The sequence below is a fragment of the Gastrolobium bilobum genome, unplaced genomic scaffold (assembly GCF_033153095.1).
Source record: "Gastrolobium bilobum isolate Gb01-03AN ecotype WA unplaced genomic scaffold, APGP_CSIRO_Gbil_v1 utg14120, whole genome shotgun sequence".
NCBI classification, from domain to species: Eukaryota; Viridiplantae; Streptophyta; class Magnoliopsida; order Fabales; family Fabaceae; genus Gastrolobium; species Gastrolobium bilobum.
Window position 1 is genome coordinate 200,506 of NW_026897624.1, and position 72,089 is coordinate 272,594.

Genomic DNA, 72,089 nt, shown 5'->3' on the forward strand with positions numbered 1-72,089 from the left:
CTCAAAAAAGGCTCTTAAAATTGCGTCTAGGATTTTATATTTTATCTCAGAGATGAACTTTCATTTATTACAATTAGATTTATAAAATAATAATAAATAATTATTTTTTTTGCAAGAATTTATGTAGTTAGTATTTGGAATTTTATAAATTTGTATTTACAAAAATTAAAATCTGAATTAGGAATTTAATTATAAAAGAAGAATAGTGTAATTTTAATTTAATTATTAAGACGTGTTGGCAGGCAGGGCGTGCAGGCCCCCTGGGCCAAGCCCAGTTTGCAACCTTTAACTATTATCGTTTTATGTAAGTAATAATTTTTTTTGCAAGGATTTGTGTCATTAGTATTTTGAATTCTACAAATTTGTATTTACAAAAATTAAAGTCATATTTAGAAATTTAATTATAAAAGAAGAAGGGTAAAAATTTAATTTAATTATAAAAATATTGGTGGGCCGGCACTTCGGGCCGAGCCCAGTTTGCCACCTCTAACTATTAGCATCCAATAGATTTTTATATTTATCCACAAAAAAAGTTCTTATCGTCACATTTAGGTTTTTATATTTTATCTCAGAGATGGACTTTCATTTATTATTATCAGATTTAAAAATAATAATAAATAATTATTTTTTGCAAGGATTTGTGTCGTTTGTATTTGAAATTTTATAAATTTGTATTTACAAAAATCAAAATCAGATTTGGAAATTTAATTATAAAAGAAGAACGATGAAATTTTAATTTAATTAAAAAAATGTGTTGGTCGAGCCTAGTTTGCAACTTCTAACTATTAGCATGTAATAGGTTTTTATATTTATCCACAAAAAAGGGCTCTTATAGTTGCGTCTAGGTTTTTTATTTTTTATCTTAGAGATGAACTTTCATTTATTACAATTAGATTTACAAAATAATAATAAATAATTATTTTTTTTGCAAGGATTTGTATCGTTATTATTTGAAATTTTATAAATTTATATTTACAAAAATAGAAATATGAATTAGAAATTTAATTATAAAAAAGAATAATAGAATTTTAATTTAATTATAAAAATGTGTTGGAGGGCGGGGCGGGCAGGCCCTCTGGGCCAAGCCCAGTTACCAACCTTTAACTATCAGCATCCTTATATTTTTTGTTTAATCTATAATTTTATATTAAAATTAAAATTTATTATATATCTGTATATATATACATATATTATATATTTATATATCCTTTTCCCATTACAGAAACATTAAATGCTGAACTATTTTTTCACTTATCAAATTCAAAATTCAAATTTAAAAATACAGAAAAATATTTCTACAGAGATTGCAGATAAGTTATCTGAATTCACTCTCAAAACGACTTCGTTCTTGGTTGAAAGAATAAAAAATTACAATGGTAAAGACTATTATAACAATGAAATAAATTAAAATTACAAAAATACTTTAATTCTCGTCCCAAAATGACGTCGTTTCGGCTAAATGCAAATAAGTTATATGCAGTAGATGCAGAAAAAAAAGACCCTTAAAAATAATAAGTTATGTCTGATTTATATTTTAAAGTCGCATATAATTTAAAATAATTAAATATAATTATATGCGCAATTTTACTTTAGTTTTAAGTATATATATTCAATTCTTTGGTTATACTTATTTATAATTCTTATATTTTTTTAAATTGGTTATTCATATATACTTAGAACGTTTATGTTAAATATATTTTTAGAAGATACTTGTACGAAAAAATGATCTCTTTTTGTTTTAATTTTTAAATTAAAAATTTATTTTATTTTCTCTTAAAGTATAAATATGTCATTTCTTATTTTTTTGCATTTAAATTAATTTTTATCAACTATACATATATTTTTATAATTTTAAATATTTTTTGTTTAATCTATAATTTTATATTAATTTAAATTCTTTATATATATCTTTTTTCGCACCATTGAAACATTAAATGTTGAACCATTTTTCCAGCCTTAAACTTCAAAATTCAAATTTGAAAAGTTTAAATTTTAAATATTAAATACTTAAGGGACATGATATTGTGGCAACCAAATAAAGTTATAACCAATGTTACGACCAATCATCTCACCGTTAGATTGGTAGTAGCGATCCGACAATCCTCATTGGTCTCTTAAATAGCCCTTCTATATTCGTTTCTCTCACCCCCTTCTCTCTCTGTTCCCTTCTCTCTCTCACTATACACTCTGCCACCGCCGCCGCTGCTCATATTTGATTCGAGATTCATCAAAGGTATTATTAAAAATTTTTGGGCGAAGCAAATCAATCACCGTAATTTTTTTTAAGGAGATTCGTTTTTTTGATTCGAGATTCATCAAAGGTATTATTAAGATTTTATCTCTTCGTTGTTTTTATTCCCAGTGGTTGCCACCCACAGGATGCAAGTGAGTTGTTCAATCAACAGTATATTATGGGTTCACGGAAAAAACAGTACCTAAAAAAAATGAAAAATTATTACAAATCAAAATTTGAACAGACAAGGAAATCGAATCTTGAAAAATTGAACCCTAGCTCACTTGCAAAACGAATATAGGAAATCGTGAATAATGAGCAGATCAATTATTTCAATTTTTTGACCAGATCAAAATTATGGGTTCACCTGTGTCTGTAAAGGGTATGGAGGAGCAAACATCAATATAGGAAATCGTGCTTCAAAGCCTCAAAAGTTTGATCAGTGACATTATGCCTTTGATGAATCTCGAATCAAATATTAATTGGACTTACAAAACCGCGATAATTGATCTGCTCAAAAAATCGAATCTGGTAAAAATCGAACCCTAGCTCGTGTATTAGGCGAAGTTCTCCGCGGGATGCAGCGGCGGTGGTGCGACGGAGGCTGGCGTCGCCGACAAAGGATATGGGCAGCGGCGGCGGTGGCAGAGTGTATAATACTTAATAGCAAATATCTTTTTACGATGCATGAGTTAGATGGTCACTGCTTACTGAATGGTCATTCTTTTACGTCGGCATGGTTTGTTAGACAATAAATATAAGAAAAACGTGTTGCTAGGAGGAGTGGGCCGGCCCTACGGGCTAGCCCATTTTGCTATCTCTATTTGTTATCATGTAATATGTTTTTATATTTATCAACAAAAAATGTTCTTATAGTTGCATCTATATTATTATCTATCTATATTTTTTAAAGTTGTCTCTAAATCGACTTTCTAAAGTGTGTGCATTTGTGGCATATATATATTAGATGAAGAGTTGACAAATATTTGAGTTATTATGTTTAATATTCTAATAAACACTTAGTCACACAAAGACGAGTTTGTTAGACAGTAAATATGAGAAGAAGAAAAATAGGTTGGCGGACAGGATGGGTCGAGACCAATTTGCCATCTCTAACTATCAATATTTTATATCAGCATATGATAGGTTTTTATATTTAAAATTACAGAAACATATTTCTACTGTGATTGCAGATAGGTTATTTGCATTCACTTCCAAAATGACATCGTTCTCGATTGAAAGATTAAAAAACTATAATAATAAAGACTATTATAACCCTGAAATAAATTAAAATTACAAAAATACCTTTATTCCCGTCCCAAAACGACGTCATTTTGGGTTTAATGCAAATAAGTTATCTGCAGTTGTTGTAGAAAAAAGAACCCCTTAAAAATAATAAGTTGTGCCTGATTCATATTTTAAAGTCATATATAATTTAAAATAATTAAATTTAATTATAAGTGTAATTTTACTTTAGTTTTAAGTATATATATTCAATTCTGTGGTTATACTTATTTTAAATTGGTTATTCATATGTATTTAAAACTTTTATATTAAATATGTTTTTAAAAAAATACTTGTACGAAAAAATGTTCACTTTTTGTATTACTTTTTTAAATTAAAATTTTAATTTATTTTCTTTTAAAGTATAAATATGTCATTTATTATTTTTTTGCATTTAAATTGTTTTTTATCAATTATACATATTTTTTTATAATTTTGAATATTTATTAGTTTAATCTATAATTTTATATTAATTTAAATTTTTTATATATATCTTTTTTCCTACCGCTGAAATATTAGATGCTGAACTATTTTCCGAGTCTTAAAGTTTCAAAATTCAAATTTGAAAAGTTTAAATTTTAAATATTAAATACTTAATAAAAAATACCTTTTTATGATGCATAAGTTAGTTTGTCACTGACACTGCTCACTGAATGGTCATTCTTTTTTTAATGATTAAATTTATAATTTATTTTCTACAGAACGATAGATGTCATTTTTATTATCTAAGTTTAAAATTTAAAATTTAAATTCTTTTGTATTAAGGATACATATTTTTTGAAAAATTAATTATTTTTATCTTTTCTATAATTTTTATTTTTGTATATTGATTATACATATAAGTTTAAAACATTTATTTTTGTATATTAATTACCAAATGAAAAGACCCAGTAACACATATCCTATTTATGCACAAAATAATTTCGTCTTTTAATAATTAAGCCCAATAGTGAGATATTAATAGGGTTAACAATTAACTATTCATAAAGTAGTGGTATATTAATGATGACCTATTTTCCCACCTTTAAGTTTAAATTTTGATTTTGAATAATTTTTCACCTACCAATGCAAAAAGTAATGGGATATTAATACTTTTCCACCTACCCATGCAGAAAGTAGTGGATCATTAATACATGTGTCTCCCACTATATATTTTGAACTATTCTTCCCACGCACCAATTTGAAATTTTGAATTTTAAAAATTTCCAAAAGAAGAAACATTTCAAATTCTTCCAAGTGTGAGCACAAACCTAAGAATGAAGGAGAGAGTTACACGTCATCAAAGTTGCCAAAGTTTGGATGAAGATTTTATATATTATTGCATTCCTATATTTCTTTATTAAAAAAAATATTTCTACCAAATAATGTTTCATTTTAATTAGGTAATATTTTTAACTAAGTCATCTAAATACTTTTCCAATGCAGTATCTGGAAAGTTTGAGGGGATATTATGATAAAAACGAATGGATAGATTGCTTGAGTTTGCCTTTTCAAATACTGTTAGTTGTGAAACAAAACAAAGCAACTCTTGGTATTCCATAATCGTAATAATAATAATCAACCATGATACTCTTTATGAACCATTTTTTGATGACTATGATTATGCATGATTACTTTTTGTATATGAAACATTATTAAGATGACAATCCATTGGTGGCTTGTCCTTTTCCATTGTAGTAATTTAATTAACATGAATATCCATTTAACAATGTCTGTTCATTTCCATATAAATTTTTTAATGCATAATCTTATGAAAAAAAAATAAAGACACTCAAAAATTTTAATGACATGGTGACTCCATGTTTCCTAAAACATAATGATCAAGACATGGTGGCTCCTTGTTACATGTATTATATGAAACGTTTTTTTGCTTGTATGTGTTTTAATATAAATTTATTTTATTAAATTTTATTTATTTTTCGAAATTAAAACAAAGAAATTAATATTTGAATGACTCCTCATTTTTGTTGAGTTAAATTTGGAGGATTTCAATGATTAATAGACTAATACATGTAACAACTATAATAATTATTGGTTCAAGGAATATTAAAAGATATATAGCTTATTCAAGACAAACATGTGAGAACAAAATTCTAGCAACAAAAGTATAGAATTAGAGCAACATTCTATCTTATTCTATCTTGTCTTCTTCTAAATCACCATTTGAAACTATGTTGCTGGGTTGCATTGGTCTAGCATCGGGCACACTTCGAACATCCTTTGAAGAAATAGATGATGGTTTTATGATGTCGAAGTAGTATCATTCATATCAAACTCATCACTTCCACCATCACGGTAAACATATCTGTCAAGAACAAAAATAAATTAAAGAACAACAACAATAGTGAGAAACAAATTATGTATGGACAAAAAAATAGAAGGAAAAATTCATCTTGCTCTTGCAGGTATTAAAGATAGAAGACATAAGGACTTTAAGATAAAAGAGAAATTTTTACCGTGTTGAATTTTGAGATGGTGCCCAAGGCTAAACATCAAAATTTAATCATTTAAAACTAAGGACATTTTATTTTATCATCTCGTTCATGATATTGTGTTATGGAAAAAAATACTTGTAGAAGAAAAAAAATAGAGAAGAATGTCATACCTTCATCTGAGGAAGTAAATAAATACATATTCTAGTGATTCTAAATCATCCTGTCAGCTTTACTCTACAATACTGCTCCAAAAAAATGAAAAATATTACTTGTTCATATAATAGAAGAACAACTTGATAAGATGAAGAAGATAAAGAGACAGAGAAAAGAAGAAACATATGCACAAAAGCTAATTACCAAATGAAAAGTCCCAGTAACACATCCTATTTATACACAAAATAATTTTGTTTTTTAATAATTAAGCCCTATAGTGAGATATTAATAGGGTTAACAATTACCTATGTAGAAAGTAGTGCGATATTAATAATGAACTCTTTTCCCACCTTTAAGTTTAAATTTTGAATTTGAATACTTTTCCACGGCCTACCAATGCAAAAAGTAATGAGATATTAATACTTTTCCACCTACCCATGCAGAAAGTAGTGGATCATTAATACATGTGTCTTCCACTATATATTTTGAATTATTCTTCCCACCCACCAATTTGAAATTTTGAATTTTAAAAATTTCCAAAAGAAGAAATATTTAAAATTCTTTTAAGTGTGAACACAAAGCTGAGAATGAAGGACAGAGTGACACGTCAGCAAAGTTTCCAATGGTGGGTTTAAGATTCTATATATTAAGATATTATTTTATGCTTTGAGTGAATATAATTACATAGATGAAATCAATACAAATTATCCCTGAGTTTCTTTTAAAAGCTTGAATTGGTTTACTTAGAAATAAAACAAAATTTGCTACGTTTCTTCACTTTTGGTTCTTTATATTTTTTATTTATTTGTTGTAATAATATTATAATTATGTTTTTTTATTTTAATTATTTTTTAGAATTATTTACATCTTATAAAAGGTATTATAATTTTCATTTGTTGAATTTTGAACATTAAATACCACTTTTCAGAAGCAAGAATTCTTCTTATCAAATTCAATTCCTCGAATTTTTCTATTTTCTATGTATTTTTTAATTAAAAAAATGGGAAAAAGGTGTGTCATTTTAAATGACACATCTTACATTCTTTCACTCTCACAAAGAGGTGAGACCCACATCTTTAAAACTTTTTCCCCCTACTCTCTCTTCCATGACATATCTCTTTCTCTCACTTAAAATGACACAACTTTGTGTCCTTTAAAATGATACACATTTTTTCCGTAAAATATACTTATCAAACTATGATAAACAAAACTTTGGTGTTGTTTGTTTATTATTTTGAAAAATAATATATTTTCTCAAATTAAAAAGAAAAGAAAAACTTGATTAACAACGAGTGTTATGTAACCACGCCAACAATTTATCTGTTTTATTTCCCTTATATCCATCTCAACAACGAGAGTATTTTCAGTACTACGGGGTATTGATTACTAGATATGATGGGAGATTTTACACTATTTATTCTCGGGAGTACGTAGTGTAAAGTACTAAAGTTATTTTTTTCTCTCTCTTTGAAAAAATATCAACTGATGTGACACACTCCCATTGATCCGTTGTACCTACGACAAGAATACTAAATTTTTTTCCCTATGCAAAATAGGTCTTAAATGGTTTTGGGCTTACTGGGCTTGACAGAAATTTGTGACTTGAATACTGTTTGAATTTTTAATGTTTTTGGTTTTTTTATTACAATAAAGGGACATAGCCCAAGGAAACAAAAGAAAAAAAGAAAAAAAGGGTTATACAAGTATTATGTTATAGGAATAAACAATGACTTTACTGTAGAGATAAGAAAAAAAGAAATAGAAAGTGAAATGAGAAAAGAGAAAAAAAAAATCGTGGACCCCATGTCTTCATTGTTTGTGCAGGAAAATAACTTTTCTTCCTGTTGCATGATATTTATATAACCCAAAGTTAAATAGATGAAACTAATTCTAGAGGTTTTAATGTAACAAAGTTGTGAGGGAATCCAGAATAAGATACAAATGATTCACTATAAGTCCACATGGTTTGGATAACTTATATCTAACAGAATAAACTATAAGAAATCGTGTTATAAAAAAATAATTATGAGTGTTCTGTCTAAATTATAGAACTGTCTAGTCAAAAACTAGTGAATTGTTGGATCAGGTGCTCTCTCTAAGATATCTATGAAAGAGATATCCTTGAGGTTGCGGATCACTGTGCACGAATGTGAATAACGTTTGCCAATAAGGTGGTGTGTGTGCACATAGTGACAACATAATAGTAAGAGAGAAAGATTAGATTCATACCTATATGTTTTACCTCTTATTTATATAGTTTATCTGTGGGTAGGATAGTTTTGGACCTTTAGTGGCTTATCTAAGAGCCAAGTCCAATTGTCTTGCTGTCTCCATATGATTGTCACTAATAAGGGATTCTCTTCCTTATTTATATGCTTTTTTTATGTCGCCCTTTATTGGGCTTCTTATAATATGTGCCTTTCATAGACCTATAACAGTTGCCCCTCATCCCGGTAGCTTGGGTGTCCGAGCTATTGGGGTGCATGACATGTTTCGAGCTTCTTTATATCCGGGCTCACATAGTTGGGACACTATTTCAATCATTAGTCCTTTGACGAACTGGGTTTGAGTGGATCTTTGAATATTAACCTGATGATCTGAATCTCGGCACATAATCTTTGCATGTAATTTGGCCACCTATGCATGATGTTTGAGTATCCAAGATATCCCCACCTCCTAAGAGCGGTGACCGAATTCTCCAAGATCAAGATCCCCGGTTTACATATCTCGGTTACAAATTCGGGACTAATGCTTCACATCTTTATATTTTCCAGGTAATGGTTACACCTTTTGCAGGTGGCATTCTATTATTGGTTTGACATGATTTAGGAACCAGCTGCCGTCTCTGCATTCATGCACATTAAATGTTAGTTGTTAGAGCGTCCCTTCAACCGTCTTGTCTACAGTGGTTTGACAATTTTATCTTGCCTTTTTAATTTCACACGCGCTAGACTATTCAAGCACTTCTATTGATTCAACTTCCCCTTCTCATATCAATATCATTATTTACATATCAGAACTTACTTCATTGCTTCATTCATGTCCTCCATCTTCGTAGAGCTTCGAATCTCTTCACTTTCCAGGTACCTCTACAATCACCTGTCAATGTACCCCCCTTTGTCTGAGTTTATTTTTGAAATCTCATTAACTTGTTGTACACGTATATTTGCTGAACATGTTCGCATCTTTGGTAAATTCTTGTTTCTGAATTCATTATTTTCTTTCTGGGTTCTTCAAAATTGCTAAACAAGACTATCTTTATGCTTTTCTACCACTTGGGATTTGCTTTCTGAGTAGGATCTCCGGGGTAATTTTACCCTTCATGAGTATTTCTTTATATCCTATTTCCCCCCCAAAAATGACGTAAATGAGAGTTAGGAAGGATGAGTGGCCGAGGAAAACCAACATGTCCAAGAGGGTTTGGTCGAGGTGATGAAATGGAGGGGGGATGATAAAGAGTTTCTGGAAAGTTTGCCAGCCGGGCCAAAATTTTGACTTTGGGGTATTCCTCGAATCGAAGAAGAAAAGCAAGTATTAATGCTTCGAGATTACCGTAGTGGAGGTGGCAAGAAGAAAGCTAAATCACAACTTGCTTTAAGCCGATGCCATGGTCGATGTCATGCAAGACAAATAAATGAATATTTTAAGCCTTCAAGTTCTTCTGCCACTGTTCCAGCAACCGATGTCACTTCTCGGGCACGAGGATCCAAGATATTAATATCCTCTTTTGCACCTTTAAAAACATTAAGGATCAAGATGTTGAGCATCCAATCATTGATCGCTTGATCTGAGATCCTCCTTTTGTAGCTACTTTTTTTCCCCTAACGACACGGATTAAAGATCCTGATTCTGAAGTATAATAACCCTAACCTAATTAAATGCTAAAGTGATTTGGGGTAATTATTTAATCATATAGGTGATCAGATTAATTAAGTGAAAATCTTAATATAAAGGTTAGATTAAATATTAATTAAACACATTGTAGATAAAATAAGTGGGACACTTGGTTCAATCAATATGGGGTGTTACAGTACAATAAAATAATAGTGTAAGATATTATTAAGGGACATTTTGTACTGTGGAGATCACATTAGATCATTAAATGGTACCTTAGGAAATTAAAATGATTAAAGGGACATAGAGGGAATAAGGCTAGATGTTGTTTTATGCCTTAAGAATTTAAAACTCGATATTTCCTCTCTCATCCTTCATCTTTTTCGTTTTCTGCTTCAAGGAACTAAGAGAAGCCATTGATAACCTTGATTTTTCAACTTCTTCATCTCTTCATAGAATCACTAGGTTCTTGAAGCAAAAGTTCTTATTTTTCCACTCTCAACAAAACCCCTAATTTAGATTTTATAGAAAGCTTGTGGTTGGAGAGTTTTCTCCTCTTGAAAGTGGTGACCCACCCTTAGGAAAGGGGCAAAGAGTGTTGTATTTCTTCCATTGAAGGTTGGAGAACACTCTTTGCATGATTCTAGATGAGTTGGTGTTTAGAAATCCCACTTTCATTGAGTTTTATGAACATTTGCATTTCTAAGTTTTTCTATGAAATTGGGTCTTAAAATGAGCATGATTGAGGCTTAGGCCATGTTGGGGAAAGAGTTTACATGAGAATTTTAATGGTGAAAATGTATTTGAAAGATTATTTTACCCATCTTCATCAAATTTTGAAAATTAGGCGTAGATAGTATGAATTCTTACATTTCAAGTAATATGACTTGGATTGTTGATATTGATTGTGTTCAAGGTTCTTCTAGGTTGGAGGCAAGTGGACCAATCTTGATTGATCAAGAATTTGAGAAGCCAATGGAGCTTGATATTGGCACTTGAGTTATTTCAAGTGAAAGTGAGTTCATGACCATGAGTGGTGTATGGAATCCCTTATGTTAGTTGTGAATATATGTTGATATTCACATGGTTGCAATTGATGGTGTGTTGATGTTGATTGTAATTGTATCTTGTTAAGTAGGTGATTATTTAGCAAGTTATTGATTATTGCTTAAAGAGCAAGCTAGCGGTTGTGAAATTTTGGTGCTTGGATCAAGCAATGGGTAAGAGATTGCAAGGAAATTATCCAATGAACTCAACCCACACCTCCATTCCTCTTGAAATCCTCTAGATTTTGAGAAAAACCCTACCCATTCCCACGAAATTTTGAGGAGTTTGGTGTTCTTGAAGTTGTTTGCTTGAGCTATTGCTTGGGTATTACTTGGAGGAGTCTTAGGCTTGATTATTGGTAAATTTCACCACTTATTGCTGGATGAATTTTGAGATTGAATTTCATGACCTAAAGCTTGTGTTCTTGGATTGATGTACTTGGGAACCTCAAATTGAAATTGTGTATTAGATAAATATGTCTTAGAATGATGTTTTATGATGATTAAACTCAAAAGATTATTGGGGAAAATTGGTAACTTAGAGAAATTTTGGATGATGATCTTGAGACTTTGAAATTTGGATTGTTGTGTGATTGTGAAATTGAGTTTTGGATTTGATATAATGGTTAATTACATGGTGTGTGGTGCATTGGAGGTGTGAAAATCAATTGAAAATCCCTTGGTACCTTGAAGGTGAGATTTCGGCCTAGTAGGTGTAATTAGGGAAAGTTGGTTCAAAAATTATATAATTGAGTTTGTGATGATTTGAATCAAGTTTAAGTAGGTTGTGTGATTGTGTAATGTATATGAATTGGAAGCAAGATCATTGGATGTTCCATGGTGTTGTATTCGGCCATAAAGGGGAAATTGGGGAAAATGAGGTTGAGTTATGATTAAATGAAATTGAAGACTTGAATTGGTGTTGTGATAGGCTAAGGAAGCCTTAGGAATGTTCAAAAGAAATTAAAACCATGAAATGGGTAAAAAGGGCCTTATGGCCGAATTGGTGTATGTGTGGGGGGAAATGCATTATTTTGCATTTTGACTTGGTTTACAAGTGGATTGATCATCCTATGTGTGATTATTGTGGATTGCCTCCCATGGACGTGATTCTTGAGGGTTGAAGCTTGGTGGATTGCCTTTGGTCCTTGACCAAAAGAATTTTGGTAAGTATTGAGTCACTTTTGCTTCGTTGCTTGAATGACCAATTGAGTGGTCTTTATGGTACTTATGAACATGAGAATGACCTTTTGTGTAGGCATTTCTTAGTTGGAGCAAGTTACGAGGTAACTTGTATTTGAAGCTACCTAGCTTGGAAGCTTCAAGAAGGTAATCTCTTGGTATTGGGGTTAATTCTCATATGTGCTCCACCATGCCCATTGGGGTAGTGGTTGGAATTTGTTTGTGCAATAGTGTAAGGGGTTTGCATTTGTCATTTAACATGACACAACAAACTTTTCTACACACAACATTTTGTGGGGCCCACACTTTTTGAAGAAAAAAGAAAAAAAAAGAAATTATGACACGCAAAACGAATCTCTATAACATTACACAATCACTTTTCCTACAACATAACTCTTATAAAACCCATAGTGTAATTATAACATGTTCATGCATTTGTGAATGTTGGGTACACAGAGTTGTACCGTATCTCTGGACAGTAGATAGTTATCGTATGGCGTTGGGGACTTCCACTGGATAGGTCTCTGTAGGGAGTTCCAGTGGGCCTAGGGCCGCGAAGATGTTATCCGTTGAGGAGCACTCTAGGAATGTCTCGGGAGTTATGGTTGGGGGCGCCTTGGATGATGTTCCGGGAACACATTCTTGGATGAGAGCCCGTATGCTATATGCAAAGGCCGTTGGGCTGGATGAGTACATGGCTTTGGCTCAGACCATTCCTGCTCCATCATATGTCTTTCTCTTCTATCTCTCTAAATGCCTCTCTATATCCCCCCCTCTCTTGTTATCTTCCTATCTCTCTAAATCCCTCTCTATATCCCTATCTCTCTTTATCTCTATGTTGTTATAGTTCATTATTGCATTTTACATCTGAGTGAGCCATTTGGCGGAGTGGTCCTTCAGAACCTTTGGATTACTGAGATATATTCGTATATCCCATCCCGCGTTTTGGGGCTATATTTCAGGTGGTTGTAATGGCACATGAGTGTTGGGCAAGAGGCCTACAGGTTGAGGAGTAATTGATCATATGGAGAGCATGACATGATATGCCACTTTGCATTTTGGGTTGTATTTGATAGGCTAGACTTAGTGCATAAACATTTGGGTTGCATGAGTTATCTATTTCATGCTTTTGTTGTTCATGTAGTATTATTTTGGCTAAGTCTAGCATTTATGTAATTATTTGTATTTACATTTGGATAATTGTAATTGAAGCGTTATGGACCTTGTGTAAATTGTAAAGCATGTATGTGATGGAAGGACAATAGACCTATTTTAGGTTATGATTTTATATGTCAATTGTTAAGAATGCATGTAATGATGTAAATTATATGATTGTAATGATTTTTAAGTCTTAATGAAGTTAAGCAATGGATTGTAAAGTAATTATAATGATGTAAATTGTTATGGTTGTAAGAACACCAAGACATTGTTGGTCCTTGTGTGCCACCCTTGTCAATTAGGCACCATTTGATGCTTAGAACACACTTTTGATAAAGTGAGATATGTTAAATAAATAAAGGAGATGCTGTCAAAATTTATAATAAATAAGAAGTTTTTAGGCTAACTTCGGGAGAGCATATCACCCTCCATAGAGGTCTAATAGAGACGTGTCATATATAATTTTGAATCTTGAGATGTCAGTTATATTGTGCCAAAATTTGATACCATTTGAAGCTATGTAGCGTCTTGTAGGTCCGATTGAGTGAGGATACCCAAAGAGGCCCTGTGCAGGGGCTGTTCAGGTCTGTGACTTTGACAAATTTTTGCTCCTTCAATTCTTACTCAAATTAGGCGCATGATATATCAAATTAAAGCCCAAGGTGTCTAGTTTTCTGTATAAAAATTTGAAAGTAATTGGTTGAGTATATTATCCAAAATCACAGAAATGATGAGTGATGTTTGGTGCTATGTTTTGGGTTGGTTGGCAGTTTTGCTTGTGCAACTTCAATCGGTTATAACTAGAGCTATAGAACTCCAAATGAGGTGTGTGATACCTTCCCGTCAACTGTTCTATATTTTTTTTATTTTTTGATGATTGCATTTCAAGCACAGCTCGACATTTTTCGTGTTTGCTTCGATACCCTTGTGAGTTCGCATAAAGCCTAGAAACTTTTCAGCAGGGACCCCAAAAGTGCATTTTGCTGGATTTAACCTGATATGATGAGTTTGAAGCTTGTGAAAAGTTTGCTCCAAATCTTGCATATGTGCTCCAAGTTCTACTGATTTAACAGTCATATCGTTAATGTAGACTTCAACATTCTTGCCGAGTTGGTCCTCAAAAACTCGGTTCATCATCCTTTGATATGTCGCCCCGAAATTCTTCAATCCAAAGGGTATGACATTGTAGCTATAATTTTTTTTTTTCTGAAATAAAGACAATTTTCTCCTGGTCATTTAGGTGTAAATGAATCTGGCTGTATTTGGAGTAAGCATCCATAAATGATAACATTTGGAACCCGGATGAACTATCAACAAGTTGATATATATTTGACATTAGATAAGTGTGCTTTGGATACACCTTATTAAGATCGGTGTAATCCGTATAGAATCTACATTTTTCGCTGGGTTTCTTTACCATGACTATATTAGCCAGCCATGTGGTATATTGTATTTTCCTTATGAATTCAGCCTCCAACAGTTCCTTTACGTGTTCTTCTAATACCTACCATATTTCTGGTTCAAGCTTTCTCTTTTTCTGTGCAACCAATTTAGAACCGGGATAAAAAGATAATTTGTGATAGCAAGACTTTAGGTCTATCCGGGGTATTTCAGTCAACTTCCATGCGAATACATCTCTGTTGTTTCTTAAGCATTATATCAACCTCGTCTTCATTTTCGGTTCAAGCGCTTTGCTTATTTTGGCTGTTTGACTAGGTTTTTCGCTTAGAGGAATTTATTCTAATTCACCATATGGTTTTGGTATTGGCGTCACATTCTCTTCTCTCATATCAAGTTCAACCATGTTGACCGGCTTTCCCTGTTGGTGAGTTTTTGTTCTTCCCGCTGCTCTATCTCCAACTCGAATCTTGGGTGGGGAAGACAGTCCACCTTCAATATCCTTCACGAATTTGAAATAACATTCGCGTGATTCTTTTTTATCCCCATTGGTGGTGATCACTTTATCTCTATTGCTTTTCATCTTCAACTTTTGATATTTGGTAGATACGAGCATATCCTATTTGTGAATAGTTGGTCTCCCCAAAATTATGTTGTACATGTATGAAAAGTAGGCTACAACGAACCTTACCCTTTCCGACTTAAAAGACTCTCTTGTCCCCAAAATCAGTCTAAGGTCAATATATCCTTTTAGTGGGGTTTTTTTCTCCATTAAAGGCTATCAACATGGTTTTACATGGCTTCAAATCTTCTTCATCTACGTTCATTCTCTTGAATGCATCCCAGAGGAGAATGTCAGCACAACTACCAGGATCAACGAATATCTTCTTGACACAATAGTTTACCAAGGTATTGGTAATGATTAATCCATCTTCATGTCCCATCACAACATCTCTCAGCTTTTCTTTGGTGAAGTACAGGAGTGGGGGCTCTGGCTTGCTAGAATCTTCTTTAAATTTTTCCCGTTCTCGTACTGAGAGTACTTCTCTGAGGTATTTCCTTCTAACACTTGACGACTCTCCTCTACCGCCCAATGCTCTATTGATCACATTACACTCGAACTCAGACTCTAGGAATTCATTACTATTAGACTTTGCCTTTTTGCCCTTGTTATCTTCAGTCTGCTTCTTTCTCCTACCGGGCTGTTGTTTAAATTCCGACCCCACTTCTTTCTTTTGTTATTTTTCCAACCTTGTATCCTAATTAGGTAGTGGGGCAACTTGCCCTCATTGACATATTTTTCTATTACATCTCTCAAGTCCCAGCATTCATCAATAGTGTGTCCGGGTCCATCATGAAATGTGCAGTATCTTGGTCGATCTAACCCGTAGGCCTCTCCACTTTCTCCATTTCGGTTAATGCAACTTATTTCCATATTTGGGATCTTGGCATATTGAGTGGGGCGTAGTTTTCATACCTTTATCTCAGTGGTTATTAATTCGAGTTTCTCCCCCGAAACTCGGTTTGTCTTCTATTTTCGGGTTAATCTTTTCGTCCAGGGCTTCTTCTTCTTAGAATTCGTCCATCAGCCTCCTTTGCAGCAACATTAACTAACTCCATCTTCTCCAGCTCCAAGTATTTCTTGGATTGAGCTTCGAATTCCACTAATGACCTGATCGTGACTTTGTAAATGGATTTCACCAACCTGGATGATCCATATAACCCGGCCATAATCAGATGCACATGTACATTCTCCTGCAACCTTGGAACATCAAGTTTTGCGGCGTTAAAGCGATCCAGATATTTCTGAAGTGTTTCACCAGGTTGTTGCTTGATCATGCCTAAGGAAAATTCTGATCTCGGCTCCTTTTTACTCGTGGCAAAATTTAACAAAAATCTGCTGCCGAATTCTTCAAATGATTCGATTGAATTCGCTGGTAATGTTTAGAACCATGTTTGTACGACTCCCGTCAGAGTTGTTGCAAACAATCTTGTAATTAATGGTTTATCAATCCCTTTTATATACATGTCTGTATCAAATGCATAAATATGAACTTGTGGATCTTGGCTTCCATCATATTTCATCAACTCTGCTAGATTTAAATTTTCTGGGAAAGATGCTTCAACTATCTTATCCGTAAAAAGACTATTATTATATTTCCCCTCTATGATATTTTCTCCTGTATATGCCAACCTCAGTACGACCGACATGCGTCATGTTTTAAACTACATTTCTATTCCTGCCACCATCAAGTATATCCTGGTTATTCCTTTCATCCCGGGCTCCATCTACGTTCACACCCCAACTCATATTTTCTTGATTGGTTCGTCCTCTGACATGCATATTTGTGAGATGATCTCCATCTTGATGAGGCTCAACTCGTTGATTCGTGTCAACTCTTCTGCTTGGATCATCTCTGATTTGTCTAATAGTTGGTTTGAGGTTTCTCATATGAAGTAAACATTCCTCCAGATCTCGAATCCTTTGAGCATCTTGCTGCCTCTGAAGCTCGTTACCATGCTTTATCTCATACATTCGCTGTAAAACTGCATTCACAGCGGTCTGGGTTATATGCTGGTCTGCATCTCTGACTGGTGGGGATTGCACTGGACCGAGTTGTTGAATGTTCTGGATTGCAGTAGGCGTGGATACCAAATCTGTAACATCCCGTGTATACCCGGTTTGTTAACATGCCATCGTATTAAGCCACGCTTAATTAAAATGCGGAATATTATTTTTCTTTTCTATCATGACATCATTATCAATTACCAACTTGATTACTTAATCATTTCAAAACATCACTGTATGTAAATTGCAAATAAACAGCTAACTGAAATACCTCATAAATATATATGACATAAATGTGTCTCTAGCCACGGAACTACAACACGTAGACCGGACAAACCCTGATAGTTTATACAACTCAACAATAACATACTAATCATCAATGTGGCATAGACAAACCCCATGCTCACCAAATAAGGCAACAAAGCCCACAAAGAGTCTCAGCTCAATAATCATATAATGACAGAAAACATAAACAGAATCCAATATCCAGTCATGTCAGCATACAACATATATAAATCAACTAAGCTCCGACCTCCTTCAGCCAGAGGCATCAGCCCCCAAGTTACCTGAACCTGAAATAAGCGCCCCAAATGTAGGGTGAGATCTCTAAACAGAAATATCAGTAAGACATGGGGTCCTCAAGGATCTTCCACCCCAAGCTCACTTACATGTGCAATATAAGTTCTAAAAGCAATAATTCAATATCAGTTCCAAAACCAGTGCAATGCAACAGATAATCATGTCATGTGTGTTATAAATATTCTACTGATCAGAGAAGTGCAGGAATACGTCTATTACCCACACAGTACGCGCCCATGTTGTACCTGCCCACAGGATTACAACCCGTCTAAGCGAACACCACATACATATCATAAGGCATTTGCACTTAACACCTCAATAGCATTTCAATAAAACAATACATGAAAACACATCATGCATATAAATCATCCCCCCATGGGACATGGTGGAACAAAAAAAGGCTAAACGGAGGACATGAGAGCTTACCTTGCAAGCTAGCTATCCAAGCCAAGAGTCCACACAAGCTCAAAGTCCACACACAGCACAATCACAATCTGTACAAGCCCGTAATCACTTGATTCTGACTTAGTTTAATCATTACAGAAGTCCCACTTCATCAATCTAGGGTCCACAAACCCAAAACACAGTTCTGTATGAACAATGCAGCTACTGTTCTTCGAAAACCCAGAATATCCGGATATATGTCGGGGGCATATCCGAACAATATCCGGATATCTGTCTTGCAATATCCGGATATTCAGAACCCCATATCCGGATATCAATATCCGGATATCCATATCCGGATATTTATAACCCAATATCCGGATATTTCGCGGTAGAACTCAGATTCTGCATTTCACGAGATATCAATCCAAAGGTTCGACTTTTACCGATTACAGAAGCTTAAACATGCATTTTAAGGTGTGTTTAACCTTACCCAACCTTAAGTTATCAACTTTATCTTATTACATGCATCAAGACTTCATTTTTAACTATTAACTCATGATCAAAGGTTGGTGGAACTTACCAATAGCTCAAAACAGAGAAAGGAAAGCTCTTGGAGCTCACCACCAAGTCCCCACAGTTCTGACTTTGCAAGGAAACGAAAATGACAACAAAGCAAGGTCCTTTCTTCACAAAGATAGCTTCTTGGAGTACCAACCACCAAGAAAATGGCTTCAACCACACAAGCCAAGGAGCTCAGCTCTCTAACTCTCACAAGCAGTGGCTGAACACTCAGGAAAATGGTGCCTCTCAACCTCTCAAGACTAGTTCACAACATCTAAGGTGATTCAAAGAGGAGATTGGGAAGAGAATGGCCGCTTGGCTCACCAAATGGAGGGAGGAAGACAATGGAACAGTGGAGAAAGCTGGTCAGCACCAAGGGTCACATATAAAATGATTATGGCTTAGGGTTTTGGGCCAAAATGAGTATATATAGCCGATTTAAGTGTCAACACACTGTATTACCACTAATAGCTACGCTTAGCATTTTAATCCCAAATTTTGGATTCTGAACATACTCATTTTTCTAAGATTTATCATATTTTTATTTTATTTTATTTTTCGCAGCACCTTTCCGGTATACGATTTTTCATAGCCAGTATCAGTTCTGGCACCAGTTCTCATTATTTTAACTTGAAACTCGTTTTACAAGTCCTATATATTACTCTAGTGACATATACACACTTTTCATAATTTTCCGGGATACTTCATCGGTACGCATTTATACCGAGTAGCAGAACCGGTATCTGCACTTTTCGTCAGAAAAGCGACTTTCAGCATTATTAATCACTTACCAATATTATTTAAGCCTTATCATAATTATTAGGGTCAATTATGGAATTATTTTCTAATTTCACACAATTAATTAATTAACTTCCTTAATTAACGGTGCAGATTCTTACAAAAACCGAGATCACATCCTATTCATTGCTGATATTCAGTTCATTTGCATGTTGCTCCTTCAATACTAGGTTTGCTGGCAGTGGCAACCTAGCTGGTGGGAACGGTGGTTGCTGGTGGCTGCTTCTCGTATTTACCATGTTGGTTGTGGGAGTAGAAAAAATCTACTTTTTTCACAGATAGCGCCAATGTTTTGTTTGAGTGACAAAAGTGTCTAATCAAAGATTAGTGAATTGCTCTTTGATCTGGTGCTCTCTAAGATATCTATGAAAGAAATATCCTTAAGGTTGCAGATCACTGTGCACGAATATGAACGACATTTTCCAATGAGGTGGTGTGTGTGCACAATGACAACATAATAGTAAGAGAGAGATTAGATTTGTACCCGTAGATTTTACCTCTTTTTTATATAGTTTACCTATGGATAGCGTCGTTTTGGACCTTTGGTGGCTTATCTAAGAGCTGAAGTCCAATTACCTTGCTGTCTCCATAGGATCATTATTAATAAGAGATTCTCTTCCTTATTTGTATGATTCCTTTTATGCCGCCCTTTATTGGACTTCATATAATATTGGCCTTTCATAGACCAATAACAATGAGAAATCAACGCCTTAAAAAAATAAATTTTTTTATGAAAATTATAAATATAATTTAACAAATGTGAGTCATTAAATGAGTATCTGCACAACATGCAAATTTTTTATTTTTTATTTTTATTGTAGTGGATCCATATCCGGATTTGACTGATTTAAAATAGCAAAATTGCATTGAAAAAATTTGTGATCCTTCTTCGGAGCTAAAGTGAGGAAACATAAAAATAAAAATGAAGCATAACCAGGAAGAAAAAAAAAACTCTATGACCCCAACGTAGAAAGGCTAAAAAAAGAACAGAAAATGACAGAAGGTTTCCTCCAAATAATATGACTAAACAGTAATAACTAGATCGGTGTTTTTAGGTGAACAAATCATAATAATAATTTTTTTTTGGATACAATACAATCATCATAATAATTTTTAATAACATATTTGACTCGTTTATTTTTTTTTTCCAATCTCGGTGATGATTTTCTAACACGTCATGAAAGCAACGACTATGAACCTGAAATTTGCCGACTTTATGACCTAGGTCTCGCATTTCAACTATGATGCACACAACACAATGGACAATTGAAAGTCGAAACAATAGAAAAAGGAAGGTGGGGCTTTGCTGCCAATTGCCAAATGGTACCAAATAATTAAACGGGACTTGAATAATTCTGGAGAGATCTACTTAAAAAGGATGATCAATAATTGAGTAATGGATTTGAATTATACCCATAACCAAGAACAAGGAATATAGGTTGTTCTATTATGGCCACAATATTCATTGAATACTAAATCAAGTAATTGTTGATCAGTGTAAAGTTTAAAACTCAGTTTGCCATTATGATTTTACCATAATGTTTATTAAAAGCAAACAAGAAAAGTACGATTTCGTTTTCAAGTGTAAAAGTAGCCACATGCTAATAATAGTTCTGGGATCTTAAAATATAATTCTCCCCATCGTATGCAAACAATATTTACAGTTTACGTTATTGTTATGCAACTGCACGCGGTGACGCTTAGTTATTCCCTTCACATGCTACCGGCGTGCTCACTTAATGCGTTGCCCATTCCCTCCCTAAAATAGAGAGCGCAATCAACCAAGTACAGCACATATAAGCGCTTTGTCATTATTATTTGCCCAAATCTATTACATATACATCTCAGTATTCACTCTCTTCTCTTCTCTTTCTTATTTTAAATTCTGCTAAAAATTTACACTATTCACCAATAGATTGTGATGACTTCAACAATTCTCTAATCGCGGGACAAACTCAAAAAGTGGATAAGTCAGTCAAGATTCCTAAGGAAAATATATTTTCTATGTTGTACAAAATAAAATTATGTCATGCATATATAAAAAAGTTAATGAGCTATTTTTTTCTTTCTCTTTCTTTTCCTTAATAAATTTATTCATTTTTTTGTGTATGTATAAGATAATTTTGTCTAGTACAACATAAGAAATATATATTTCAAAAATCAATCTTCATCCTTTTTTTTCTTCAAAAAGCTATTGGGATTTATATCCCATGTTACAAGGATTTTTCCCCCCCTACAAATACAACAATAAGGAGTGAGAAAGTGAAATCAGAAGAAAGAAAAAAAAAAATTAATGGATCCCACATTTTACAATGTCTTCTTCTCCTTCTGCAAGATTATTTTTTTGAAAATATTTCAATTGATTCATTGTACGTATCATTCTAAGAAAACACAATATTTTTCCGCTCTCTCTCTCTTTTCACTTGGATCTCCTTGACATTAATCGATGCTCAAATTGTTAAAGAAATTAAAAAGCTTAAGAGTGAGGTTATAAAGGAGGCACGTACTTTTTTGAGTGTGACCGGCGGTCTACATGACTGACCTATTTTCCAACCACAGCCATCGCATCCGATAGATAAATTCGTAAATAAAAAGGAATGATGGAAGTTGATTAGAAAGAATTATTATAAAATTTTCTATACACCTTATCTCTATTTCTTTTTTCTTCTCTTGTATGTAAGTTTCATTTATAATTTTATTTTTATTATATAAAATAACTCTTTTCTAAAACTAAATCTAATTTTAAAATCAAATTAAATAATTATTGAACAAGTATTCAGTCCTTTACCAATTTTTTTAATAATAAACAAATCCTTGAACATATAATATTATTTTTCTTAAAAAAGTAAAAAGACCAGATATGTCTTCGTGCTTGTGCAGTTGCGCATATTTCAAAGGGGCATAATGGTCAAGACGGAACAAAGAAGTAGCGGAATGACACGTGGGCATGATGACGATGGGTTGACAAAAGGATAAAAACAGAGAGAATAGTAAACGGACGGCGTTGTAAGGTATGAGGAGAAGTCGTGTTTGGTTTGGTTCCCTCCTATTTCTGACATTCGAGTTCTGCAAAACATATCCTCATTTTTTTTCCTTATTTGTTTCTTCTTAAATTATTTATTATTAAATTGAACCTGAATTCCCCATTTTGCCCCCACCACCTCCATTGGGGTCTCTGTTTCATTCGTTCAAATCTCTCTCTCTCTCTCTCTCTCTCTGGTTAATACAAAACATTGAGTGTTTTGTTCATTCCTTACCTATAAATACATATTCACATCTCTGTCTCTCTGCAACCGACAATCTCTCTGTTTCTCTTCACCCATGCCTCATTCTTAAGGTATGTGAGCCTTCCCTTCTTCTTCTTCTTCTTCTTCTTCTTTTGGTTTCAAACAATTAATTTTTATGCCTCTTAATACAAACAAGGGGGAAAGATTATTTGGAGCAAAAAGAAAAGAACCCCATTATTTTCTCTGCCTTTATATTATATATTATTCGCTTTCTGTTCAATCGGATTCCTAATTTTTCTTTTTTGGGTGTGTGTGACATCGTTGGTTCTGCGTTTTTTGTTTTTGTTTTTTGTTAATTATTTCTGACTTAGTTTTTTAAGATTCAATGGGCATTTTGTGATTATCCCTGATAGGAGGGAAATAGAAGGGACCAAAGATGAAGAATTTTGACTTTTGCAAATAGTGGTTTGTGATTTGAGCTGATATTGGCTTCGTAACCATTATATATTTGCTATTTGAATAGTAAAACGCATTAATGTATTGTTACCATTTGTGTAACATACTCGGTTGCATTTCCTTTCTCTGTTTCTTATTCTTATAGCTTAGAATGACCTATAAATTATCTAAGAACGCGCGTTTTACTCTTCTTTTTGTCTGTGTATGTGTGTGTGGGGATCGCTTCCTCTTGCTTGGATCTGTTGTGTGTAGTATTTATTCTGTAGATCACGTGTTTGATATTGGTTCTCTTAGGATTTTTGGTACCAGAAAGAATTAATGATGCCGGGAATTGTTACAAATGGAGTTCGTGATGATGGAGGAGCTAATGAAATGAATGGGATCCATTCCCCCACTAAGGAAGCCTTAACTCCAATCAAGTCCCCGAGGACTTCCCTGAGTCCACAAAGACGCCAGAGTGTTGGTCCGAATTTCGCGGTTGATGGGGTGGTTGAGCCCTCAATTGAGCAACTTTATGAAAATGTATGTGATATGCAGAGTTCTGATCAGTCACCCTCAAGGAAAAGTTTTGGATCTGATGGTGATGAGTCTAGAATTGATTCGGAATTGCACCATCTAGTTGGAGGACGGATGAGGGAGGTGGAGATAATGGAAGAGGAAGTGGAGGTGGAAAAAGGGCCTGGAGTGTGTTCCAGTAGTGAAACATCTTCTGGAACGGGTAGTTTATCCAATGATAAGAAGTTGGATAAGGTGGATGAGATTGGAACTGCAACTTCAACTTCTGTTTCCTCAGAAAAACCTGTCAAAGCATCGAACTCAGAGTTGGTTCCTGTTACTTCACCTAAATCAAGACCCAAGGGAAAAAGTCCTCCTGCAAAACCTCCTATTGAGAGAAAGAATGATAAGCCTTTGACAAAACAAATTACAGGAGTTACTGGTGCAAAGAAATCAAAGAATTCTCCCTTGAGAAAGTCAGTTTCACAAAATCGAGTTGAGAATACGGCTGAATCAGCACTAGATAGACCAGAGCGGGCACCAATATTGCTAAAGCAAGCAAGAGATCTGATTTCGTCAGGAGATAATCCACATAAAGCTCTTGAGTCAGCTCTTGAAGCCATGAAACTGTTTGAGAAGTATGGAAATGGGAAACCGAGTTTGGAGCTGGTTATGTGTTTACATGTTACGGCAGCAATATATTGCAGCTTGGGTCAATACCACGAGGCAATTCCAATTCTTGAGCGCTCAATTGAGATTCCTGTTATCGGGGAAAGTCAACAGCATGCCCTTGCTAAATTTGCCGGTCACATGCAACTGGGAGACACCTATGCTATGCTGGGCCAGCTTGAGAATTCAATTATGTGCTACAACGCTGGGTTTGAAGTCCAGAGGCAGGTTTTGGGAGAAACAGACCCAAGAGTTGGTGAAACTTGTCGGTACGTGGCTGAAGCTAATGTTCAAGCTTTGCTATTTGATGATGCAGAGAGGCTTTGTCACATGGCTCTTGACATTCATAAAGCAAATAGTTCAGCCCCATCTATTGAAGAGGCAGCTGATAGGAGGCTCATGGGCCTTATATGTGAAACAAAGGGAAATCATGAAGCAGCTCTTGAGCATCTTGTTTTAGCCAGCATGGCAATGGTAGCAAATGGCCAGGAAGCTGAAGTGGCATCTGTTGACTGCAGCATTGGAGACACATACTTATCCTTGTCTCGATATGATGAGGCTGTCTTCGCATATCAGAAAGCTCTAACAGTTTTCAAGACCAGCAAAGGAGAGAATCATCCAGCAGTGGGATCAGTATTTGTACGTTTGGCTGACGTGTATAACAAGATAGGGAAGTTGAGGGAATCAAAATCATATTGCGAGAGTGCACATAGAATATATGAGAATCCAATGCCTGGAGTTCCTCCAGAGGAGATTGCTAGTGGTTTTACGAATATTTCAGCTATCTATGAGTCAATGAATGAGCTTGAACAGGCACTCAAGTTACTGCAGAGAGCACTAGAGATATATAATGATGCCCCTGGTCAACAAAGCACAATTGCAGGAATTGAAGCTCAGATGGGGGTCGTGTACTACATGTTGGGGAACTATAGTGAATCATACAACACTTTGAAGAATGCTACCTCAAAGCTTCGTGCTATTGGAGAGAAGAAATCATCCTTTTTTGGAATTGCTCTTAATCAAATGGGACTTGCCTGTGTGCAGCGTTTTGCCTTAAGTGAGGCTACAGAATTATTTGAAGAAGCAAGGAGTATTTTGGAACAGGAGTACGGACCGTATCACCCTGAAACGCTTGGGGTGTATAGTAATCTTGCTGGCACATACGATGCAATTGGCAGGTATCCACTTTTGGTGTTCCTTATCGGGTTATTCCCTGTTATATTTGCAAATATTTTTTCACTGTAAGAGCATTTGCAGTACTTTCAATTTACTGTGGTATTATGCGAAGCAGGCTAATAGTAGTAGGTTAAATTATATATTAATAGGCTGTTTAATCTATTCATGTCACTCATATGAATATAACTAATCTAGTAATGCCACTTATGTGAATATAATGACTGATTTTCACTGTGGCATTCATAGTAAAGAGTCAAGACTGCTAGGTTTGAGATTGCATTTACTTTCCCCTTGACCTTTCATAGCAACTTGAACAAAGATAAATTAAGAGAAGTTCATCTTCTCTGCAACAGAAAAAAAGGTCTGATTCACCTTCTTAGACCTTTGTAACTACTAATCTGGAAGAAAAAACAATTACCTATTAATGAGTGGGGAGATGGATGTTTATGGACAGGATATGGAATCTATTGCTTCTTTATGGGCTTTTTGACCCTTACAACCTTTTATTAATAATTAATTATCAAATTGACCTTCATTATAAACTATTTCAAAAATTTAACCTCCCCAAAAAACATAACACCAATCTGCCCCTGTTTGACCGTTGACCATCAAGTCTACCCGGGTACACCCCTTCCTACCCAGGTATTTTTTAAAATTTTATGCCTACCCGGATAGGGAGGGGTGTACTCGGGTATATTTCTTGAGATCTGAAAAATTACTTGAATTATTTACCCAGATAGGAAGGGGTGTACCCGGGTAAATCTGTCATAAACGGGATCATAAGTGCACATACTCTTAGCTCCACAAAGACCATGAACAGTACATGGTTGTGAAATAGCTTGCCATGATACCTCCCACATCTTGTGGTTCTCATTGAAGCTGTAGATACGCAAGTTGCCGTCAGAATCCATCGTGAGTCGTCTATACAATTTCATGCCATAATCGGTGGAAAAGATTTGGAACCCATCAGAGGATGTGAAATGGCCAAATGAATCTAGGACAGCGATTTTTGTTACATTGTAGGTGGATCTGCCTGCATCAACTGGAAGTTTCCACGGTTCTGGCCAGTACACGCTGGATAGTGTAGAACCTTTGAAAAGAAAGCGCAGAACAATATCGTTGCCAAAATAAAGTTTATAGAAACCAGAGGAATAGTTCGTTGTGCTTCTTGATGAAACCAAGCTTGCTTGCTCAGTAACTGCTTGGCCAAGAAGAATGGTGTCTGTGGGAGAGTCAAACCAAAATGGGGGCTGCTAGGTTATATAAAAATCCTACCATCGAGATTTACCGGGGTACACCCCTCCCTACCCGGATAAATAATTCAAGCAATTTTCCAGATCTCAAGAAATATATCCCCTACCTACCCGGGTAGACATAAAATTTCAAAAAATACCCGGATAGAGAGGGGTGTACCCGGGTAGGCTTGGTGGTCAACGGTCAAACAGGGGCAGATTGGTGTTATGTTTTTTGAGGAGGTTAAATTTTTGAAATAGTTTATAATAAAGATCAATTTGATAATTAATTATTAATAAAAGGTTATAAGGGTCAAAAAGCCCTTCTTTATGACTTAAGAGTTTTAGATTTTCTAAGATATGATATGGTTAGTTAGGCGTAGAAGTTCTTTTCTCCTTATGGGGTTTAATCTTCTCTTTCAGGCTGGATGATGCAATTCAAATTCTGGAGTACGTTGTTGATACGAGGGAGCAGAAGCTTGGGACAGCAAATCCTGACGTGGATGATGAGAAGAGAAGGTTAGGTGAGTTGTTGAAGGAAGCAGGTAGAGTTCGTAGCAGAAAAGCCACTTCACTTGAGAACCTTCTTGGTGGCAATGGTCGCACTGTAAACAACCTTGTCATGGAGGCCTGATAAGGATGTCTGTCTATGACTCCTGAAAAGCAACTCGATGCTTCTATGCTTTTACAAGAACTCAGAGGAGCAAGCTAAAAAGTAGAAGCGATGAAGATGTTCTCACACCGTTAATTTATAAAATTGAATGTTTCTAGTGTGTTAAAATTAATGGGGTTAAATTATTGATTGAAGAGTGTAATAATTTATGCTAAAATATTATTAAAAGTTGTATTATTTGTATCATATGATGTAAGTAATTATGATATACAGATACGTCCCTTTTTGTGTACTGCCCATATGGTTGCAATGGTTGACGAATACTTATGTTGGTTCTTCAACTTGAACTTTGATAATGATTGAAATGGATAACAAATTTTCTTTCATCCTCTCAGCAAAGAGTTGTGTGCTATTTTATTTTGTTTCTTAAAATTATGATTCAATTCTAAAGAACTGAGGCACTGCAAAATGTCATTAAATCATATAAACGTGTTTTATTTTATAAGTCAGAAAATAAAGAACATTTGGACAAATAAATTTGTATAACAAATTACTGTTAATCTATGATATCCTATAAAATAAAAGAAAAATGCAATTGAAAAAATGAATTAAGCTAGGACTGCTATCCACGATGTATATCAATTGCCACTTTGTTTTATTTTCTCCATATAAATAACTATTTCCTCACTGTTTCAGAAATATCCTTGTTTCTGCCTCTTGCTAAGATAACGTTGTTTGGAAGCTCAGGAGAATAATACAATTTAGGAGTTTGCATTCATTATTTAATATGATCACAAAAATTTCTTACACACACGATATTTTGTGGGACCCGCATATTTTGAAGAAACATAACTCTTATAAAACCCTACAATTTATCGACTTATAGAAATGAATTTTGAACGTGTTCCTCATTTCATCTCAAACAACCATTTCCATAGTGATTGTTCTCTCAGCTTGCATTTAGTCAACGTATGAAGTAGCATTTTCAATTGGCACATCATTATTTACCTCATGAATGACAACCCGTACTATCACATGAGAAGAGAGTTAGAAAACCGGGATGTAATTTTTTTACCTCATATACATGGATAGTTTCTATAATTACATTTTTATTTTTAAATATTTATTAGAATAATAAGCCATTAAAAATTGAATTCTAATTCATTTAGTCATAAAATTTCTTGTACTATATCATGAATTAACTCTTTCGCAAGCATAAACTATTAGGTATAGGTATGTGAATGATTTTTATATTTATATTTTTAATAGAAAGAATTGCAGGTGGCAAATGGAAAATCTAACTCGGTTAAAATTATTAGAGTTGTTATGGATCTACATAAGGCCCATATGCCTAAAAAGCCTAATAAAAGACAAACACTTGACAGTTATACAAGAAAACAACTGAGGTCAAGAAGTAAGGAGTCAAGATTGTTCAAATCCTAAGGTAAACTCTATAAATAAGAGGTAAAGACCACAAGTATGGACCAATCTCTCTCTTACTATTATGATGTCACTGTGCATACACACCACCCCATTGGCTAAAGCCTTATAGTTGTGTACGATGATCCTCAGGAGTTCTTCCTGTCCATTGCACTTTGACCATCAGAATGATTCTTGCTCCTCAGCTTCTTTTTGCCGCGATCGAGAATCTTGAGTGGTCCGATGGGAGTCTTTAGGTTCTCCTGAACCTTCACATCATCTGGTTGCACCACGTGCGAAGGATCCACAATATACTTCCAAAATTGAGACACGTGAAACACGTCGTGGATGTTGACCAAGTTCGGAGGCAAGGCAAGCCAGTAGGCAACAGGCCTACCCTACCAAGAATCTGGTATGGCCTTATGAATCTTGGGCTAAGCTTCCTCACTCCGAGGGCCCGACCAACACCGGTGACAGGTGAAAGTCTCACAAACACGTGCTCACCGTCGCTGAACTCCAGTGGACGATGCTTAACATTATAATAGCTCTTCTGGCGATTCTGCGCCTGCTTCAACTTCCCTCTAATCATCTGGATCTGCTGGGTGGTATCTTAGACAAAGTCCAAGCCAAATAACTCGCGATCTCCAACCTCAAACCAACAGGTAGGAGTCTGATACATCCTACCATACAACGCCTCGTAGGGTGTCATGCCCAGGCTAGTATGGAAACTGTTGTTGTACGAAAACTCAACCAATGGCAGGTACCTATCCCATGCTGAACGTTGCTCCAAAGTGCAAGCCCTCACACATGTCCTCCAATGTCTGGATGGTCCTCTCAGTCTGTCTGTCAGTCTGAGGGTGATAGGTTGTACTCAATCTCAACTGAGTACAAAAAGCTCCCTGCAGCGCCTCCCAGAACCGAGATGTGAATTTCAGGTCCCTATCACTGAAGATACTCTCGGTCTGGAAAGCACGGACACGCAAATTTTTTTGCGTGTCGGACACGTGTTCGACACGGACACGCGGTCCACATTTGGGGACACGCGGTCAACTCCCCGACACGTTTTTCGGACACGCAGTCAACTTCTTTCGACACGCGGTCAACACTCGAACACGTTTTTTTTTTTTTAAATCTTAATTTCATTTTGTTAACTAAATATAAAAGAAATAATTTATAAATTAATTTTTTTCTATTATGAAATTTGACATGAAAAATTAACAAAGTATGAGAAATTATTTATATTTATATTTATGTTATGAAATTTAAATATTTGATTGGTTATATGACTTATTATGAACTCCTATATGTACTAAATATAAATTATATTATATATATTAAAATTTTTATTTAATATCAAAACGTGTCCCAACGTGTCAAAATATGACATATTTTAGAATTAATGTGTCGGCGTGTCGTGTCGTGTCCCGTGTCTCGTGTCCTTGCATCATAGCTCTCGGGCACCCCGTGAAGCCTCATGATCTCGCAAACATAAAGTCTGGAAACTGCTCAGTAGTGAAGCTCACCTTCACCAGAAGAAAATGGACAGACTTCGTCAATTTGTCCACAATGACCCAGAGAGTCACAACCAGCCTAAGCCTTCAGCAATCCCACTACGAAGTCCATGGAAATGTTTTCCCACTTCCATTGTGGTACCTCAAGAGGTTGAAGCTTACCATACGGTTTCTGGTGTTCTATCTTCACCTTCTGACATATCAAACACTTGGCCACAAAAAAAGCTACGTCTTTCTTCATGCCCGACCACCAGAAGTTTCTCTTCAAGTCTTGATACATCTTTGTAGCACCAGGCTGAACAGTAAACTGGCCCTTATGAGCCTCTGTCATCACCTCCTCCATCAGAGTACCTCGAGGAATTACAATCCTCTTCTGAAAGGTCAACAAACCATCCTCGTTCCAAGACACACCGTCCTGGTTCTTCACATAATCAAGGCACTCTCTCTGCACTTGCGCCTCTTTGATCTTTTCCATAAGCTCATTCTCGACTCTCACAGTCTCCATCTCGAGAAGTGCACCCCCAAACAAAGAGGTCACTGTCAGATCTCGAAACTTCTCAATTATATCATAGTCATTCGATTCCCTGGGATCATTAGTCACTTCATCAATAGAGGTGGCCTGACCATACATTCTCTATTCCTCCCAATAACTTGGGTGAGTTTAGGTCCTATTATATGACTCTAACCGCAACTTGACTTACAATTTTATAAATCATTATTCTCAATATAAAATCGTATTCCTTTCATAGTACGAAATCATAATCATGTTCATTTCAATCAATACATGTTAGCTATCATGCTAATTCACATAGTAACGTACCTTAGTTCACGTACACCTGCAAAATTTTCAATTGCAATAACATAATAATTCATATACTCCATACAACATCATACCTCAATCTCCATGGCATCTGCAAAATCGAAAGTCAATAAAGGATGGTACAACGTCAATGTATTAACACAGTTCATGACATTTACTTCATGCTTAGTACTACTTGTGGTGTTCACATGCAACCTACATATGAAACAGATCACTAATTTCATGTTAACTTAGAATCATGGAGACCACTCAACCCACAAAACTAATTGTACATACACTCACCTCGTATATGTCAGATTGCGCGTGGCCTTGCCACAAAGTCCAAGTGTTACACACTTAACTCCTAAAAGAGAATTTCACATTCTCAACAAACCTGACTAGAGAGTGTCCCTCACTCACCAGCAATAAGATATCTTCTTTTACGTTTTTGAAGTAAAGCACCATCACGACATGTAATGGCATAAAGCATCTTACCTCTCATGCCAAACTAGGCATATCAGTCTTCGCATATTTTACTCATCCCACCACTTGGTGGTTGTAGAGTTTAAACTCATATTTCAAGTCTCTTAATGCATTATTATACCATGAGGCAAACTAAAATTGATTGATCAGTGCACCTCGTGCACCCGGATCACCCGATGAGTCAAACTTAAATTGGTGCCCTCATGGGACTTCCAAGAGTCAACATTCTTAGGATCTAATCCCCAAAGGGAAACCCATGACATATGTTATCGGCCAAGAAACTAGTAGGCATACCATTCTCTAGTGTACCTCGTACACAAGGACCACTCAATGAATTACACATCAACTGAGCGTCCAATCAAACTCCTCAGAGGCACCCTCTTCGGATACATCCCTTCCAGGGATAGTCCATAATACGCTGATGGCCAACAACCCACTCAATCAACCTAGTTCCTCAGGTCGTATTATCACACACTTCAATACAACATTCAACGTATAAACATAATTCATACATCATGTTATGCAATCACAATAATTCAACACAGAATTAAACATACAATTTCTCAACAACCAGTCCGTTCCCAAATGATCTCAACGTTGACCATAGGTCGACGATTAAGATCTGCCACGTAGTCTCGGCCATCCAACGAAAATACCATATCCAGATAACTAGATGAAGCATCACATTTCTTCCCCGTAGTGGTAATAACCCTCAGAGATAGAGAAAGCTCAAATATGGGAAAGTTCAGCCCCACAACAATCGGACTCGCAATATATAAGTGTGTCGTCCCTAAGTCAAACAATACATCACCAAGTATCTACAACACGAGTTATACCTCTCGCAAGGTGCGGAGCTCTGTCCGTCTGCTGACTATCCGACATATAAACTCGGTCAGTCTCTGGTGGTGCAGGAATCATCTGGGATGGTACCACAAGAGCAACCGCAGCACTAGCGACATGTGTAAAACAGTCTCTTGAGTAGTGGCCCTTCTTGCCACACTTGAAGCATATCAGCTCACCCGAAGCACAGCGTCCCAAATGCTCCTTCTTGCAACCTATACACTTCGGGATAGTCGAAGGTCTAACAAAGTTTTCTGCCTGAGTAGTAGACCTCTTGAATTCGTTGCACAGTTTTTTGGCCTGTAGCTGCTTCCCTTTACCTTTGCCTCCAAACTTCCTATCCCTCCAGGAAGTGAAACTACTAATTCCCTTAGCCTCAGATTCTTTGACTTTCTTTGCCTCGTGGTTCACACGAATCTTCTCGAGATCACAGCCTTGCTGAATGCAAGTTTCGAAGTCCTTAGATGTTGATCCAGTTATCCTCTCCATGCAACATACTGTAACATTTTGTACTCCTGCAGCTCGCTCCGCTTTGGTAGCGCGTCTTTTGATAAGGTGACCTGGCTTGCCACATCTGAAACATATTTTTTGTCCTTGCCAGCAAGTACCCATATGAGTCTTTTCACACGGGATGCACTTAAGCAGCGAGGATTCATTCCCAACTAGCATCCCTCTAACTCCACTCCAAAACTGATGTGGGGATGGAGTTGGTGGTAGTGGAGGATGTTGGTTGTCATGACAACCAAATATCATGTCCCCCAATACAACTCGTACCATGGTCATATACGCCAGTCGATTCGCCTCTAATACATCTTCAATGGCTTTCCGGTTTGTCTCTCTAATGACATCCATCATAGCCAGGTTAGCCGCTCTAGTGGCCTCCTGTTCAGCTTGTCTAGCCGCCTGCATCTTAGCTAATGCAGTTAGGATAGGATCATGTTGACCCTCATTCGTCTCCCGAGTTCTCCTAGAAGGCGCCATAACTCTGCACATGTTACACAAAGGATGAGTTTATCAAGCCCATACAATGTGATCACACAAGCATTAACATCATAAGACAGGAAAACTACAACATCCTAAGTTATTACAATACATAATGTTTTTTTCCCAGAAAGTGCTCTGATATCATAAAATGTAACACCCTGTGTATACCCGGTTTGTTATCATGTCATCGTATTAAGCTACGCTTAATTAAAATTGCGGAATAACTTTTTCTTTTTAATTATAACGTCATTAATATTAACCAAGTTGATTACTTAATCCTTTTCCAAAACATTGTCTATATGTAAATTGCAAATAAACAGCTAACTACATTGAATAACCTCATATATAAATAAATGTGTATCTATGTCACGAAACTACAACACGTAGTCCAGACCATAATCCTGATACATTATACAACTCGAATCTAAAGCAACAAAGTAAAGTCAATGTGGCATGGACAACCCTCATGCTTACCAAATAAGGCAACAAAGCCCAACAGAGACTCAAGTCATATAACAGTGTAAAGACAATAAGCATAAACAGGTTCCAATCATAACAGCATAGGCATGCATAAGCAGTCAACTAAGCTCCGGCCTCTTGTCGCCCGAGAGCTCAACCCCCGAGGTACCTGACCTGAAAATGTTCCCTAAACGTGGGGTGAGACCTCTAAACAGAAATCTCAGTAAGACAAGGGGTCCTCAAGGATTTCTCCACCCCCAAGCTCATTTACATGTGTAATATAAGTTCTAAAAGCAGTAAAACAGTATAAGTTCCAAAATCAGTGCAATGCAGCAAAATAATCATGTCATGTGTGTCAACTATTCTACTGGCCAGAGAAATGCAGGATTTACATAAGTCTATTACCTACAATCAGTGCAAGTCAGTACTTGCACCCACCCACATAATCACCCTATTCTAAGTCTTCTACATACTCAGGCTTACTGTCCAGGTGGAACAACACATGCATATCATAAGGCACTTGCACAAAAAGCTCAACAGCATTTCAAATATCAAAACATGAAAACACATCATGCATATAAATCATTCCCCCATAGGGTATGGTGGAACCAACAATGGCTAAACCAAGGACACGAAAGCTTACCTCGCAAGCTAACAATCCAAGCCAAGTCCACACTAGCTCAAAGTCACCAAATAGCCCAATCACAGTCTGTTTATACAATAAATAATCATCAATATTCATTGCCCAAGGTTCCATTAAGTGATTAAGGCTTTCCAACTCATTTTAAGTGATTTTATGCAAATTCTGCAGGAGATATTCGAATACTCCTCAATGAGTATTCGAATACTCCAAGTCTCCAGAAAGTATCCGAATACTTTTACTTAAGTATCCGAATAATTTTCACTCAGTAACTGAATACCACAAGGTATTCGAATACATTACCTACAGTATTCGAATACTACCCATTATCCGAATACTTCTTCATAGGTATCCGAATACTTTTCTTCCTACAAAAGTATCCCAATACTCCTTCAAGGAGTATCCGATTACCTGCTGATGAATATTCGAATACTACACGAAAAGTATTCGAATACTTATCAGACAGAATGCAGAAACTCGAGCTGTTCATTGCATAATCCCATTTTTAAGTGTCCTAAAGCGATTTGGAGTCAATAACTTCGTAAACAGATGTTCATTAACATATTTTATACTTAGATTATTAGTCCTTAACTCAAATTATCAAAGTTTCCTTTTTTTAATGGATTAAACAAGCTCAAATCATGAAAATACCAAAGTGGTGATCATGGTATACCTCAAGCTCCAAAAACTCAGAAAATGGGACACTCTTGGGGCTTCCAACACAGCCCCACAACACTGACTTTACAAAGATACGAATTTGATCACCAAGCTTGGCCCTTTATGCCAAAAGGTAGCTTCTTGAAGTCTAAAATGCCATGACAATGGCTTCACCCAACCAAACTCAAAAACACAGCCCCCTATGCCTCACAAACTCAGAATGAAGTCTCTTACTCACTCCCAAGGCAAACCCTCACTCACACAAGGTGTTTTGGTGAAGAGAACAAGAAGAAAAGTGGCACATTTGGCTCACAAGAGGAAGGGAAGGTGGAGGTGGTAATAGGGAGGGACTAACCAGCAGCCAAGGGGTCCAGAAAAATTCACGTAGGAAATGTTGTATTCTGACCCAGGACATTGTGCCACAAGGTATAAATAGGTCAATTAAACTAGTCCCATTGTATTAGTGCTAATAGCTACGCTTATCATTTTAATCTCAAACTTGAGATTCTGAGCCTAGCCATTTTTTTAAGATTTGTCATATTTTTATTTTATTTTTTGCAGCACTTTTCCAGTACGCGTTTTTACGTAGCCGATATCAGTTCTGACACCAATTCTCATTAATTTGCCTTGAAACTTGTTATGCTAGTACTATATATTATTCTAGTGACATATACATACTTTTCATAATTTTCCGGGATACTTCATCGGTACGCATTTATACCGAGAAGCAGAACCGGTATCTGGACTTTTCTTGAGAAAAACGACTTTCAACATTATTAATCATTTACCATAGTTATTTAAGCTTTCTCATAATTATTAGGGTCAATTATGGAATTATCTCATTAATCTCATAATTAATTAATTAAATTCCTAAATTATCGGTGCAAGTTCTTACATGGGTTTTGTCCATTTTTTGTATGTTATATTTTGTATTTTGTTATATAAAAAAAAATCTCAACCCTCGAGTTGGCTCGTTTGACCCGCAGGTTGGCTCATTTTTTCACGAGCTGGCTCGGGTTGGTAACTCATTTTTGCCAACCGCACCCGGCTCATTTTTGGTGGGTTATGAGCCAACCTGACGGGTTGGCTCATTTTTGCCAACCCTAATTGCAACCACTAGTTGCACAGATCCCAAATGTTGCGCAGGTCCCATCTGAAATAAATCAAGACCAACATGTTATAGATCTTGTTGTCGTTACAGTCTTGAGAAGGATGGAGGAGATGGAAAGACGTAATCAGCTTCAATGAGAGGAGGATGCGCAGCAAATCCGGGATCTGGAAGCAAGATTGCTGCAGGCTAGTAACCCAGATCCTAGACAGGCCATGACTCGGGTCATGAATGATATGAGGATATCAAGTCCTCCACGAAGGGTGACTGAGCAAAACAATGAGCGTGGAAGAAACGATCATGGCCCGACAAGACATGTCAGTGAAGGGAGTCGAAGACAGGTTAATAATGTAAGACATAGCTGGGATGGAAGACCCTAAGACATAATGAATAGGACAACCCAGAACGAACAACTCGGCAGACTGGAAAGGAAAAGTAATATGGAGGCCAGAAGTGAACTACCCGATAAAAATGAAAGAAGAGGGCACTTGCAAGATGGAGGAAGAGGCAATATCCAAGGGGATGACATTGAAGCACATAAGAGAGCTGAGAATACTCGGCTATATGATGATTAACCCAGGCAACCAAGAAAACCACGTCTGAGTTGCTCCTGCCAGAGTTGTAGCAAATATCCGAGAAATGATACGTTCATCAATTCCTCGTATATACATATCAATATCAAAAGTATCTATATAAACTTATGGATCTTGACTTCCATTATATTTCGGCAAGTGTGTCGAATCAAATTCTTTCGGGAATGGTGCATTCACAATATCATTAGTAAAAGGGCTATTATTGTATTGCCCCCTACAATATTTTCTCCTATACATCCCAGCTTCAACATAGCCTTAAATCTGAATATAACGATTATGATCAACTTTGTAGCGATTCTGCTAAAGTTGCAGATATCGATTGTGATCAACTTCATACCGACTCTGCTGAACTTGCAGATCTCGGTTATGATCAATTTCAACCTGGTTAGTCTCCACATTCCTTATTCTTTCAGCATTTTGATCATGAACTACAACATTTGTAATTCAACCTATATCGGTTTTACCCTGGCCTTCATTGCCTCTTTCACGAACTTGATTATTGGCATCCCTAACCAGGTTTGCATTATTATTAGCATTTTCGCCATGATAGACCTTTATTTGTATTTCTCTTCTTCTATCTTCTTCATCTCGGATTTGAACTCTAGCGCGTTCCTGATTTCACAACTGCAAAAACTGCTCCTCCATCTCTTGAAACCTTCGAAGATCTTCCTGCCTTTTAAAGATTATTACGTTATTCCATCTCCTATATCTTCCTTAAGATCGCATTGAAAGCGGCCTGTGCAAGGGGAGCATCTGGATCTGCAGGTTGATGATGAAGAGGTGCTATATGATTCTGAGGATTATCTGCTAAAGTAGGTGGGGAGCTGTATTTGAGACATCTTCACTTACATGAATTGCATTGTAATCTGGCTCAACTTCATGATCAGGCTAATTAAGAGGTTGATCCACATCCACCAAAACAAGATTTGACGGTAGATTCAATTGTGGCGGCAGGTGGCTGCTACTCCTTGTATGAACCATTCTTAGCCGTGGGAATAACAATTTATCTTCCCCACAGACTCGGCGCCAATATTCTGTCCTAAAGACAGAGATGTCTAGCCCAAAAGACTAGTGAGTTTATCTTAGATCTAAGTGCTCTCTAAGGTATCTATGAAATAGATACCCTTGAGTATAGCAGATCACTGTGCACAAGAAGTGGCTTTTTGCCAAAGGGGTGGTGTGTGTGCATAGTGACAACATAACAGTAAAGAGAGAGAATGCCCATACCTGTAGGATTTACCTCTTATTTATAAATTTAACTTGTAGGCTCGGGAATTACGGATCTTTTGTGCTTCTTCTAGTAGCCCAAGCCCAAGTCTGATGATGTCGTATTAGGATTAATATCTTTGATTAATATTCTTCTTTGATTATATGAGATTCATATTTGGATTGTCCCTTATTGGGCTATATACTAAATGAGCCTCATATCTGAGTCTATAACATAAACAATTTTAAATAATTGATTTTTATATTTTAAAATAATAAGGTTAATAAATATTTCAATTGATTATTTACAAAGTTCATTCTATGATCATATTAAGTTTTATAGGTGTCTGAAAGGACCTAACTTTAATTTTAGGTTTTAGTCCTTCACCTTGGGAGTGTATTGAATTGAGATTTTAAAGGATTTTAATAGATTATTTTTAGACAAAAAAAATTCATTAGTATTCAATTAGAATTTTAAAGGATTAAAAAAGTCACGTGGTATTCGATTAGGATTGTAAAATATTATTTTAGAGTCCGTTCAAATTCGTTGGTATTAAATCAGGATTTTAAACAAAGGAAAAATAAAAAATCTGACAATTTTAATGGATTTTCTATTGGTGTGAATTTGCGAGACTTTTTAATGAGAAATATAAATAGGATGTCTCTCTCACAATCTCACCCTAACCCCTAGGATTTCTTAAGATTTCTCTATTGTATTGTCTTCTTCTCCGCTTGAAATCGGATTCTGCTATACGAGCTTCGTCAAAGCTCAAAAGCAACAGATTTTTGAGCGATTTTCATCACAAAATATCTCAGAAACAACAAACCAACAAATTTATAATATAATCTATCTCAAAAACAGAAGATTTTTGAGAGCTTTTGGAAGTTTAAAAAATAATTTCTAGCTATCGGTCGCAATTTTTCTTGGCACAAAAAGGTATGATTTTTTATTAAAAACAACATAAAATGGTGGGAAACCAATAGGGGAACTAAAATCCTCAAACCAATTTTTATTTTACATCAATGAAACAAGATCAATTTAAAGAAAGATTAAAACTTTCATAATATGAACCCTATATTTTGTAACAATACATTTATGAATGAAATTCCTTCGCTATAGGAAACGATTTCAAATAATTTTTGTGTCAATAGATACCTAAAAACTTGTTTTTCAAAAGCCCCAAAGCAATTTAAGGTTATAATGTATCGATTGAAAATAATTTGAGAAATTTTCTAAACTTTCATGTAATAAAACCTAGAAATTCATATTCAAAATTTTCTTAGAATACTCAATGAAAACATGCATATGATATATGATTAGAAAACTCTCATCACGTAGAATAAAAACCCCAAGATTTTCAAGATCAATTGAGAAAAATTCCAAACAAAATTTTATCATAAACTTTTGGTTCTATATGCAAATTTAAAATTATTTTAATAAATAAAAAAATTGGATCTTATAATCATATATGCATAGCTGTGATACCAAATGAAAAAGATAATTTTTAACTCATTGGTCAAAACCAAGAACAGAAACAAGAAAATGCTAATGCTTGGATAACTAGTATAACTTTAGATATGTGAAAAGCTGTTGCTTATTAATTCTGAATGTTTGTTAAAAATTATATTATGATTTACTGATTGAGAAATTTATATTAGATTTTACTTTTTTTATTAATATCATTGCATTTTTTTTATTGACTCTTATAATTTTGAATGTTTGCTAAAAATTCATAAGGTTTTTTAAAATCTTATAAATTCATATTGTCATTTCAAATCTTACAAATTCTTTAAAATTCATTATTATAAAATCTTAATTATAAAAAAAAGTCTTTGAAAAAGTCCTTAAAGTGCCTCAAATTCTAGCCTTTTAAAATTTACAAGATTTTTTATCTCAAAAAAAATCTTTTAAAATCATAATTCAATATATCCCTTATTTAAAAGTACAGCTCTCAGAAATTGAACTAAATTGTGTTTAATTGAAGGGCGTAGAGGACCCGCTAATACACACATGATTTGATTTTTGCTAGTTACACTCTCTGACCTATATAAGATAATTTAGGTTTATCAATTAATTTACCCCAATGAAAAGTTGCTATAATGAAATAGGTAGAGGAAAATCTTGACAAATGGTGAATTACACAGTTCCCAGCATGCAAATATTCTGATCGATGTTGTTTTGTTTGGTAGAAGAGAAATGTTTTTTAAAGGTAAATCTAATAACCAGAAATATGATAAGAAAGATAGGAAAGTGAGTTTGGTATGAAAGTTAAAAAAAATTGTTTGGTTGGACAAAATTTTATCAAAAAAATTGGATTAAATAAGTCATATTTTTGGTTCACCTTTTTTTATTTCTCTAATTTTCTTGAAATACCACCTCACAAATGGTAAACTTCAAGAATGCATTCTCTCCCTTTTTGTATGCAATTCACAAAGGACGGGAAAAATAGATTGGTGGATAAATTTTTGTATGTCAGCTACCAAATGTTGGCAACATGGAATGCCAATATCACGTGAACGGGGATCCAAAAATAAAATCTGAATCAAACACTACCTTATAGTCATGTACGAATTCGATCCGTGATTAGATATTCCTTGTTTGAAAAATTATTTGATCTAATTTTATTTTCAATACATACACCATCCCTTTTCAATTTTATATGATGGCCCACTTTTTAACTTTCTACTACTATTTTTTATCTTTATCTTAGTTAATCAATTAATGTGGCTGGACCCTTCATTCTTAAATATATTATTTTTGGAATCTCAAAGGTGGATTTATTTATTTAGTGTTTGGTTGAAGGTTTATTTTGGGATTGATAGGAAAGTGTAAGTGGATATTGGAAAATACCACGTTTGGTTCAAGTTTTTTCAAAAACTACCAGGCAAATAGGATAGATGGGAAAATGACTTTTGTGTTGATTTTTGGATGAAATTCACTGTTACAGAATACCACTTGAGATGTGGTATTTTGAGATAACTAGGGAAGTGAAAAAACAGGTGCAAAGTTTCTCCCGAACATAGATTTTGCATATTTAAATAAATTTCCCTGGTAATATTTGGGTCAACCAAACAACTTTTTTTACATTTTTCTACCAAACTCACTTTCCAACCATTTTCCTATCAATTACATTTCTCTAGTAAAAAAAAATTTCTCCCGAACCAAACACTACCTAGGTGTTATTGTATAACATAAAACATTAAAGAAGTCCTCATCTAACTATTTAAATTTTTGGATTGAATTGACTCTTTACATAATATTAGAGTTTCAGTGTTCTGGGTTTGATTCTTGCCGACCCCATTTTCTTTGTGAAATTTTTTAGCACAAATAAGTTGAGCCTGATGTATCATCCACCTTTCAAGCTCAATGAATTCTCTTACGAGGATGCGTGTTAGAGTATAATATAAATCAATCAAAAAATTATCACCCAACAATTTAAACTTTTGAGTTGAATTAATTTTGTACATTAGGATTTAAAAGCATATAGAGTCTTAACCAAAAATAAAATATAAAAAATAAAAGCACATGGCCATATTAAATAATAGATTAAATTAAATATATCAACTAGACTCGGTAAGATGCATTGCCACTAATCCCAACAAATTACATCCAAGACGACAATATGTCAATATCCTTAACCCATGGCCATATTTCCAACTAGGCCTGAATAGACCTCCTGTATCACCTATATAGTAGAATTATTTAGTAAATTTGGTGTAACAATATATGATTTTAATACTTTCCCTTATGTATGCAAAATTTAATACTGTAATAGCAATAATTATGAATTTAATTTTAATATATTATGAATATAAAAAGTTTTACATTTTTGTTTTGGTGAACAAAAGTTTTACATTTTTATTTGGTGATAAGTTGTTATATCATTTGATAAGTTCAACAATTCATAAGATATCAAATTCATTAAATGATTTGAAAACATATTCTTAGATGAAAATATAAAATATTTTTATAATAATAATATAAAAATAAATTTAGTCATTATTACAGTAGATGATAGAGGATAATAACAGTCTACATAACTCACATAATATATGGTCATCAATGATATAATATAAGAAAATTATTTTTTATTATAAGTGTTTAATTTTTTTTTTAATTTTTGGGTATAACCTGGAGGTATCTCATTCAACCTCCTTCGAAGGCTACCCTTCATTGGAACAACGGGTTCACTGAACTTCGCCACTGGAGAAAGGATGAGACTAACATGTTCTCTTGTTTTCAAAGATTTTTCAAAAAATTTCTTAAGGCAGGATTTAAAACCCTAACTCAAGCAAACCTTTGAAAACTCAGTTACCAACTAAGCTACTCTTTGGGAGTTAATTACAATATTACATGTAGATGTTTGAATTGATTTATTTTAAAATGATTTTTTTGACAATTTTCCAAGAGAACTTAAAAAATAATTTTTTTCATAAAATAAAACGAAACCGTATTAAGTGATGCTTTACGTCATTTATCATATAAGCTGTTTTCCCTTTATTTTAACTCGCCTTCTCCCTCTCCGCATCAAACCATGGACTTCTTTTGTAACAAAAAAAAAAAACGGAATCTAGTTTATAAATGAAAACATATTGATTAGTTGGAATTACCAAGGAATACGTCATTAAATACTTTTGAACAAGAAATAATGATATACACTAAGTTTATACAAATAATATACACTAAAGTCAGCTACAATATATATATATATATGTATGTATGTATAAACTAAAGTCAATTAATAAGTAACATATATATAATTTTTATTAAGAATTATATAAATTCATATATTACAATATTATTTTATATATAGAATATTATTATGTCCGTAGATTATTGGTTTAATTTATTCAATTTGTTGTCCAAAAAAAAGTATTCAATTTGTGTAAACTTGATTTATGCAAATTTTTCTCCATTGAGTAGTCATTAGCTCAAGAATTGCGTTCGCTCATTTCTAACATGGTTGGTTGCGTGATTGAAGGTGGCACGGGTTCCTAGATTTTTTTAAAAAGTTTCTACAAAGTGTTTTAAAACTCCTCGTCGATTTGGTGGAGATACTGGATTATTGAGTTATTAGTTTAACTCATGGATCAGTGTTTCAATCCTATGGTAATTAAAGAAAAACCATACTTAATTAAGGGTGTCGAATTAAACAGTTCCCAACATGCGTATACTTTGATCGATGTTATGGTCATTTATGAAGTCGATCCGTGATTTGATATTCCTCGTTTGAAAAATTATTTGATCTAATTTTATTTTGAATAAAGAATCTTTTGAGTTCCTAAGAAAAAATAGGATCTCTTATTTTAGTCCCTTAAGAAAAATAGTCTCGAAGTTTTAATAAATTCAAAATGGTCTTATTTAGTTAAAATTCAAAATGATCTCTTATAAATTCAAAAAAAAATCTATATTAGTCCTTCAAAAAAACTAAAATGAATGTACTCTGAATTTTATAGGGACCAGACAACTAATTTTTTTTTATAAAAGATTAAAGTAAGAACAATATTTTTTGTTAGGGACGTGAAAGAAGGTTTACTCGTTTATTTTCTACCCATATACCATCTCTTTTCAATTTTATATGATGGCCCAATTTTTAACTCTCTTCTACCATTTTTTATCTTTATCTTAGTTAATCAATTAATGTGGCTGGATCCTTGTTCTTAAAGGGGCGTTTGGTTCAGGAAATTTTTTTGAAATAGTAGGGAAATGAGATAGATAGAGAAATGATTAGAAAGATAGATAAAGTGAGATAGGTAGAAAAATGTAAAAAAAAGTTGTTTGGTGGAGAAAAATTTTACTGGGAAAATTAAGTAACTTTATGAAATCAACAGTGCATTAAAAGCCAGATAACCAATTTTCCGAAAAATCCTACTTTCAAATTGAGTTTTTAAACAGTGCGGATATCTATGTTTCTCATAAATCCAGAAAAAATTGGATAGATGGGTTTTTGGTGAAAAACGTTGAAACAAACATGGTGTTTCTAAAAGTCATACTTGAGAAAGATAGATATCCGCTGAAAAGCTCCCAACCAAACACCACCTAAATGCATTATTTTTGGAATCTCGAAGGTAGATTTATTTATTTAGGATATAAAAGCACAGAGAGTAAAGCAGAACTTGCAACTTAATGATAGACAGGTAGTGGTGCCAAGCTTGAGTCTTCCATTGAGACTTTAGAGAGTCAACTCATTGGTTGAGAGAGGGATGGTAATCGGTTCAGTGAATTCAGACTTGTACTTCCAGAGTTTGAATTCTCCCTCCACAAAATCATAGTAACCCCCCGACAGCCTTAAGTTATTGTTCCTCGTTTCTTTTTCAACATATGGATATGTCCGCAGGTTCACTAACGAGTTATTCACTGACTCCTGCACATACAAGTCATCTAGTTTAAATAACTTCATTATAATTAGAGTAAATATCCTTTTTAGTCCCTGGCAATATCTACGAAATCCATTTCAGTTCCAACAATAAAAAAGGACCAAATTGGTCCCTGAAAGTACAAGAAAAGGACCACTCTACATATTTGGGAGTTGACATAAGGACTAACATGACCCTTTTTTTGTAATTTCAGGGACCAATTTGGTCTTTTTTATTGCCAGGGACTAAATAGAACTTCGTAGATATTGACGGAGACTAAAAAGGGTATTTACTCTTATAATTAATTATTAAACAATCTAGCACAGCTTGCAGTGGTCGTTAATTAATGTTCAAAGCATGGTAGCTAAAAGGAAATTAAATTATGTGACTGTTTCTGAGCTAACCTTTTCACAGAATTTGCATTGTTCTTCAGAATCATAGTCTTCATATTCTTTTAGGACCTTTATTTTGGCAGGTAAACCAATTTTCACCCAATCATCTATGAAATCACTGCACAATTCAGTTAAACCTTCAGATGGATTAAGCATCACAATTTGTTCCATTATATATGGACATACATAGTGCTTTTTATTTTAACTAGTTTTTGCCAAACAAGGAACTAGAGTAGTGAAGCTATATGTTATTTTTTAAAGAAATTAAGTCTTACAAAGGAGCAGAACCATCCTCTGGATGCTTCATAAGCCTTTTTATTCCACCGCAGCGACTATGTCCAATGACCAGGATGTTTGACACCTGTAAAAATATTTGATTAATTTTATGAGAAAATTTATATTTACAAACTCTTACAAATTACATTATGTAATATAGGTATTACATACTACTTGAGCATGTATTATCCATATTACATAATATAATTTATAAAAGTTATATCTCTTAAAGATTCCTATGTATTATCAATCAAAAATTCAAAAGGTAAGGAATTGAGTTTTGGGAAACTTTGGTGAGTTTATGAATAAAAACTAAAGATTTTACAAGAGTTATGTTGTAGGAAAAGTGATTGTGTAATATTATAGAGATTTGTTTTGTGTGCCGTAATTTTTTTTTTTCTTCAAAATGTGTAGACCCACAAAATGTTGTGTGTAAAAAAATTTGTTATGTCATGTTAAATTACAAATGCAAACCCCAAAAACTAATCAATCAATAATCACCTCAAGAGCCGTGATAGCATACTCAATGGCAGCACCAACTCCACTGTACCTTAGCTGTGGAATAGATAGGACAGTAACAAATTTGATTATTAAAACTGTAATTTGATGAAGAGATAGAGAATTAATTTCAATATTAATTTAATTTGAACTTATGGAAATGCATATACTATATAGTCTGAAAGGGACCATGTTGAGAAGAATAGTGAAAGAGAGACCTGATTAAATGGAGGGACCATGTTAGCAATGTTGCGGACCATGAAAGCTTCTCCCGGTTGGAAGTTGAGAATAAAAGTGGGACTCACTCTAGAGTCAGAGCAAGCAAATACCAGAAACTACACCACATATGAAAAATTGAAAACAGAGATTGAGGATAAAAATTTTGTAAACAAAATTACACAGACCGTAATCCAACTTTAAGTAATCACCTTAGGTTTTTGGTCAAGAGCAAGTTCGGCATACAGATCCGGGTGCTTGCTGCCATATATAAAAAGAAGCATGCATGTGTTCATATTATATAGTACTTTGTAATTGAAATAACATGGTCAGAGAGAGAAATCATATATAGGCATAATAATGAAGAGTTAATTAATTTGTAAGTGTACTCGAATTCGTTGATCTTGAAGTCAGTAAATCCTTCTATGATTTTCTCCACAGCAGGGTCAAATGGATGCGGATGATTTCCCTTCAACTCAGCTATAAGCTCCTCAATTTTTGCGGTTACTACCTCATTAAGTTCCTCCTTCTCTCTGTAACCAATAAGTTACAATATAACTTTGGGAAATATTTAACTTCAGCTATAGGAAAGAGAAGTTATCTGCATTATTCACATGATTTTCAAGATACAGTTCCGTATCCTGAAAAGTATGTGTCAGCTGTAGATAACTTTTCTGAAGCAACAGTAGATTAATAGAATCCTATAACTTTATGTTATAATGTATACTTCATTAAATTAGTTGATGTATGCGTGCTACAACGGAAAGGAAAGTGATTATCATGTGATTAAGTTTAAAGGGTAATTAACCTGAGAAGCTTGTTCAGTTCTTCAATGGCCAGATCAGATGTCTGCTTTGCCATAGTTATCACTTTCTGCAGATTCCAAAGGCTGTAACTAATTAAACTGCTCAAAAGGCAACAATATAATATTATATGGTAAAAGTACTTCTAGAATAATTTAATGAATTTGTGCAAGGCTAATCATATAGGCGAACTTAATACTAGTATTCCAGCATGGAATTTTTCTGCAATTCCAGTGCTGGAAACTGATCAGTTAAAGGGTTGTTTGAGAAGGGAAACTAGCATGTAGGAATAGGGGTGAGATACTATACCTTCTGCAGCCAGGTAATGGTTTTGCTTAGATGTGATAGAAAGTAAGAGAGATATGGAAACTAGTTAATTTGCTGATACATTTCGCAGTGCCTGTGTAACCTATTTATAAGCTGAACCTGAATAATATATCTTAGAAAACATTTTGTTTTGACATACTTTCTTCGTGAATTGATGTTTAATGTTTTTGTCAATTTAAACATTAGATTAAAAGTTTTCATTGAACCTTTAGCCATCACTGTTCCCCCGCATCCCGGATTAGTCCCATAGCCGGCTCAAAGAGTCGAAGCTCGTGGGGATACCAGAAGGAGCCAACTCGTCTCAAAGAGATAATTAGGGTTGGGTAAACTCCAAATTTTTTTTTTCATTGAATTGCTTATGGCCACCTCACTTTAAAGAGATAATTAAGGTTGATATACCAGAAATAAAAAATTTCATTGAATACATCAAATTTACAATATTTAATAACAATTAATTGATGCTTTATCGCACAATTTGTTATTAACTAATAGTAACTATAGAGTAAACATTCATTTTGATTTTTTCACGAATGCCTTCTTTTTCGGTTTGGTTCTCTAAAATTAAAATTTTCAAAAAGGACTTTTCAGTTTAAAAAAATTGCTATTCCTATCTGAAAAGTTTTTAATTAAAAAAATATAATTTAAAGAGGATCGATCAGATTGAAAAAGAAAACATCTATGAACAAAACCTTTAATATATAAGGGTGAATTATTATTATTATTTTAAATTTTTAGTAATTTAAATTTTTTTACTTTGTAATATACAAAATTATACATTTTCGTTATGTTGGCAAAAAAAGTAGAATACATTAGCCTCTTGTTAATTAGAATAAAATAATGGCAAAAATATTTATCTTAATTTTGTGTCATTTTAGATCTTAATAGTTGATTTCCGTCAATCAACGGTTAAAATTTATTGGGTTAAAATTTATTGGGTTAAAATTATTAATTAATTAATAATTTGCAATAAAATCCAATAAATCCTATATGTTAATTGTCGAAAATCAACGGTTAAGATCTAAAATAACATAATATTATATTCTTTAAAAGAATAAATATTTTTCCCTAACAAAACACTTTTTATAGCTGTGTTAATTGTTATTGGATGGAGAGATAACATTGAAAATTTTATAGATTGAAAGTTCCTTAATTAAAAAAATAAATGTAAGAAAAACCAAATTGACAAAAATAAATCTGTAGAGCATGAAATTGATGAACATAACTCTGATAGTATTGGAGTATGTATTCCTTTATTAAAAAAAGAAATAATAATCATAAAAAAGAGGATAAAATAAAAAAATTAATTATATTATTTTTTCTAAACATAATAGAAAAATATACCAAGTCTTTAGTATTAGGAGACATTTGGTAGAGGATACATTTTGTTTTTTACACAGAAATTATGATTTTTAAGAATATAGTAAAAAAAATTTTTACCCAAAATGTTATTAAAAAGTTATTTGGTAAATTAAAAAGTTCATTCTATGATCATATTAAGTTTTATAGGTGTCTGAAAGGACCTAACTTCAATTTTAGGTTTGAGTCTCTTCACCTTGGGGTGTATTGAATTGAGATTTTAAAGGATTTTAATAGATTATTTTTGGACAAAAAAAATCATTAGTATTCAATTAGAATTTTAAAGGATTAAAAAAGTCACGTAGTATTCGATTAGGATTGTAAAATATTATTTTTGAGTCCGTTCAAATTCGTTGGTATTAAATCAGGATTTTAAACAAAGGAAAAACAAAAAATCTAACAATTTTAATGGATTTTCTATTGGTGTGGATTTGCGAGACTTTTTAATGAGAAATATAAATAGGATGTCTCTCTCACAATCTCACCCTAACCCCTAGGATTTCTTAAGATTTCTCTATTGTATTGTCTTCTTCTCCGCTTGAAATCGGGTTCTGCCATAAGAGCTTCGTCAAAGCTCAAAAGCAGCAGATTTTCGAATGATTTTCATCACAAAATATCTCAGAAACAACAAACCAACAAATTTATAATATAAACTATCTCAAAAACAGAAGCTTTTTGAGAGCTTTTGGAAGTTTAAAAAATAATTTTCAAGCTATCGGTCGCAATTTTTCTGGGCACAAAAAGATATGATTTTTTTTATTAAAAACAACATAAAATAGTAGAAAATCAATAGGGGAACTAGAATCCTCAAACCAATTTTTATTTTACATCAATGAAACAAGATCAATTTAAAGAAAGATTGAAACTTTCATAATATAAACCCTGTATTTTGTAACAATACATTTATGAATGAAATTCCTTCGCTATAGGAAACGATTTCAAATAATTTTTGTGTCAATAGATAACTAAAAACTTGTTTTTCAAAAGCCTCAAAGCAATTTAAGGTTATAATGTATCGATTGAAAATAATTTGAGAAATTTTCTAAACTTTCATGTAATAAAACCTAGAAATTCATATTCAAAATTTTCTTAGAATACTCAATGAAAACATGCATATGATATATGATTAGAAAACTCTCATCACGTAGAATAAAACCCCCAAGATTTTCAAGATCAATTGAGAAAAATTCCAAACGAAATTTTATCATGAACTTTTGATTTTATATGCAAATTTGAAAGTATTTTAATAAATAAAATAATTGGATCTTATAATCATATATGCATAGCTGTGATACTAAATGAAAAAGATAATTTTTAACTCATTTGTCAAAACCAAGAACAAAAACAAGAAAATGCTAATGCATGAAGAACTAGTATAACTTTAGATATGTGAAGAGTTGTTGCTTATTAATTCTGAATGTTTGTTAAAAATTATATTATGATTTACTTATTGAGAATTTTATATTAGATTTTACTTTTTTTTATTAATATCATTGCATTTTTTATTATTTTTTTATTGACTCTTATAATTTTGAATGTTTGCTAAAAATTCATAAAGTTTTTTAAAATCTTATAAATTCATATTGTCATTTTAAATCTTATAAATTCTATGAAAATTCTTTAAAATTCAATATTATAAAATCTTAATTATAAAAAAAAAATTCTTTGAAAAAGTCCTTAAAGTGCCTCAAATTCTAAATGGTCTTTTAAAATTTACAAGATTTTTTATCTCAAAAAAAATCTTTTAAAATCATAATCCAATATATCCCTTATTTAAAATTACAACTCTCAGAAATTGAACTAAATTGTGTTTAATTGAAGGGCGTAGAGGACCTGTTAATACACACATGATTTGATTTTTGCTAGTTACACTCTCTGACCTATATAAGATAATTTAGGTTTATCAATTAATTTACCCCAATGAAAAGTTGCTATAATGAAAATCTTGACAAATGGTGAATTACACAGTTTCCAGCATGCGAATATTCTGATCGATGTTGTTTTGTTCGGTAGAAGAGATATGTTTTTTAACCAGCTAAATGTAATAACCAGAAATATGATAAGAAAGATAGGAAAGTGAGTTTGGTATGAAAGTTAAAAAAAAAAAATTTGGTTGGGCAAAATTTTATAAAAAAAATTGGATTAAATAAGTCATATTTTTGGTTCACCTCTTTTTATTTCTCTAATTTTCTTGAAATACCACCTCATAAATGGTAAACCTCAAGAGTACATTCTCTCTCTTTTTGCATGCAATTCACAAAGGATGGCAAAAATAGATTGGTGGATAAATTTTTGTATGTCGACTACCAAACGTTGACAATATGGAAAGCCAACCTCAGATAAATAAGGATCCAAAAATAAAATCTGAATCAAACACTACCTTATGTCATGTACGAATTCGATCCGTGATTCGATATTCCTCGTTTGAAAAATTATTTGATCTAATTTTATTAGTCATGTAGGAAAGAGAAGTTATCTGCATTAATCACATGATTTTCAAGATACGATTCCGTATCCTGAAAAATATGTGTCAGCTGTAGATAACTTTTCTAAAGCAACAGTAGATTAATAGAATACTATAACTTTAAGTTATAATGTATACTTCATTAAATTAGTTTATGTATGCGTGCTACAACGGAAAGGAAAGTGATTATCATGTGATTAAGTTTAAAGGGTAATTAACCTGAGAAGCTTGTTCAGTTCTTCAATGGCCAGATGAGATGTCTGCTTTGCCATAGTTATCACTTTCTGCAGATTCCAAAGGCTGTAACTAATTAAACTGCTCAAAAGGCAACAATATAATATTATATGGTAAAAGTACTTCTAGAATAATTTAATGAATTTGTGCAAGGCTAATCATATAGGCGAACTTAATACTAGTATTCCAGCATGGAATTTTTCTGCAATTCCAGTGCTGGAAACTGATCAGTTAAAGGGTTGTTTGAGAAGGGAAACTAGCATGTAGGAATAGGGGTGAGATACTATACCTTCTGCAGCCAGGTAATGGTTTTGCTTAGATGTGATAGAAAGTAAGAGAGATATGGAAACTAGTTAATTTGCTGATACATTTCGCAGTGCCTGTGTAACCTATTTATAAGCTGAACCTGAATAATATATCTTAGAAAACATTTTGTTTTGACATACTTTCTTCGTGAATTGATGTTTAATGTTTTTGTCAATTTAAACATTAGATTAAAAGTTTCATTGAATTGCTTATGGCCACCTCACCTTAAAGAGATAATTAAGGTTGATATACCAAAAATAAAAATTTCATTGAATACATCAAATTTACAATATTTAATAACAATTAATTGATGCTTTATCGCACAATTTGTTATTAACTAATAGTAACTATAGAGTAAACATTCATTTTGATTTTTTCACGAATGCCTTCTTTTTCGGTTTGGTTCTCTAAAATTAAAATTTTCAAAAAGGACTTTTCAGTTTTAAAAAATTGCTATTCCTATCTGAAAAGTTTTTAATTAAAAAAATATAATTTAAAGAGGATCGATCAGATTGAAAAAGAAAACATCTATGAACAAAACCTTTAATATATAAGGGTGAATTATTATTTTTTTTTAAATTTTTAGTAATTTAAATTTTTTTACTTTGTAATATACAAAATTATACATTTTCGTTATGTTGGCAAAAAAAGTAGAATACATTAGCCTCTTGTTAGCATAAAATAATGGGAAAAATATTTATCTTAATTTTGTGTCATTTTAGATCTTAATAGTTGATTTCCGTCAATCAACGGTTAAAATTTATTGGGTTAAAATAATTAATTAATTAATAATTTGCAATAAAATTCAATAAATCCTATCTGTTGATTGTCGAAAATCAACAGTTAAGATCTAAAATAACATAATATATATTCTTTAAAAGAATAAATATTTTTCCCTAACTAAACATTTTTTATAGCTGTGTTAATTGTTATTGGATGGAAAGATAACATTGAAAAGTTTATATATTGAAAGTTCCTTAATTAAAAAAATAAATGTAAGAAAAACCAAATTGACAAAAATAAATCTGTAGAGCATCAAATTGATGAACATAACTCTGATAGTATTGGAGTATGTATTCCTTTATTAAAAAAAGAAATAATAATCATAAAAAAGAGGATAGAATAAAAAAATTAATTATGTTATTTTTTCTAAACATAATAAAAAAATATACCAAGTCTTTAGTATTAGGAGACATAGGGTAGAGGATACATTTTGTTTTTTACTCAGAAATTATGAATTTTAAGAATATAGTCAAAAAAATTTTTACCCAAAATGTTATTAAAAAGTTATTTGGTAAATTACAAAGTTCATTCTATGATCATATTAAGTTTTATAGGTGTCTGAAAGGACCTAACTTCAAGGAGTGTATTGAATTGAGATTTTAAAGAATTTTAATAGATTAGTTTTTGACAAAAAAAAAATTCATTAGTATTCAATTAGGATTTTAAAGGATTAAAAAAGTCACGTGGTATTCGATTAGGATTGTAAAATATTATTTTTGAGTCCGTTCAAATTCGTTGGTATTAAATCAGGATTTTAAACAAAGGAAAAACAAAAAATCTGACGATTTTAATGGATTTTCTATTGGTGTGGATTTGCGAGACTTTTTAATGAGAAATATATATAGGATGTCTCTCTCACAAACCCCTAGGATTTCTTAGGATTTCTCTATTGTATTGTCTTCTTCTCCGCTTGAAATAGGGTTCTGCCATAAGAGCTTCGTCAAAGCTCAAAAGCAGCAGATTTTTGAACGATTTTTATCACAAAATATCTCAGAAACTACAAACCAACAAATTTATAATATAATCTATCTTAAAAACAGCAGATTTTTGAGAGCTTTTGGAAGTTTAAAAAATAATTTTCAAGCTATCAGTCGCAATTTTTCTGGACACAAAAAGGTATGATTTTTTTATTAAAAAAAAACATTAAGTAATCGAAAATCAATAGGGGAACTAAAATCCTCAAACCAATTTTTATTTTACATCAATGAAAAAAGATCAATTTAAAGAAAGATTGAAACTTTCATAATATAAACCCTATATTTTGTAACAATACATTTATGAATGAAATTCCTTTGCTATAAGAAACGATTTCAAATAATTTTTGTGTCAATAGATAACTAAAAACTTGTTTTTCAAAAGCCTCAAAGCAATTTAAGGTTATAATGTATCGATTGAAAATAATTTGAGAAATTTTTTAAACTTTCATGTAATAAAACCAAGAAATTCATATTCGAAATTTTCTTAGAATACTCAATGAAAACATGCATATGATATATGATTAGAAAACTCTCATCACGTAGAATAAAAATCCCAGGATTTTCAAGATCAATTGAGAAAAATTCCAAACGAAATTTTATCATGAACTTTTGGTTTTATATGCAAATTTAAAAATATTTTAATAAATAAAATAATTGGATCTTATAATCATATATGCATAGCTGTGATACTAAATGAAAAAGATAATTTTTAACTCATTGGTCAAAATCAAGAACAGAAACAAGAAAATGTTAATGCGTGAAGAACTAGTATAACTTTAGATATGTGAAGAGCTGTTGCTTATTAATTCTGAATGTTTGTTAAAAATTATATTATGATTTACTGATTGAGAAATTTATATTAGATTTTACATTTTTTTATTAATATCATTGCATTTTTTATTATTTTTTTATTGACTCTTATAATTTTGAATGTTTGCTAAAAATTCATAAGGTTTTTTAAAATCTTATAAATTCATATTGTCATTTTAAATCTTACAAATTCTATGAAAATTCTTTAAAATTCAATATTATAAAATCTTAATTATAAAAAAAAAGTCTTTGAAAAAGTCCTTAAAGTGCCTCAAATTCTAAATAGTCTTTTAAAATTTACGATATTTTTTATCTCAAAAAAAATCTTTTAAAATCATAATCCAATATATCCCTTATTTAAAATTACAACTCTCAGAAATTGAACTAAATTGTGTTTAATTGAAGGGCGCAGAGGACCGTTAATACACACATGATTTGATTTTTGCTAGTTACACTCTCTGACCTATATAAGATAATTTAGGTTTATCAATTAATTTACCCCAATGAAAAGTTGCTATAATGAAATAGGTAGAGGAAAATCTTGACAAATGGTGAATTACACAGTTCCCAGCATGCGAATATTCTGATCGATGTTGTTTTGTTCGATAGAAGAGATATCTTTTTTAACTAGCTAAATGTAATAACCAGAAATACGATAAGAAAGATAGGAAAGTGAGTTTGGTATGAAAGTTAAAAAAAAATATGTTTGATTGGGCAAAATTTTATAAAAAAAAATTGGATTAAATAAGTCATATTTTTGGTTCACCTCTTTTTATTTCTCTAATTTTCTTGAAATACCACTTCACAAATGGTAAACCTCACAAATGGTAAACCTCAAGAGTACATTCTCTCCCTTTTTGCATGCAATTCACAAAGGATGAAAAAAATAGATTGGTGGATAAATTTTTGTATGTCGACTACCAAACGTTGACAATATGGAATGCCAACATCAGATGAATGAGGATCCAAAAATAAAATCTGAATCAAACACTACCTTATAGTCATGTACGAATTCGATCCGTGATTCGATATTCCTCGTTTGAAAAATTATTTGATCCAATTTTATTTTCAACACATACACCGTCTCTTTTCAATTTTATATGATGGCCCACTTTTTAACTTTCTACTACTATTTTTTATCTTTATCTTAGTTAATCAATTAATGTGGCTGGACCCTTCATTCTTAAATATATTATTTTTGGAATCTCAAAGGTGGATTTATTTATTTAGGTGTTACTGTATAACATAAAACATTAAAGAAGTCCTCATCTAACTATTTAAATTTTTGAATTAAATTGACTATTTACATAATATTAGAGTTTCAGTATCCGGGTTTGATCCTTGCCGCCCTCATTTTTTTTGTGAAATTTTTTAGCACAAATAAGTTGAGCCTGGTGTATCATCCACCTTTCAAGCTCAATGAATTCTTTTATAAAGATGCGTGTTAGAGTATAATATAAATCAATCAAAAATTATCACCCAACAACTTAAGCTTTTGAGTTTAATTAACTTTTTACATTAAGATTTAAAAGCATATAGAGTCTTTACCAAAAATATAAAATAAGAAATAAAAGCACGTGGCCATATTAAATAAAAGATTAAATTAAATATATCAACTAGACTCGGTAAGATTCATTGCCACTAATCCCAACAAATTACATCCAAGACGACAATATGTCAATATCCTTAACCCATGACCATATTTCCAACTAGGCCTGAATAGACCTCCTGTATCACCTATATAGTAGGATTATTTAGTAATTTTTTTTTTTCAAAATATTTCAATCGGTTCATTGCTTTGCAATTAATCTAATTCGAGGCGGGTCCAGGATTAAGACTTTAAACCCCTCCCAAAAGTGATACTGAGGAGATTCGAACACATTATTTAGTAAATTTGGTATAACAATATATGATTTTAATACTTTCTCTTATGTATGCAAAATTTAATACTGTAATAGCAATAATTATGAATTTAATTTTAATATATTATCAATATAAAAAGTTTTACATTTTTGTTTTGGTGAACAATAGTTTTACATTTTTATTTGGTGATAAGTTGTTATATCATTTGATAAGTTCGACAATTCATAAGATATCAAATTCATTAAATGATTTGAAAACATATTCTTAGATGAAAATATAAAATATTTTTATAATAATAATATAAAAATAAATTTAGTCATTATTACAGTAGATGATAGAGGATAATAACAGTCTACATAACTCACATAATATATGGTCAACAATGATATAATATAAGAAAATTATTTTATATTATAAGTGTTTAATTTTTTTTTTTTAATTTTTTGGTATAACCTGGAGGTTTCTCATTCAACCTCCTTCGAAGGCTACCCTTCATTGGAACAACGGATTTATTGAGCTTCGCCACTGGAGAAAGGATGAGACTAACATGTTCTCTTGTTTCCAAATTTTTTTCAAGAATTTGCTTAAGGCAGGATTTGAAACCCTAACTCAAGCAAACTCTTGAAAACTCAGTTGCCAACTAAGCTACTCTTTGGAGGTTAATTACATGTAGATGTTTGAATTGTTTTATTTTAAAATTATTTTTTTGACAATTTTCCAAGAGAACTTAAAAAATAATTTTTTTCATAAAAAAAAACGATACCGTATCAAGTGATGCTTTACGTCATTTATCATATAAGCTGCTTTCCGGGCTTTTTCACCCTTTTACTCCTTATTAATTAATTAATAACCATTTTGTCCTTGATTCGAAACTATTTATCAATCTGCCCCTCTTTAGTCGACTACTTTGCATTTTTAATCGACTAAATGGCCAAAACAGACAAAAAATGGCTGCTGGGAGATTTAGTCGACTAAATCTTCATATTTTACAAAAAAAAATAAGTCAGTATGATTTTAATCGATTAAGTAGAGAGATTTAGTCGATTAAATCTCCCAACAACCGTTGAGTCGATTAAAAATGCAAGGTAGTCGATTAAAGAGGGGCAGATTGGTAGATAGTTTCGAATCAAGGACAAAATGGTTATTAATTAATTAATAAGGAGAAAAAGGATGAAAAAGCCCTGCTTTCCCTTTATTTTAACCCGCCTTCTCAGTCTCCGCATCAGATCATGGACTTCTTTTGTAACAAAAATAATAATATGGAATCTAGTTTCTAAATGAAAACATATTGATTACCATAAAAAAAACATATTCATTAGTTGGAATTACCAAGGAATACGTCATTAAATACTTTTGAACAAGAAATAATGATATACACTAAGTTAGGAGTGGCAATACGGATCAACCCGACACGACACGTTTTCGACCCGTACACTATTTGACACGACCCTGACACGACCCGTTTTGTAAACGGATCACAAAACACAAACCCTGACACGACCCGTTGCGGGTCACGGGTCGACACGACACGACCCACAAAATTTAAAATTTTAAAAAAAATGGGTTTTTTTGAAAAATAAATAAATTAAAAACAATAAAAAATAAAAATAAAAATAAAAAAAGATTAGCTTCTGTTTCTGAGATTTTTAGTTCCTTCTATTCTTTTCTATACTAAACAATGACTATATATAAATGAATAAAAATAATAATATAATAAAATATTTAGTAAAAAAATAAAAAAATGACACTGTGCGGGTTGACACGCGAACCCGCGGGTTGACACGTGACCCGACACGTGACCCGACACGAAAAAAAACGGGTCACATTTACACAACCCTGACACGACACGCCCTGACCCGCGGGTTGACACGACACGTGATTTGGCGGGTCAGGTCAGGAGTCAACCCGCGGGTCAATACCTGTATTGCCACCCCTACACTAAGTTTATACAAATAATATACACTAAAGTCAGCTACAATATATATATATATATAAACTAAAGTCAATTAATAAGTAACATATATATAATTTTTATTAAAAATTATATAAATTCATATATTACAATATTATTTTATATATAGAATATTATTATGTCCGTAGATTATTGGTTTAATTTATTCAATTTGTTGTCCCAAAAAAAGTATTCAATTTGTGTAAACTTGATTTATGCAAATTTTTCTCCATTGAGTAGTCATTGGCTCAAGAATTGAGTTCGCTCATTTCTAACATGGTTGGTTGCGTGATTGAAGGTGGCACGGGTTCCTAGATTTTTTTAAAAAGTTTCTACAAAATGTTTTAAAACTCCTCGTCGATTTGGAGATACTGGATTATTAGTTTAACCGATGGATCAGTGTTTCAATCCTATGGTAATTAAAGAAAAACCATACTTAATTAAGGGTGTCGAATTAAACAGTTCCCAACATGCGTATACTTTGATCGATGTTGTTTTATAGTCATTTATGAAGTCGATCCGTGATTTGATATTCCTCGTTTGAAAAGTTATTTGATCTAATTTTATTTTGAATAAAGCATTTTTTTTTTATAACAGAATAAAGCATTTTTGGGTTCCTAATCACAAGTACACTTTCTCATTTTAGTCTCTTACAAAAAAAAAATAGTCCAGAGATTTTAAGAAATTCAAAATAAACTCATTTAATTCATATCGTGGTCTCTTATAAATTTCAAAAAAACCCTCATTAGTTCCTCAAAAGAACTAAAATAAATCCACTTTAAATTTTATAGGAACCAGACGACTAATTTTTTTTTCTAAACTACTAAAGTAAGTATCGTATTTTTTTTTGTTAAGGATTCAAAACGAGCTTTGCTCCTTTATTTTCTACCCATATACCATCTCTTTTCAATTTTATATGATGGCCCACTTTTTAACTCTCTTCTACCATTTTTTATCTTTATCTTAGTTAATCAATTAATGTGGCTGGATCCTTCATTCTTAAATGCATTATTTTTGGAATCTCGAAGGTAGATTTATTTATTTAGGATATAAAAGCACAGAGAGTAAAGCAGAACTTGCAACTTAATGATAGACAGGTAGTGGTGCCAAGCTTGAGTCTTCCATTGAGACTTTAGAGAGTCAACTCATTGGTTGAGAGAGGGATGGTAATCGGTTCAGTGAATTCAGACTTGTACTTCCAGAGTTTGAATTCTCCCTCCACAAAATCATAGTAACCCCCCGACAGCCTTAAGTTATTGTTCCTCGTTTCTTTTTCAACATATGGATATGTCCGCAGGTTCACTAACGAGTTATTCACTGACTCCTGCACATACAAGTCATCTAGTTTAAATAACTTCATTATAATTAGAGTAAATATCCTTTTTAGTCCCTGGCAATATCTACGAAATCCTTTTCAGTTCCAACAATAAAAAAGGACCAAATTGGTCCCTGAAAGTACAAGAAAAGGACCACTCTACATATTTGGGAGTTGACATAAGGACTAACATGACCCTTTTTTTGTAATTTCAGGGACCAATTTAGTCTTTTTTATTGCCAGGGACTAAATAGAACTTCGTAGATATTGACGGAGACTAAAAAGGGTATTTACTCTTATAATTAATTATTAAACAATCTAGCACAGCTTGCAGTGGTCGTTAATTAATGTTCAAAGCATGGTAGCTAAAAGGAAATTAAATTATGTGACTGTTTCTGAGCTAACCTTTTCACAGAATTTGCATTGTTCTTCAGAATCATAGTCTTCATATTCTTTTAGGACCTTTATTTTGGCAGGTAAACCAATTTTCACCCAATCATCTATGAAATCACTGCACAATTCAGTTAAACCTTCAGATGGATTAAGCATCACAATTTGTTCCATTATATATGGACATACATAGTGCTTTTTATTTTAACTAGTTTTTGCCAAACAAGGAACTAGAGTAGTGAAGCTATATGTTATTATTTAAAGAAATTAAGTCTTACAAAGGAGCAGAACCATCCTCTGGATGCTTCATAAGCCTTTTTATTCCACCGCAGCGACTATGTCCAATGACCAGGATGTTTGACACCTGTAAAAATATTTGATTAATTTTATGAGAAAATTTATATTTACAAACTCTTACAAATTACATTATGTAATATAGGTATTACATACTACTTGAGCATGTATTATCCATATTACATAATATAATTTATAAAAGTTATATCTCTTAAAGATTCCTATGTATTATCAATCAAAAATTCAAAAGGTAAGGAATTGAGTTTTGGGAAACTTTGGTGAGTTTATGAATAAAAACTAAAGATTTTACAAGAGTTAGGTTGTAGGGAAAGTGATTGTGTAATGTTATAGAGATTTGTTTTGCGTGCCGTAATTTTTATTTTTCTTCAAAAAGTGTGGACCCACAAAATGTTGTGTGTAGAAAAATTTGTTGTATCATGTTAAATTACAAATGCAAACCCCAAAAACTAATCAATCAATAATCACCTCAAGAGCCGTGATAGCATACTCAATGGCAGCACCAACTCCACTGTACCTTAGCTGTGGAATAGATAGGACAGTAACAAATTTGATTATTAAAACTGTAATTTGATGAAGAGATAGAGAATTAATTTCAATATTAATTTAATTTGAACTTATGGAAATGCATATACTATATAGTCTGAAAGGGACCATGTTGAGAAGAATAGTGAAAGAGAGACCTGATTAAATGGAGGGACCATGTTAGCAATGTTGCGGACCATGAAAGCTTCTCCCGGTTGGAAGTTGAGAATAAAAGTGGGACTCACTCTAGAGTCAGAGCAAGCAAATACCAGAAACTACACCACATATGAAAAATTGAAAACAGAGATTGAGGATAAAAATTTTGTAAACAAAATTACACAGACCGTAATCCAACTTTAAGTAATCACCTTAGGTTTTTGGTCAAGAGCAAGTTCGGCATACAGATCCGGGTGCTTGCTGCCATATATAAAAAGAAGCATGCATGTGTTCATATTATATAGTACTTTGTAATTGAAATAACATGGTCAGAGAGAGAAATCATATATAGGCATAATAATGAAGAGTTAATTAATTTGTAAGTGTACTCGAATTCGTTGATCTTGAAGTCAGTAAATCCTTCTATGATTTTCTCCACAGCAGGGTCAAATGGATGCGGATGATTTCCCTTCAACTCAGCTATAAGCTCCTCAATTTTTGCGGTTACTACCTCATTAAGTTCCTCCTTCTCTCTGTAACCAATAAGTTACAATATAACTTTGGGAAATATTTAACTTCAGCTATAGGAAAGAGAAGTTATCTCCATTAGTCACATGATTTTCAAGATACAGTTCCGTATCCTGAAAAGTATGTGTCAGCTGTAGATAACTTTTCTAAAGCAACAGTAGATTAATAGAATCCTATAACTTTATGTTATAATGTATACTTCATTAAATTAGTTGATGTATGCGTGCTACAACGGAAAGGAAAGTGATTATCATGTGATTAAGTTTAAAGGGTAATTAACCTGAGAAGCTTCTTCAGTTCTTCAATGGCCAGATCAGATGTCTGCTTTGCCATAGTTATCACTTTCTGCAGATTCCAAAGGCTGTAACTAATTAAACTGCTCAAAAGGCAACAATATAATATTATATGGTAAAAGTACTTCTAGAATAATTTAATGAATTTGTGCAAGGCTAATCATATAGGCGAACTTAATACTAGTTTTCCAGCATGAAATTTTTTTGCAATTCCAGTGCTGGAAACTGATCAGTTAAAGGGTTGTTTGAGAAGGGAAACTAGCATGTAGGAATAGGGGTGAGATACTATACCTTCTGCAGCCAGGTAATGGCTTTGCTTAGATGTGATAGAAAGTAAGAGAGATATAGAAACTAGTTAATTTGCTGATACATTTCGCAGTGCCTGTGTAACCTATTTATAAGCTGAACCTGAATAATATATGTTAGAAAACATTTTGTTTTGACATACTTTCTTCGTGAATTGATGTTTAATGTTTTTGTCAATTTAAACATTAGATTAAAAGTTTTGTTTGAATTGCTTACGACCAACTCACCTTAAAGAGATAATTAAGGTTGATATACCAAAAATAAAAATTTTCATTGAATACATCAAATTTACAATATTTAATAACAATTAATTGATGCTTTATCGCACAATTTGTTATTAACTAATAGTAACTATAGAGTAAACATTCATTTTGATTTTTTCACGAATGCCTTCTTTTTCGGTTTGGTTCTCTAAAATTAAAATTTTCAAAAAGGACTTTTCAGTTTTAAAAAATTGCTATTCCTATCTGAAAAGTTTTTAATTAAAAAAATATAATTTAAAGAGGATCGATCAGATTGAAAAAGAAAACATCTATGAACAAAACCTTTAATATATAAGGGTGAATTATTTTATTTTTTTTAAATTTTAAGTAATTTAAAGTTTAGAGTAAACTCCCTTTTTGGTCCCTAACAAAAAACACGGTCCCCACTTTAGTCCCTTACAAAAATAAATTAGTCAGTTAGTCCCTAACAAATTCAAAGTGAACCCATTCTAGTCCTTTTGAGGAACTAATATGGGTCTTTTTTGAATTTGTGAGGGACCACGATTTCAACAAAATCGGTCCACTTTGAATTTGTTAAGGACTAACTTATTTTTGTAAGGGACTAAAGTGGGGACCGTGTTTTTTGTTAGGGACCAAAAATGATATTTACTCTAAAGTTTATTACTTTGTAATATACAAAATTATACATTTTCGTTATTTTGGCAAAAAAGTAGAATACATTAGCCTCTTGTTAGCATAAAATAATGGAAAAAATGTTTATCCTAATTTTGTGTCATTTTAGATCTTAATAATTAATTTTCGTCAATCAACAGTTAAAATTTATTGGGTTAAAATTATTAATTAATTAATAATTTGCAATAAAATCCAATAAATCCTAATCGTTGATTGTCGAAAATCAACGATTATAATCTAAAATGACATAAAATTATATCTTTTAAAAGAATAAATATTTTTCCCTAAAACAATACAAGTAAACACTTTTTATAGCTGTGTTAATTGTTATTGGATGGAAAGATAACATTGAAAATTTATAAATTGAAAGTTCCTTAATTAAAAAAATAAATGTAAGAAAAACCAAATTGACAAAAATAAATCTGTAGAGCATCAAATTGATGAACATAACTCTGATATTATAGGAGAATGTATTCCTTTATTAAAAAGAAAATAATAATCATAAAAAAGAGGATAAAATAAAAAAATTCATTATATTATTTTTTCTAAACATAATAAAAAAATATACCAAGTCTTTAGTATACTATTAGAAGACGTTTAGTAGAAGATAAATTTTATTTTTTACTCAGAAATTATGATTTCCAAGAATATGATAAGAAATTTTTTTACCCAAAATGTTATTAAAAAGTTATTTGGTAAGTTAAAATTTTTCCAAAATTATTGAATTAATTTTGGTGATGTTATGTTTAATTGATTGTAAAATATCAACGAGATTGTTTATCTAATTTACAATCTTACCCTTAAACCTCGATTTTGAATGTTCAGGCTTGTTTTTTAATGATTCATTTTCGCTCAGCTCTCCCTCACTCACTATTTGATATTCACGTTTTTGTCTTACTCTCATCTTTCATTCCCCTTAGGCTCTCACTGTCTCTCTCTCACGAATAAATCTTTGGTATTATTATTGTACCAAAGATTCAGTATATTTCATCAATGAAAATATTATATGTGAGCTAAAATTCTTTTTTTTTTTCAGATTTTTTCTCTCTCCTCTAATGTGTAATACTCTCGTTGATGAAATGCACTGAATTTAAATACAACAGTAGTACCAAAGATTTATTCAACATATCGATATCGAGTAACCAGCCATATTCCAACCGCAAAGCCATTACCTGGTTGGTAAAACCCAAAAGCAAAATGGCCAGAACTTGATGCCCATTAACTAGGATCGCCTACAGGAGAGAGCGAAGACCCCAACCGAATTATTTTTTCAGCTGTGGTTCCTTTTGCAAATAGCATGAAGAACTTTAATAATAGAACAGGTGGGGAAGCCATGGGATCTGCAAACTACACTCCTGGTGTCTCAAAGAAAATGATTGTTACTGATCAACTCACTCGCCAAACCAGAATATTTACAAAACAATATTATGGGGACTACTTAATATTTATTCATTTCAAGAGTTGACTGGCTCTCGTGCACTGCTACAAGTCCTGCACCAAGAAAGCAGCACTCACAAGGGGCATTTTGGTTTGAGAGAATTGCCACTCTTTTCCCATCGTTTGAGAATTTTTTTAGAAAAATTTCGATTTTTTAAAATATAATTTTTATATTCAATTTACGATAATATTTAAAATTTTAAAAAATTTAGTTTCTCCAAAATTTAAAAAAATACTTCGTACCAAACCCAAATATCATGGTAAAGATGGTATTCTTGGTTTGGAATCTGATGTGTAAAACAAAAGTTTGGAAATTTTTCGCTCGCATACTTTTACTCTCTCTTATCAAACATTATCCTTCTTTTTTAGAATTCCAAATAAAATTCATATACCAAACAACACTTTGTAGAAATATCGAAAATATTTTCCAAATTGATATAATTTAAAGAGTAAATTTTTTTTTGAATCCCAAACAAAAAAATACTGTCTCTACTTTCATTCTTTATATAAAAAAAAAAAATCAATTTTTGATTGCTCTATAATTTCATTTCTTTGAAAATATGGTCTCTTAAAAATTAAATGAAAGAAAATATGGTCTCTTAAAAATTAAATGAAGAACTAATTTAATCTCTAAACTAAAATGAGTATTTTTTTTATAAGCAAAGAAAGTGAAACCTTAAAATTGTAGGGGACCAAAATGGCTTTACTCTAATTTAAACGCATGCATCTCATTCGAGGTAAAAGATCAATAGCAAGCACTGTCTCTTTTCATGTTCACACTGTTGTTAGACTATAATTGGACGAGAGATACAACAAAGACATCAATAATGTACATAATCTGCCAAAAACACTTAACCAATCCCCGTTTTGGAACGTTTTATCTGACTAAGTGGAACCGCGTTATTCTGTAGTAGACAAATGCCCTCGATTATCATATGGATTTTAAACCTCTCATGATGCAGAAAAGAGATATCTTATTTTATAGACTCAACATTATCGTGGGCCCACTTTTCTCAAAAATAAAATAAAAATAAATACTACACTTTATGTTTTTATTAGATATAGAAATATGTCAATAATTATATTAATGTTTTGTTCAAGTTTCTACACCGTTATTCTAAGTTTTACCTCGTTTAACGTTGTAAAATACATTTTTATTTTATTTTTAGTTTCTTAATTTTAGAATGAGAAAAATATTTGTTATTTAAATGACACAACTTTATATTATTTTTAATGAAACTATATTTTTTTGATGTATTTTTATGTTCTCTTTCCTCCATTATTTTTGTATTTTTGGTATTATTTTACATTTTTTATAAAATTAGAAAAAAAAGTGAAAGAGAGAGAATGCAAAAATACACCAAAACTAAAAATAACACAAAATTATGTCATTTAAAATAATAAAACGTATTTTTCTTTTAGAAAATAAATATCAAAGTGAGATGCTCCATACCGTACCTTATTTTTAAGATAGATGATCTTGAAATTAATGTAGAATATATTTAAGGAAAAAATATGTGTCATTTTAAATGACACACTTTATATCATTTCACTCTCACAAAGAGATGAGACTCACATATTTACAAATTTTCTCACTCATTCTCTCTCCCATAATTTATCTCTTTCTTTTATTAAAATGACATAACTTTATATACTTCAAAATTATACGCATTTTTATATTTAAACTAACAAAAAGTGTTTATTGCTAGAAATCTAGATGCGAGTAAACAGAGAAAGTTGTGGGGACTGTGTAGGATTTTATGGGTCTAATAACATTATTAATAAAAAATTAAGAATATATTTAAATTAACAAAAAAGTGTTTATTGCTAGAAACCTAGATGCGAGTGAACAGAGAAAATAGTGGGGACTGTGAAGGATTTTATGGGTCTAATAACATTATTACTAAAAAAAAGTCATTCTTCATTAAATAATTTTATAATTTAAGAACACCAAAAGAGCTAGACTTACTTAAAAATATGATTCTTGATTTTTTTGCAGGCTTTCTTACTTTTTACTTCTTTGGCACTTCTGCAAGGTTGGAAAGACTAGGATCTTTCTCTGCAATTCACACCACTCTCCGATCACAACTGTCAGTGAGACAAATTGTGGAGTGATGATTTTCCAACACACTGTGAATGCAAAGGGGATCTAGCCAAACTTATTAACCCTAGTCCCTTTTTCATCATGGGTCTATAGGTTAGGCATATACTGTTACCTACACTAATCAGTTTACAGATATCCAAGCCCAAACAAAAGGATCACTTAATTAAATGAGTTTTATATTGCACCCCCATATGGATCATGACTTAGCCTATTTTTATAAAAATAATAAAAATTACAATTGATTGAAGCCCACAATTATAAAAAATTCTAACATTCTCCCACCTGGGCAAAATTAATTGTACAAATTTAATTAAAAAAATGAAAAAACAAAACAATTTATTTGAAAATGACTCTCGGGCTAAGGAAAATTTTTTATATTGTGGCCATATTTTAAAAAAACACATTATCCAAGGTACGATATCTGAATATGACTCCATCCAACTAAAGTCAAACAACAATGAATCAGGCAATGATTATATCCCTTACCGATATAAGACATTTCATGATCACAAATGTTATTTGACTCCGTTGACTAGTCATCAGTGTGAAGTGAAGCAAGAAAATAGCATGCCAATGTGATCCAACAACAACCAAACTGTTATTTTCTCTGTTAGTCTTCAAATTTCTCTCAAATGCCTTAAAGTCAGAGAAATTCTATGGTTTATCAAAAAACCATCATACAATCAAATATGGTGTCGACCACAGACCCTGTAGTCCTAAAACACTATTATGTTTCAAACTCCCATATAGTGTCAACCACAAACATGATGGTTCCAACGATACTAAGTTTCAAAATCATGTCTCAAACTCCAATATAGTGTCAACCGTAGGCATGGTGGTCCCTACGACACTGAGTTCCAAAATTTTATTATTATGCCTCAAACTCCAATATAGTGTTAACCACAGGCATGGTGGTCCTGACTACACTGAGTTCCAAAATCTTATAATTGATATATAGAAACATATATACTCAAACATATAATAGCAAAAACCAACACATTACCAATTGCTCACAATGTAAAGTACATGTCAACCGAACATCGGTAGTGTCCTAATGAAAAAATTTAGAATTGAAACTTCCACTAATCAAGTATATCAAAGGAACCCAAAATGCCCGTGTTCTCAAAATGCGTTTAAACACCATGGGCCTAAGTTCTTTAGTTAGAGGTTCAGCTAATAGAAAATCTATTTTAATATGCTTAAGAATTATGTTATTCACATACAATACAAGTGAAGAGAATTTCCTTCTACTGACCTCACAATAATTTCAAGATTACACAAAATCAATCACATCTCTTCCACTAAAAATATGTCAAGTATACTCTCTACTTTAATTATATGCTAACTTTAACACAATGCTCTATCAAGACAAAATTCATAAGCATCTTCATTCATCATAATTCAATCCAATCAACAATTCTATTATGGCATTGTTATCATTAATATTAAAAGTATATTTATTATGAAAATGCAATTATACTAATTACTGGGCTATAAAGTAACTCTATGAAAATAATGACTATATTATCAACTCTCATTTGGGCAGAGTAAACAATACACAACTATTTAACATTATTTAAAAAAATTTATCTCAATGTAAGTTTCAAAAAAATTTGTTGCATACAATAACCTCCTTTGGCTATGCAATTGTAAACAATAAATATTATCAATAAAGAACTCTGACATATCACAAAATGTTTTGAGAAATCATGCCCAAATAATACAAAAAATCTTATAACATGTGTTTTCAAAATTCAGATTGCATTTACTAAACTACAATATATGCCACAAATTTCAATCTTCAATATCAACAATTATATACCTTAGGTCACTAATCAAACTTAATTCACAAAGCAGATAAAATATGCTAAATTAGGGAGTAAAGCCCAAAATATTTAACCCATGGTTTAACTATAGGTGCAAATTCCAAATAAGAATGAAATTATTAGGGGAATTGGCTAAGTGATTTATCCATTTTTCTTTGGTGACTTATCCTTATCTTCGTAGTATGCCACTTGTTGTTATGTTGTTAAGAGCTATGGCCGATAAGATCAGTTCAAAATAGAATTGTTCAAAGGAAATGACATGTCGGCTTGGATTAAAGAAGAATTTTTCATTCATTGTGCTATTATTAGACTAAATTCAACAAGAACATAATAGTGGAACGTGTAACATCTCTTTTAGGTGGAAAGTATGTTGCCCCGTGAGTAGTCGGTGAGCTTCGCGTGAAAAGACAAATTATTAGTTAGTTTACGTTGAAATTACACGAAAAAGTGATCAATTAAGCAATATTTACATATTTTCATAGTACTACATTTACTCTATTGAAGTTATAAACGTACATAATATGATCATTATGCTGTTAAATTAAATTTAAAATATTAAATAATAAATTAAATTAAATATCAACTAGACTCGGTAAGATGCATTGCCCCTAATCCTAACAAATTACATCCAGTACGACAATATGTCAAAATATCCTTAACCCATAGCCATATTTCCAACTAGGCCTGAGTAGACCTCCTGTATCACCTATATAGTAGGATTATTTAGTAAATTTGGTATAAGAATAGCGTTTTGCATCTATTATTTAACATGACCACAATAATTTTCTTATACACACAATATTTTGTGAGACCCGCAATTTTTGAAACCAAAAAAAAAAAAGCTCTGACACGCAAAACGAATCTCTATAACATAACACAATCATTTTCCTACAACATAACTCTTATAAAACCCATAACAATATACAATTTTAGTACTTGTTTATGCTATGTGAATTATATATAATTTTAGTACTTGGCTTTTGTATGCAAAATTTAATACTGTAATAGCAATAATTATGAGTTTAATTTTAATTATTCTCAATAAAAAATGTTATATTTATAACTTTTTTCGATTACAATCTTTTATAATCAAATCTTAACCATTAATTTTCGTCAATCTGACTGTTATAATTTATTAGAAATTAATAATTAATAAATAAATATGATCCAATAAATTATAACCGATATATTAACAAAAATCAATGATTAAGATTTAATTATAAAAGTTGTAAATAAAAAAGAGGTTATAAATATAACCTCCCTAATTGTCAATATAAAAAGTTTTACATTTTTATTTGGTGATAAGTTGTTATATCATTTGATAAGTTTGACAATTCATGAGATATCAAATTTATTAAATGATTTGAAAACATATCCTTAGATGAAAATATAAAATATTTTTTCAATAATAATATAAAAATAAATTCAGTATAGAGGATAGTAACAGTCTACGACTCTACATAACTCGAGAGTGGATCCTCTCATGTGCTAATTAACATGACAATGTCATGTGGGTCAATCATAATCATATGTAGATGAGTTAATGGTGATAAGAGATGAGAGGGAAAAAATATAAGGATAGAAAGTTACACAATCATCACCGTTGATTTAATTATTAATGGTTAAGATCCTCCCACATGACATGATCATATTAAATTACATATAAGAGGATCCATTTCCACATAATCGCATAATATATATGGTCATCATTCATCAATTATATAATATAAGAAAATTATTTTATATTATAAGTGTTTAACAATTTTAGTTTAAGTAGATGTTTGAATTGATTTATTTTAAAATATTTTTTTGACAATTTTCCAAGAGAACTTAAAAATGATTATTTTTATAAAAAAAACTGATACCGTATTAAGTGATGCTTTAATAACTCGTTTGACACATCATTTTTTAAGCTAAAAGTTATTTTTAATGTAAAGCTAAAAAAAAAATTAAAAGTTGTTTGGTAATTATATAAAAAAATTTAGCTTAAAAATTGTTCATTTAGAAAAAATCAATTGATTTCAATAAAAGCTGATATAACTTAAAAAATATTTCTCCTAGAAGCTTTTGGTTATTGACTTTTTTTTATTATAAAAAATTCTTTTGTTTTATAATAAGAGCTTTTATAAAAGTCTATTTAACTTAACTTTTACTAAGAAGAAAAGTTAAAAAAAAAATCAGTCAAACAATTACTAAGTCATTTATCACATAAGCTACTTTCTCCTTATTTTAACTCGCCTTCTCCCTCTCTGGCATCAGATCATGGATTTCTTTTGTAACAAAAATAAAATAAAATAGAATGGAATCTACTTTATAAATTAAAACTTATTGATTAGTTGGAATTACCAAGGAATACGTGTCATTAAACTACTTTTGAATTAGAAATAATGATATACACTAAGTTTATATAATGCTAAAGTCAGCTACTATATATATATAAGGTAGGATCCTTTGACACCAGTGTCAAATTTGAAGTTTGACACCTCATCTGAGAGCCATTAGATAAAAAAAAATCAATGGTATCACAAGCTTACAAATCAGAGTCGTTGATCTTTTTCGATCTAAACGGCTCTTAGATGAGGTGTCAAAGGATCCTACCTCCATATATATATATATATATATATATATATATATATATATATATATATATATATATATATATAAACTAAAGTCAATTAATAATTAACATATAATTAATTTTTATTAAAAATTATAAAAGTTCTTGTATTACAATATTATTTTACCTTTATTAATCTCCTATGAGAGAAAATATCTTTAACTACAGACACAAATAAATAGTGGGTCCCATTAAAAATAAAAATAAAAATGGACCCCATTAGGGGTGTAAATGGGTCAGCTGGTCTAACACGTCTTAAGCTCGCCCTATATTAAGTTAAGACCTGACCTATTATATATAGTTAAATAGACAAGCTCAAATTTTAAAAAAAAATCTATTTAGAAAGCAGGTTATATACTTTCTTTTACATGTTGGGCTTATAATCCTACATGTCGATTTATATAATATTATTTATTTTAAATAAAATTAATAAATTACTATTTTCATGATTTTGAATAATAAAATAATGGATTCTCTTTTTCTGCAATAAGTCCAATACAACATCGTTTTGAGGCGAAAATCATGGTGTTTTTGTAATTTTAATTTATTTCAGGGTTATAATTATCTTTATATTTATAATTTTTTAATATTTCAATACTAAAAAGACGTCGTTTTGGGAATAAACGCAGATAATTTATCTGCAGTAACTGTAGAAACGTTCTTCCCTAAAATAATACATTTTAATTATTACTTTTAATTATTAAATTGTTAATAGGCTTAAATAGACTAACAAGCCTAAACTAATGTTTGTTTTTTAAATATTTGTTAAAATAGACTTATAATTTGAGTCTATATAAGAGTATTTGATCAAGCCAGACCTAAAGTATTTCATATAAACTTGACCTCTTTTAATTTAAAGCCTAACCTGATTCAGCTTACTTACACCTCTAGACCTATACTTTTTTTTGTGTCAGTAGAAGTAACATCTTTTCTCCTATAGCCAGGAGATTAATAAAGTCCTTATTTTATACATAGAATGTTATTCTGTCCGTAAATTATTAGTTTAATTTATTCAATTTGTTGTCCGAAAAAAAATGATCCAATTTGTGTAAACTTAATTTATGCAGATTTTTCTCTCATTGAGGAGTCATTAGCTCAAGAATTGTGTTGGCTCATTTATGACATGTTTGGTTGCGTGATTGAAGGTGGCACGGGTTCCTAGGGATTTTTAAAAAAGTTTCTACACATGCAATTTTTTTAATTCGACACCCTTAATTAGTTATGGTTTTTCTTTAATTACCACAGGGTAATTACCTGCGGCTCCGTCCGGATCCTTTGGAGTATGGGCCTATAACATTTGACTTAATCAAAAAAACTTCTTGGCCCAACAGGCCTGAAATCAAGTTATTACGCTTGGTCAAGCTGCGTCGGGCCCACCCAAAAAAAATCCAAGAAATTCCTGTTCAACTCAAAATATTTTATTTTATTTTTTCCTGCATCGACTTCTTCGGTATGAACACCGTGCAAAATAATGGAAATATTATGTGGATGCAAATCCTAAATGAGCTTGATATTCCTGATGATGACTTTCTAAGAGCCTATGTAGCACCGATACAACACGCGACACGTGACACGACACGACACGAC

The 72,089-nt window shown here is 32.3% G+C and overlaps 4 protein-coding genes across 6 annotated transcripts; 1 reads left to right on the forward strand and 3 right to left on the reverse strand.

Annotated features, from left to right (window-relative positions):
- Nucleotides 1–15,460: 15,460 nt before the first annotated feature.
- LOC133308706 (uncharacterized) lies at nt 15,461–16,158 on the reverse strand. The gene is made up of 2 exons (XM_061509385.1): nt 16,033–16,158; nt 15,461–15,925 (listed from the first exon to the last, which is right to left on the reverse strand). Exons 1-2 carry the CDS (start codon nt 16,156–16,158, stop codon nt 15,461–15,463), a joined length of 591 nt encoding a protein of 196 aa, XP_061365369.1.
- Nucleotides 16,159–22,702: 6,544 nt separating this feature from the next.
- LOC133308708 (protein KINESIN LIGHT CHAIN-RELATED 3-like) lies at nt 22,703–27,801 on the forward strand. Of its 2 annotated transcripts, none has more exons than XM_061509387.1 (3): nt 22,703–22,954; nt 23,595–25,642; nt 27,296–27,801. In XM_061509387.1, exons 2-3 carry the CDS (start codon nt 23,619–23,621, stop codon nt 27,504–27,506), a joined length of 2,235 nt encoding a protein of 744 aa, XP_061365371.1. In that variant the 5' UTR covers nt 22,703–22,954; nt 23,595–23,618; the 3' UTR covers nt 27,507–27,801. The 2 variants fall into 2 exon arrangements, with proteins under 2 accessions (XP_061365371.1, XP_061365372.1); XM_061509388.1 differs by having other exon boundaries at nt 22,901–22,954; nt 23,610–25,642.
- A 16,432-nt stretch (nt 27,802–44,233) lies between these two features.
- LOC133308712 (carbonic anhydrase 2-like) lies at nt 44,234–47,079 on the reverse strand. The gene is made up of 9 exons (XM_061509394.1): nt 47,036–47,079; nt 46,732–46,796; nt 46,313–46,456; nt 46,136–46,184; nt 45,926–46,042; nt 45,711–45,764; nt 45,209–45,294; nt 44,946–45,051; nt 44,234–44,549 (listed from the first exon to the last, which is right to left on the reverse strand). Exons 2-9 carry the CDS (start codon nt 46,782–46,784, stop codon nt 44,358–44,360), a joined length of 801 nt encoding a protein of 266 aa, XP_061365378.1. The 5' UTR covers nt 46,785–46,796; nt 47,036–47,079; the 3' UTR covers nt 44,234–44,357.
- An 11,726-nt stretch (nt 47,080–58,805) lies between these two features.
- Nucleotides 58,806–61,734, reverse strand: LOC133308710 (carbonic anhydrase 2-like). 2 transcript variants are annotated; one of them, XM_061509390.1, is made up of 9 exons: nt 61,608–61,734; nt 61,304–61,368; nt 60,885–61,028; nt 60,708–60,756; nt 60,498–60,614; nt 60,283–60,336; nt 59,781–59,866; nt 59,518–59,623; nt 58,806–59,121 (listed from the first exon to the last, which is right to left on the reverse strand). In XM_061509390.1, exons 2-9 carry the CDS (start codon nt 61,354–61,356, stop codon nt 58,930–58,932), a joined length of 801 nt encoding a protein of 266 aa, XP_061365374.1. In that variant the 5' UTR covers nt 61,357–61,368; nt 61,608–61,734; the 3' UTR covers nt 58,806–58,929. The 2 variants fall into 2 exon arrangements, with proteins under 2 accessions (XP_061365374.1, XP_061365375.1); XM_061509391.1 differs by having other exon boundaries at nt 61,304–61,399; nt 61,608–61,629.
- Nucleotides 61,735–72,089: the final 10,355 nt, after the last annotated feature.

Excerpts from the sequence above, each read along its gene's own strand:
- LOC133308712 (XM_061509394.1), bottom strand. The coding sequence starts at position 46,784 with ATGGCAAAGCAGACATCTGATCTGGCCATTGAAGAACTGAACAAGCTT. Across the intron at positions 46,457-46,731 it reads GAACTGAACAAGCTTCTCAG|AGAGAAGGAGGAACTTAATG; the intron begins GTTAATTACCCT and ends TATTGGTTACAG. Across the intron at positions 46,185-46,312 it reads TTCAAGATCAACGAATTCGA|CAAGCACCCGGATCTGTATG; the intron begins GTACACTTACAA and ends TATATATGGCAG.
- LOC133308710 (XM_061509390.1), bottom strand. The coding sequence starts at position 61,356 with ATGGCAAAGCAGACATCTGATCTGGCCATTGAAGAACTGAAGAAGCTT. Across the intron at positions 61,029-61,303 it reads GAACTGAAGAAGCTTCTCAG|AGAGAAGGAGGAACTTAATG; the intron begins GTTAATTACCCT and ends TATTGGTTACAG. Across the intron at positions 60,757-60,884 it reads TTCAAGATCAACGAATTCGA|CAAGCACCCGGATCTGTATG; the intron begins GTACACTTACAA and ends TATATATGGCAG.
- LOC133308706 (XM_061509385.1), bottom strand. The coding sequence starts at position 16,158 with ATGGAAATAAGTTGCATTAACCGAAATGGAGAAAGTGGAGAGGCCTAC. Across the intron at positions 15,926-16,032 it reads AATGCTGGGACTTGAGAGAT|CCCGGTAGGAGAAAGAAGCA; the intron begins GTAATAGAAAAA and ends TTTAAACAACAG.
- LOC133308708 (XM_061509387.1), top strand. The coding sequence starts at position 23,619 with ATGATGCCGGGAATTGTTACAAATGGAGTTCGTGATGATGGAGGAGCT. Across the intron at positions 25,643-27,295 it reads ACATACGATGCAATTGGCAG|GCTGGATGATGCAATTCAAA; the intron begins GTATCCACTTTT and ends CTTCTCTTTCAG.